We start from the raw sequence: 72,089 nt of genomic DNA, 5'->3' as shown, positions 1-72,089 counted from the left end.
TCAGTGACCGAAACCGCCTCACACTACACCAAAATCCCAAATGTCAATAAAGGTGCGCAAACAAGACTGCTGGGTGCAGCCAACCGTCGACCACCTAAAACATGACTGGTCGAGGGAAACGGGCAGATGATTGGGTACAACGTTTATCAAGCAAATAGTGAAGGGGCCGGTTCATCACATCAAGTACATTTGCAAATTTTTGTTTTAAACACGGTTGTCTGTGTCAGGGTACCTATGCTCACAAGTTTAACCACTGGACCATAGATGTCCAGGCTTCTGGAGACCATGCAGCGTAGACAGTCTGCCAAGTTACCAGAATTTTCCAACTGGCGGTAACCATTTACAGCCCGAGTAAAAAAAAACACTACTCTTTAATCTAGACTTTAGGGAAATCCTAGCTTTTGATCTGAAAATCTTGGTAATTTAGCTTTGCTTAAATGCACACTTTGCTTCCATATTCACCCTGACTAATCTGAAGAAAACATTTCACCAATATTAAAGACCGAAAGGTAAACCAGTCACTGCATCACTGTAGTAGTCTCCAAAGACTGAGCGTACCTCATCAATGCCACGACATAAACAAGGTACTGCAAAAGGAAATACAACTCAGATTCTACTGCAGTAATGAGAGCACATGTAGGCGAGCTTGTCTCTTCACTTTGGGAAGCCATCGATTAAACAATGCAGCATCCCAAGGGCCGCCATCTCAAGCTTCTACAATTTGCCCGCATTGTGATGCCTCATCGGGAGAGTAGGTACAAGTCTCTAAAGAACTGTGCCAAAGTTTTACTCAAACGCTTTCTGAAAAGTGTGTGTAAAGATTTTTTGTTTTGTAAACTTCCAAACGCTTTTCAAGAAACAAATTTGCAAAACAAAAAAACCCCAAAAAAATCAACATAAATAGGTTTTTATAGGAACAACCCTTACAGTTCAATTTCTTCTATAATGGGAAGTGTATGAGAAAATTAATCCCATCGTCCACAAAGCACTGTCTGCACTGCTGACCAGCACAGTTTAGCTCTCCTTTCCAGGTCTGCATGAGCTGCCCTCTTTCAAAAAGTCGGCTTTGAACACCGACTATGTACTTTGTCATCAGATGCCACATTTGTTGTTCTTCATGGTGATTAGACATTTTGCTCGAATTTAGTTTTAATCTTAAATTGTATAAAAAAAATAAGTTTACTTCGATTTGTATTTCCATTGGGTTATATAGTCAATTTATTTGCAAGTAAATTCTCATTGTGTGGTCTGGTTTTCACTTGTATGAGAAGCGTGTGTCCGAGCGTATAGCGAGCTGAGATTGAATTTCCAAGGTTTTTGTCTTCTTATTTGGTCTGTTTAAGGGCATTAAACTGAAAATATATGCTGCTGGTTTTCTGGCAGTACTATCTCTACTGGGTGTAAAGTACAGATAAATGTACATCAATGTGTATCCTTCCATGTGGATACTGCTATACATACGGTGCTCCACATAAACCTCCCATGAAGCATGCATATAACACAAACACCCATATTCCTGACCATGATTTGATGCGTTATCCATGCAGGTGTATAACTGTCCTCCTACAGTGAGAAATAAGGTTCCATTATTTGGACACGGCCTGTCATGCAAACGAAGGCAGCATAAGCCACGGCTGATAGTTCATCCATCAGTGTCATAGGACAGCCATGGAAACAAAGCGTTGCTGCCTGTAGCAGCAGCCGCAGCATGTAGATGCGTGACTAATGCCAGAAACCTATGAGAAAGGCCTATTTTCTATTATTTCTGAACCGAACAGGATACCTGTTTATCAGCAAGGCTTGTCAAATGCCAACTGTTGCGGTGTAAAGCAAGAAGCCATCTTCTCTGGAAGTAATTTCAGTGGCGTGATCTGGAACCCACTCACCTAATGAAAAAAAATATGCATCTGAAGAACAACTCGGTTTAAACCGATGTTTAGGTGTCACAGAAGCTGTGGTTCCAGGCGCATTCTCCCCCAATGGTGAATATTTAACATGCATGCCACAGAGAGAGCGCATGACTGCTGCTCTCGCTCACATGTTCTCCTGAACGTTATGAACTCAGTGCTAAGTGTAGCAGGGTTCCTGCTGTGCTGCTCGCTCGCTGTTGCAATGCTGCCAGAACTAGCATTTTCAGATCAAAGAGGTCTTTGTAGCACACACAACTGATGTTGTCGCAGGGACTTCATTAACAGTAGATGTACAAAGCGCCGAGCCAACTCCACTGAAAGAGCCAGTCTCTTTGAGTAACAGTCAGAAAGGCCCACAAATAAAAACAAGCGACTGTGCGGCCGCGAAAGTGATCGTGATCAAACATCAAAGCGGCCGCAAAAGTGAAAGTAATCGGGCGCGCGCGCCCGCGCACATGCACTGTGGCTCTAGGCTGGCCTGGTAGAACTTTTTGGAGCCCTCTCAAAAAGTCTCGCCAGACCAGCGCATGCACTGGGTCAGGCGAGACCTAAAAAGGAGGGAGGCCATCAGCAAGAGCAAATTGCCACCCCATGATCTGTGGGGGATAGTGGGGGCCGAACACAACTTAAGATCTCTGAAAAGGCGGAAATAAGAAGGTTGTTAAAATCTGGTACAAGCACCAAGGCGGCTGGGAGTGTAAGCAGCCTGAAGCAGGACTCTAGGTCCCGTCTAGCTGGAGGGGAGGTGGAAGTGTGGCAGAAGCAGTCAACGTAGTGCTTATGTGGCTTGCAGCACATCTGCGTCCTACTCCGGCATTTCTCCCATAAAAACACCCTCACTGCGAACCCCTATCTTCATGGCATTCCCCCCCCCCAGAAACCAGGAACTGAATCTCTCCTTCCTCTTGACAGAGATATTACATATATCAGCTTATCAGAGTACATCGTCACTAGCCATTCGCCTTATAAATGAAATGCCTATCCAGGGATCCTTCAATGAAAACTTGTGCGCACAGTAAGAACCTTAAAGGGGACAAGGGGGAAAACGGACAAATAATGGACAAAAGCTGCAAAACTCGGAGGGAAGGGAGTACAATGGGATATATCCCCCGATAGCTATATACATAAAACAGGGGATACAATGGACTCTGCCTCCAATTCTGACACTTCCCCTCACACTGCCAATGCTACGGCCACAGGATCAAGCACTTCAGAAGTTTGGTGGGCAATGGACAAACTGTCATATCCCCTTTTTACATTGGAAGGGGTCAAGGGAGGAATAAATGATAGTACAGCTAAAAACGACAACTCTGGCTCAAATGAAAATGGCACAACTTAATAATACGGGGAGGGGGAGAGAGTGGAGAGACTGTATACAGATTCAACACCAATTATGCATACTAACTGTTAGACCTAGCATCCTTGGCGTGATTTATCCTGACTTTTTGCCTCTACCTCCTGTGTTTTTGATGCTGTGCTGGATTTCGTTTTTGCTGGTTTAGATACTTTGGGCACTGCTAATCGGTGTCAAAGTGCAAGTTCTCCCTGTGTAAATTGATATTGTGATTGGTTCTCCCTGATTGGCATATTTGTTTTACCATAGGTCCCTAGTAAAGTGCATTGAGTGTGCCAAGGCTGGTAAATCAAATGCTACTAGTGGGCTTGCAGCACTAATTGTGCCACCCACATGAGTAGCCCTGAGAAGAGGTCTCAGGCCTGCCACTGCAGTGCCTGTGCGCAGATTGTTAGCTGCCATGTCGACCTGGCAAGTGCACCAACTTGCCAGGCCCGAACCTTCCCTTTTCCTTGCACATAGGACACCCCTATGGTAGGCCCAATGTACCCCCCTGGCCGGGGTGCAGTGTATGTGAAAGGTCGGACATGTACTGGTGTGTGTAACATGTCCTGATAGTGAAATACTGACATTTTCGTTTTTCACTATTGAAAGGCTACATTGCGCATAGGACATAATGGGGAATGCTTTGTAACATTTTACAAGCATATCTTCCCATAGGGATAAGATGAAAAAATGGAGTTTGGTACCCCTGAACTCAATTAAATAACACATCTTTTAGTAAGGATGTGTTTTAAATTGTGTGTTTGAAAATTCCACTTTTAGAAAGTGGCTATTTTTTTGTTCAAACTTCCTGTGTGCCTTTGCCAGTTTGTGGATTGACTGTCTTTGGTTGACAGGGACAGGGGAGTTGCAGTGGATGTAGGAGTCTGGATGAGTCAGCACTAATCTGAATAGGCATGATCTGCATTTGGAGTGGTGGGAAGAGTAGCACCTGAACCTGAATAGGGCTAGGCCTACCTTCCACAATGCTGGCTCTGCCCCCTATGGTGTGTCTGGGACCAAGGCTCACACTAACAAAGTAAGTTGTAGTGCACTGGCAGAGTGCCCACAAAACTGGTTTGAACTGGGCTCAGAGCCCCTTGCACAAAGAGAACAAAGGCATTTTGGGGTATAAGTATTAGACCTAAAACCCCTGAACTTAAGATCCTTCCTGGAATTCAAGAGGAACCTTTGCCAAGGAGAAGAGCTGGAGAAACTGAGGAGAAATACTGCCCTTTCTGTGTGTCTGTGGTTGGCCTTCAGTTGCTGTTTCTGCCAAGGAAAGGAGAAGGACATTGCTGTGTTCTGTGTCCCCTGCTTGAAGAAGATCTCCAAGGGCCTGAAGTGAGCTGGCCTTCTGTTAGATGTCTCAGGGACACAAATACTTCACCCCCAGCTCCCCTGAACTCTGCTGTTATGAGTTCTGACCGGCCTTGAGGTGCCTGTGCCAGTTTTGCACCTCTTGAGGTTGTTTCTGCTGTTGGGAGGTGGAACAAACCCCATAGAAGCAAGAAAATCTATTTCTGACGCCGTCAACAATACTGCTGTGATGCTGCAACCTGCACCGAGGCCTGGGGAGCCACCCGTGAAGTGAACAACACATTGCCCGGCCTGCTTCGCAGCTCTGAAGCCCTAAGACGCCCACCAACGCTGGCAGTAACCGGCCTGCCCGACGCCAGTGCTCGCATCGACTCTGTCATCGCCAGCACCTACATCCTGTTATCGCTGCGCCGATAACCGCCGAGGGCTACTCTACATTCTTGCCGATGTTGCATCATCAACGGAGCCGACATCGGCCATCTTCGACATCGTGCATCATCACCAACTTCATTTCCAAGGTACTGTTTGTTTGGGGGTCTGCGTGACTGCGTGCCCGACGCCGCGATCCTCGCGGTCGGCGCCGTACTTTGGATTTCTTGCTATCACGACGTTGCAATAGTCCCAGTTGGTGCTATTTGAGTTCTACAAGCTTATTTTTGCAATATCTTTTTGGAAGTCATTTTTCTGAATATCTGTATATTGGATTTTTGTCGTTTTGGTCTTGTTTAGTTTAGATAAAGATACTTACCGTGAGTGTTGGTACAAATACTTTACACATTGCCTTTGGGATAAGCATGTCTACTCATGCCAAGCTACCAAGGGGGTGAGCAGTGGTTATTTAGAGTGTGTGTGTGTATATCCTTTACCCTGACTAGAAGCAATGGTCCCTATTTGGACAAAGGTACCTACCTCTGCCAACTAGAGACCCCAATTTCTAACACTAATCTACTTGAGAGTCCTAGATCTCCGATCCAAAGTTCCTATCAATCAGTATCAACTCCACTTACAATCGAGACAACATAAAATCAGATACTAGAATTGCGAGAGATGAAACTATCTCAGGAAGATGCTCATAGAACCATCAACGAGCAGCTGGGGCAGATGAATGAAATATCAAGCAACTTTCAACTTGGATGTCACAGTTAGAATTAAACGTGTTGGAGCTAGAGGACACCAACATCAAACAGGACAAGGCCCTGTTGAGAATGCAAGTAGATCTAGAAGATCTTCAGTTTAAGATAGACAATGTCGAAAACAGAGCCAGACGCACCAATCTAAGACTTTTAGGTGCTACAGAGGATCGCGATGCAGGACAATCCATAGTGATATGGGTCTCGGATATGATTTCTAAATACGTGTTGCCTAATAAGCTGCCAGAAGGAGGAGATTCAACAATCGCTTGGGCCCACTGGGTTCCTGTAGTGAGACCTCCAAATGCCAGGTACCCTCGCATGATTCTGGTCAACTTTCATATTGTTAGAATCAAACAGTAGATTTTATCCCAGGCTATTAAGAAAAATACTTTTGATACAGCAGAGAATTTCTCTTTCCGAATATTCTCCGACATGTCCATGCTGGTGGCAAGACAACAAAGGGAATTTGCTGGATTGATTGATGAGTTTAAACACCTTGGAGCCCTGGCGGGAATTATCCAACTGTCCAAACTTAAAGTGTTTAGCAAGGGTCGGACTCACATATTTCAATCAGTGAATCGGACAAAGGACTTTTTGGCTCTGCTAAGAAAAGAAGGTGGTCATAGAGCTAGTCATGGTGGCAGATAAAAGTTTGGGGAAGGAGAGGAGGGAAGAGGCAGAAGATGAACCACTTTATGTCTAGTACTAGTAAAATGTCAGCATCCTAAAGACACTCTCTGGGGAGGGCTTGGAGAGTATCACACCAAGGAAGTCAAGTAGGGAGAGGGGGGTAGGGCTGGCACCAAGGGCAGAGGGCATGCTGGGGAGGAAGCATGAGGCTGGGAAGGCTATAGGAAAGGATGGGAAGAAGGGAGGGGGGAAGTAGGGGCACTGGGTGAATGGGAGGAGGGTAAGGGGGGAATTATCAGGAGAAATGGCAAATTTTGGTGGTTAGAGCTACTGTGTTCCGCCCCCAAAAAAACAAAAGGGATTCAGCTGTATTAATGGTTACCACAGATTTAAAGCAATAATAATAGGAAAGCAAGACTTAATGAGGATCCAAGGAGAACATGGCAGATAGACACTTAAGAATTATTCCTTGCGATGCTAATGGTTAAAATAACAAGGTTAAGGCAAGCTGATCAATGCTGTCATGGTTTAAATCATTGTAAGCAAATAATATTTTCTTTCAAGAAATGCATCTAAATAATAAAGCTGTTTTATCTAATAATTCTTGATATTTTCAACATGAGGTATATGCATCTGCAAACGCTGCTATAAAGGGAGTCGTAATTGTAATCACCAGAGAAGTAACCTTTAAAGTAATTAAAGTATATAGGGACCCAGACGCACAAGGGCCCTGGGTGCAGATTAGGGTGGCAAATTAATTGATCAACCTAACAAGTTATTATGGTCCTATGGAAGACTCTGGGTCTAGTTGATTGTATGATTTGTGCGAAAGGTGATTGAAAAATAGGTGGTGATTTTCGGGTGGTTCCCTATATCACACTTGATGCATCACGCGCTAATAGAATTCAGAATAAGCCAAAAAACGTTACGTTTTCAAATTGTTTAATGAAGGAATTTGCTTTGACAGATGCATGACTTAACAACCACCCTAATGAGAGACTCTATACATGTTATTCAAAAAGATGTAATTCTTCATTGCATATAGATTTTTTTATAGTCTCTCACTCGCTTCGTGAAATGCAATCAGAAATCATTTCCAACCCTTTTTTTGGATCATACACTGGTTGCATTGCGTTTTCCAGTTGCAGCTCCGGGCTAAGCAAACTGCAGACACACAATGGGTGGACCAAATGCATCTAGCATTAGGCCTGTTTTTAGAACGTAATCTAGAAACCACAACTGATTTCTCCATATGGATGGGCTCTAAAAGCTGTTTTAGGGGGGAAGTGACAACATTTACTATAGGGCTGAAAAAGCCGGAAAGGGAAAATTCAGCAATTAAAAACGTGCTTCAACCAGGCCACAGCAGATTTTAAAGCTGCCCTTCAAGACAGACTAGGCTCCTAGCAATACAGGCATGGAATCAGATAAAGGATAGTTTTTGGGCTACATAAATCCTAAATCACAATACAATCTTACAACAAAGGTACGATGAAAGCAAACATATTGGGTAATACTTGGCATGGGAGGTAAAGCGTGGGTAACATCTGAATTGTATTAAAACGATAAAAGATCCCAAACAGGACAGTATAATAACTAAAACACAAGGGATAGCAGATGTGTTTCTTCAGCACTATGGAAATATATATTCAGACGCATATGACATATTCCTGTAAGCAGCAATTAGCTGGTCGGAAGAGTTTAATATACCGACCTTACCAAGAGAGCGGGCAGAAGTACTTCTTGCCCCAATCAGCTTAGAAGAGGTGACGGAGCCAGTTAATTTTGCCCTAAATGCAACAGTCTGCTGGAACAATGAGATCCCTGCCGCAGTTTATCAAATATTTGCTCTGTAACTTAATACATTTTTCTATAATAGAAAAGGGTAGTAGTGTTCCAACGCAATTGGAAAAACCGCACCTCATAAGTAGCAACTAAGTGATTATAAAGCTCAGGTGTTTGGCAGTCTTCGGTTAATTTAATTGATATTTTTATTATGTAATTGTTGATATTTGTATCCTTATATTTACAGCCCTGAGGAAGTAATAGTACGCATATGTATGGACGAAACACGTGTTGGCTGTTGTGGAATATCTGGCTGTTGTGAAATATCTTTTGAGCGAATTGGGACACAAGATGAACTATTAAAAAGAATACATTTTGGGAAGATTTGTACTCCACTTGAATTATTTTATGGAAATTTTGGAGCACTCTGGATTTTTCAAAGGACACTGAGTATACAATTAATCCGACTATTGGTTTCATAACATCAGTTTGATATTTAACTGTTTACAACTTTATTATGGGTGTGCGGTAATAGCTGTTTTCTTCATTAATACATTTTTAGCACGATTTTTCAATAGTATTATGAGGGGAGCAGTAATTCCCACCTCTTTTACTAAAGCAGTTATTGTAAGTTTCATTAAAAAGGGTAAACCAGAACAGGATGAACATTCAAATGGTCCAATTAGTCTTTTGAATCATGATTTTAAATTATTCACAAAGATATTGGCAAATAGTCTAGCTTTATTTGCACCAGTAAATATCCATGGGGACCAAAATGGTTTTATATTGGACAGAAAGATGGCAGACAATGCACACTATCTAACTCAGGCAATAGATGACTACTCCTCACAGGATACTAAAGCAGCAGTGATGATGCCGGATGCAGAGACAGCATACGACAGTGTCCAGTGGAATGTCCTGTTCACAATCCTGGAAAGATTTGCTTTCCGAGCTCCATTCATTTTGATTGTGAGAAATCTATATGTAGGAGCAAAGGCTAGTATAATTATCAATTGAAAAACAGCAGAAAATATCACTAAAAGGTGCGGGACACTCCAGGGTTGTGCCATGTCGCCAATCCCTTTCATGCTGTTCATTGAACCTCTTGCATACGCCATACCTCAGGACCTCAATATTAGGCCTCTAAATTAAAATTATTCATGGAAGATATGGTGCTGTGTCTAAAAGCAGATAAAGCTAATCTCTCGAATTTATTGAAAAAAATAGGCGACCTCTAATTTGGGAGGATATAAGATAAATCATGCAAAGTCTGAAGTTCTCCGTTTTAATTGCACAGCAGATGCATTTCCTACTACTATGCAATGGCACTTTTCTCCAAATAGACCCATATTATATTTGGAGATTTATGTCACTAATAATATAAGAGACCTGTTTAGGCAAAATTATCTTTCTACCCTCGACAAGATTCGAAGTCTGTTGGACAGACGGCAGAATGGTTCCATGACAATTATGGGGCGAGTAGCCTTGGGTGAAAATGAGTATTCTACTGTTGTTATTACTTGTGCTTACTAATGTTCAGACCAAAGTCCCTCAGTCCTTTGTTCAGTCAACCTACTTGGCCATCCGACATTTTATTCGGCAGGCCAAAAAACCAAGATTAAAACTAGAGGCCGTAGCGTTGGAATATGAGGACGGAGGGCTAGCACTACCTAACATGAAGTGTTATTAGCAGGCAGCATTCCTGAACTGGTTAGTGAGGTCAAACTCTAACGTTGCTCGTAATTCAAACTCTTATCTAGAACAAATGGTGGAGGCATCAGAAATCAATCTTCCCCCTTTACTACTAATGCCAAGACTTCTGAAAAAATCAAGGTATATGACACCTCGTGCGATGGAAGTGAGATTTAACAGGATATGGGAAAGTTGGGAAATACAGAGACTTCATCCATCCCTGAAAATATCCAAATGTAGGCTATTAGGATTGCAACTATCTAGTGATACGTGTAGTAAGTGGTATTGGATGGGATATAGGAGGATTCCATTTTCTTTTTTGTAATGATGAATTTATGACCTGGCAGCAATTGTCTAATTTAAATCCTGTTATTAGGCCTTTGCTTTTTTTGGTTTTCTATCAATCAACTATCTCAGTGAGGGCATTATAAGAGAGGCGGGGGTCTTTACAGAACCTCTCAGTTTGGCTTATTTTTTAATCTAAATTAGTAGGTAAAGGAAATTGGTACAAACTGTTCCATTTCAAAGGCAAGGATTTATGATATCAGAGATATTACACAGGATTGAATCCTCTACTGGGTGCAAAGTGGATATTGCACAGTGACAATTTTTTAATCCCGTTAGCGCCAAGGCAGTTCAGGCCGCTAATCTAAGAAGAATGTCGTTCCATAGCAAATGGCTGCTGTATCATAGTCCAGCTAAATTACATAAATTCTATCCCAAGTTAGAGCCAAATTGCTTCAGATGCAACAATAGGAATGGGGATTGGCTACACATTACATTCACCTGTAGTCATCTAAGGGAATACTGGCAAGACATTTTCTCCCAAATTAGTTGGAAAATCAGGATAATATCGCACCAGATACATACAGAGCCCTTTTTTGACAAGTAGTCCATGTAGAAGACCTATCTATTAGACAGCAACAGTTAACATTTATATCAATGCTGGTGGCTAGATCATTGGCTTTAGCTAATTGGAAATCGGAAAAGGCCACCTCTCTTTCGCTGTGGATGAACAAGATGCATAAAGTACACACTTGTGAAGTGCTGTACGGAAAACGTACAGGGTCTCTACAAAAAATAGTTAAAATCTGGAAAACATTCGAGGTATCAACATCATAAGTAAGGGAGGGTTGAGAGTAGAATGTGGGGGGAGGTGTTGGATTGTTGGGGACGCTTGTTTTTTTTGTATTATACATATATGATATGCTATAGCTATTTATTTATTTGCTTTTTATTTAACTTTGTATACCATTTATGAATATTTCTATATTATTGAATGGACTATGCTGCACTGATATAAATAAATATTAATTTAAGAAAAGTCATTACAATGACTTGCTTTAGAGAACGCGAAGTTGGACTAGTATTTAATTTCAAGTCCAACACCTTCCCTACTGATAGACCGACTGGAGTTGGACTAGTAAATTATAGTATTACAATGTCCAGCGCCCCCTAATAGCTGTAACAACTTGTGTGCTAACGGAACGCATGGTAATGGCGCAGTCATGGTAGTGACTACATTGTTGAGCCATGCGTGGTTTAGATGTACGTGGTTCCATCATACAACCATTACATTTTCATGTTCTTTCATGGTGTTTTGAGAAAGTGCATAATTTGTTGGGGTAGATGATAACCCACCATAAATTATAATGCCACTATTCTTGATAGGTCTGTGAACTTGTCCAAACTAGAACTTTGTCTCCCTCTTAGCACCACTCATGTGATACCTTGTAAGGTTTCCTGTTTGATCCATTTGTTGTATAACTTTACAGTTGTGTTGATAACCAATTGATCAAACATCATTGTATCTCAAAGACTGGAAGTGCATAGATTTTTTATTTAATTTCTGTACCCCATTTCATTAGTTTATTTTTGTCCCGTGTCTCATTCCCCAGTGCAGTTCAGACTTTAATTGGCCCTTCATCATGGGGTGCACTATTGAACAAAAGGAAGCATTGTTTCAATTCAAATGCATTAAGTTACACAATCAAACTTGACTTGTTTCCAATGAACGGCTCAGTGGGTCTGCCAGGATTTGAACCTGTGACTTTGAGGCCACCAGACCAAGCCACCAGGCCTGGGTATAATGAAAGATGCTAACTTCTCTTAATGGAAACTAACATAGAACTAGATATTGCTGCATGTTTCTAACTGCAGCTTATAGTGATTGTATAATTTTAGATGCATGCCCGATGTGACTCAAGTGGATGGAAGCTTGTTTGAATGATGAGGACTTAACCCATTCTGACTACAGTGAGACTGATCACATATGTATTGCTTAAATGTTATGTATATTCTCCATATCAAGTGTATATCAATGAAAATAGATGTACTAAGTTCCGCATTACCCTGGCAATGGGTGCAGTGTGGTCACATTCCAAAATGGTCATTAAGTCCATTAGGTGCTATTTAACACAGTTGTTTATTCAAAACAATTTTCATTTTGAAACTCGTCTTGTTGTCAATGCTGTTTCTTGATTCAACAATTTCTAATACGATGGACCTCAGTTGGCTGATGTTATGTCCCTGAACGTTAAAGTGCATTGCCACCAATGATTTTATATTGCATATTTTTTTATTGCTTTTGTGTTCAATGAATCTCACATTGACCTTCCACTTGGTTTTCTCGACAAAAACCTGCCACTGTTCTCTTTAGATCCGGTAAAGGTTACAACAATTTAAACCTGAGTTCAACCACTGGTAGCTATGGCACAGGATAGACATGTGCTAAACTCAATAAATTGCGTAAAGAATTTGGAAGTAACAACAAAGCGAAAAAGTGAAAAACACCCAAAAAAATCACACTCAAATTTCTTAAAATAGAGAATATATTATTGAACCAAATGATTCCAAAACAATACAAATCCAATAGGAGGAACCAGAACTATGAATCTTTAAAGTTTTAGATAATGAAAAGCAGAAAGTGCCAAAGACAAGCAAGTGGTCACGCCAGACTGGGACAAGGGTACGTTTTAGGTCGATGGACTATAGATCAGATACATGGACCAGGATGGTCCCAGTCAAAGAATTACTTTCTGACTTAGAAAGTTTCTGAGAAGGTAGAATCCTCAATGGGGCAAAATGTTAGGCTGCATCAGTATACTGAGTAATTGTCGATAAGTTGCTGAAGGACAAGGTCTCAGCGAAGATGTCAATGAAGGCAGGAAAAGTCTAGAGCAAGAAACGTCTGGAGTTCACCCCAAGAAGCTGTTTACTTTGATTGGATGCTGCTTGGGGTCTGGTCTGGTGAAGAATTCTACTTTCGGAATTGGACTCTTTTCTGGAAGTTGGATTCAGTCAGAGGGGCAAGGTTGCAAGATACAACTGATGAGGATTATATTAAAATTTACCTCTAGTATTTCTAGGCCAAAATTGATCATGGTTGCCCTTTCCCATATATGGCTCGGTTGTCCTCCATTATGACAAGTATTACGTCCAGTGTGCCAGTACCAGTTTTTAACCACTGCAACTCATTATGTCAAAAACTACCTGCTTGTTTTGCTAGTCTTGTGTATAGTGTGCTTTCTTAAGCTGCACTTGGTATCAATTTAGAAGCCTAAGAATTTGGTGATTCCCATAAATTGTGGTGTAAAGCCATTCAGATAAATTATTTCATGCAGTTTCTGAAACTAGTGTTGTTTATTGATATTGGCAATGAAATTAAATTCCGTCTTGGGTTGACTTCAGTTTGAGCAATACCTTTGATGGCCAGGACTGAGTGTCGTAAGACATTTCGGGGCATATTATCAAGACAGGCGATGAAATATTCACACTTTAGCGGCAGAAAACTGCTGCTAAAATGGGGATAATGGGCTTGATAATATGCTCTATGGAATTCCAATTGAAGCCCATGTTAGATGTGAAGGACATCTAACCTGAGCTTCAATTGGAATTCCATAGAGCATATTATCAAGCCCATTATCGCCTGTCTTGATAATATGCCCCTTCTTTCTTTCTTTAAATTAGTAACTGCTGATAACTGTCTCCTCCAGAAGGACTCCCAGGAAGCCCATATAAAAGTAGAAAAGTACTTGTAAAAAGATTTTGGTGCTGTAAGTATCATAAATGACATGAAATTCCACAAAAACTTATAATCAAGTAATATTTATCACACCTGATAAAGTCCAACTCTGCATTTTCGGGCCACTCATAATAAGGGCCTTGGGGCCATATTATCAATGAAACGGTGATAACATTATCGACGCTTTAGCGGCAGTTTCCTGCCGCTAAAGCGGCGATAATGATCTTGATAATATGCCCTCGTGAATTCCCATAGAAGCCCAGGTTCACGCCAGAACCTGGGCTTCTATGGGAATTCACAAGGGCATATTATCAAGCCCATTATCGCCGCTTTAGCGGCAGTTTCCAGCCGCTAAAGCGGCGATAATGTTATCGCTGTTCCTTGATAATATGGCCCTTAGTGTTCTATAGTCAACAGTAACATCTCTTGGAGAAATCAATTCATACACCTCTAACGCACTACACTTCTTTCAAGCTCATACTCTCCTCTACACCCATCTTTAAAGGGAACCACAAGGCAATCCTTAGCAATCGGTATTAATACATCACACCATATGAAGCAATTTATCAAATTCATTTATTTAAAAACAAAAAAAATCCTATAATAAAATTATTGCACACAATATCACAAATACACTGTAAAAAGAGAGACAACACATCAGACACACATTTGTCATTAACAGTTTGTTAATTTGAAGGAATCAATAAAATAGTTATGTTATCTGAGCTTTTTCAACAACTAACACATCGTTCCTCAAATTTAACAGAAATAGGTGTCATTGGTGGATTGACAGAGTAGAATCACCTTCTTCAGGACAACAACAAATATTGTTATTCCTCCTAGCGAATATGCAGTGTTTGCCTGCATAAAAAACAGAACATGTATCAGATAAAATCTCATAGCCTTGCAACACAACCAATTTCTATAAAGCTTCAAACAGTTTGTTTTATAATGAATATCTTTAATTGAACGCTATATTTATGTATATAGGAGGCTGAGGGCTTATAGCAATCACAAAGAATTGACACCCAGGTTTTAGTGATGTGGTAATCATCAAGACTGAGATCGTAAAGCAAAAGGCACTTGTTAAAAAAAATCAAAATAAAAAATAGTTCATCTATAAAAATAAAAGAAACCCACACTAGGGTGTGGTATTTACCACACGTGGTAAATACCATTACCCTGGGTGAGGTATCTACTATGTGTGAGAAATACCTCTTTTATCGAGTTTTGAACAGGAAAACAGGGCATAACACGCAGAATCTGTTTTTACTACACTAAATACTGCGTGCTTTGCTCTTTTTCTAGCCCATTTCCTCTGATAAATATCTACCAGTTTCACCTGCTGGATTTAGCAGGGGAAAACAATGAGTGTGTGATAATTGTCACATAACTCGTAATTCCGAAACCTGCAACAACAATGATTTGCACAGAGATCAGAATTTAGCCCAGAACTCGTAATCAGGGCCTTGGAGATTCTAATAGGAGAAGAATCTTACAGAAAACTAAGGACAATTATGCCCTCATAAGTGACAATAAGGCATGTGTGACACATCAGAATGTTCCGATTGAGTACCGTGACCACAAATTAAAGGCTAGCATGTCAGCAATTATAAGAGGCTTGATAAGAGAAAACATTAATATTTTCTGCTTAGGTGCCCACTTTAAGAATAAGCTAGTACCCCCATTAAGGGAAAAAACACATTCCAGTAAAATTCAGGAAACGAAAGCATGTGTCAGAATTCACAAGGGAATGATAAACGTAACTGATTAAACTGAAGAAAAAAGGTCAGGCAAATGCACTAACGACAGGAGCGAGCATGGTCAGTTGACCCTTTCATAAGTTGTGGTTTACAGCCATCCAGATTAAAGTCTTCAAGCTGTTCCTGGAACGGCTGTTGTTCACTAGTGTTGACGATCAGTAGAAAGTCTGACTTGCAATGACTTTTGCTTGAGACATGCTTCAAATATCCAGGCTTGAATGTTGTGAGCATCATGTAATATGGAAGAGCAAAGTTCTGGATGACCTCTTCTGGGCCAACTATGTCATATTCATCAACACCATGTAAACCACAAAAGATAGAGCACAACCCAACTGCATCAAACCACCTTTGCTGCACTCTGCTGAGTGAAAAGGTGAGGGTAGGAATGTGTTGTATTTAACATTATACGGCTCATTCCTGCTATCTTGACTGCGCTGGTGAACAAACTGCTCCATAGCGCCAACAAAGGTGTCCTTACACCATAGTGCAAGGGTGTCTGTGTTGTAGGCAGGATTGTTTTAGTGAAGCCAGAGGTGTACAAAAACAATCCTCAGATGCATTGTCCTCTAATACAACACATTTAAAAAAAGGAAACAAGGAGGAGAAATAAAGATATTTCTCCTCGTGGCGTCTCAGGTGGGGAGGTGTACAATTGTACCAGTGTTGGTAAGTCTGCAAATGCATAAGAACGCATGGGTGGATGTGTGGGAACACTTGTGCCGCAGAGTAAAGCAAGGCAGCGATTTGCACTGCCTTGCGTTACTTTAAAAAATGGGATTCCTTGTTGGCTGAGATATGCACCCAGGCCAGGCAGGAACCACCACTCTAGTCAGGGTAAGCTAGATACACACCAAAAGATAACCTTTATTCTCCCTCTGGTAGCTTGGCACAGAGCAGTCAGGCTTATCTAAAGAAGCAATGTGTAAAGTATTTATTCAACATACACACACGGTAACACAATGATTACATCACAAAAAGACTCCACACAGGTTTATAAAATTAGATTATTATATTGTAAACAAAACAAGATCTAAACTTTAAAATTGTAAAGAAGTGTAGATATTGAATTTAAAGGATTAAACCTAAAAACCTTGCTTAGAAGTCAATAGCGCTAAAAGGTTACTTGAGGTCACACTGGACCGGGGTAAATAAAAAGTTCAGGCTGAATACAATGGAGGGCAGGTCAGCTACAGCACTCAGGCAGGTCCTGCTGACAAAGTATCATGTATGGAGCAAGCGTCAATGTCAAAGACAAGGTGCGAGGAGTTGAGGGGCGCCACGTCACTGTCGATCCCAGAGATAGTGGCAAAGAGTCTGTGCCGATCAGCACAGTCAACGAAAGTTTAGGTGTTGAACCCCTATACGATGCAGGCACTGTGTCGAGGTCGAGGTCGAGACACGCTCTCCGTCTAGATCAAGCCACGCAGTCCATCGAGGCAATGCCATTGATTGGCTTATGTGTAGGTGTTGAAGTGCAAGGCATCGGTTCTGATAGGCGCAAAGTTGTCAATACATCAATTTAGTAGCAAAACAGATGCAGAACCCACTTCTGAGTCACAAAACTGGAGACGGCACCTCAGGCAAGGGTAGATGTCACAGAAAGCAATGTCCAGCAGCACCAGCATAATTGCAGTCTTTTGGATCCCTGTGACTTCAGAAAAAAGGAGGCAAGCCAGCAAGCCCTTGGAGTGTACTTGGAGAGAAGGCAGAGTCCAGTTCTCCTTCAGCATTGTAAGGGAGCAGCAGGCAGCAGAGCAACAAGCAGAAAATCAGTTCTTCCAGATAAGCAATCCAGTTGAGTCCTTTAAGCAGCACAGCAGTCCTTCTCACAGAGGATCAGTTCAAGATCCAAAAGTGTGTGATTTTAGGGGGATAGAGACCAGTACTCATACCCAACAGTGCCTTTGAGGTTGGAGGTTACTTCAAACGAACTACTGAAGTGCCATTGGCATCGAAGGGCAATGTGTCAGTTCGTGCAAAGTCGTCACAGCATTTATTTTGTGGTAAACCAGCTGCAGAATGAAGTTCTGAGGCCGAGAACTGCAGAGGCCACCTCAGGCAAGGGTGGGACTCACAGATGGTAGAGATCAGCAGCAACAGCAAAATTGCAAGAAGTATTCTGTGTCCCTGAAACTTCAGACAACAGGAGGCAAGCCAGCAAGCTTTTGGAGACCCTTAAAGATAGCAACAGGGAGATCCGAATATAAAGTGCATGTGCAAAAACTGTGACCTTCAACCTCTGTTGCAATTCCATCTTGGCTAAAGTTGGTTCAGTGTTGGGCCGCTCTTGACAAGGTCTTTTGTGTAATTAACCAAGTGTGGCTAAGAAATGTAGCCACGCCACATGCAAAAAAGGGTCTAGGATCAGACCTAAGAATGCGCAAGGTGGGCTAATGGTCCTGTGTGCCCAGCTGTCGGCATATAGGTTTTAGCCATGTTGACCTCAATGTGTGGTATGCTGGACATGCAAACATAACTGGGCTACACTTTCCAGCAGGGCCTTGTAGCATGGACAATCCTTAGATGTCTGTTTGGAGGAGTGCCATTTTTCAGTTGTCACGCAGACAGGGAGTGTGACAAGCCTAAAAAGAATATACAACATTCTATCCCTCAGGACCTGAATGAAGTCTAGGTAAGAGTATAGGCATCTGATTTGCTTGTGTAAATAGGATTCTGCTGTCAAACTACCAAAATTGGGTTTGCAACTTTGCCGGCAGTCCACCCAATCCCAATACAGACGTTTAAAATCTTCTTTACTTGGTGGTTCTTGCCTATCCCAATAAGCTTGAAGTGCCATGGCTGTCAGTGTTTCCTTAATGTTTGAGATCCATCCTATTTTGCATCCAACATCTAGTTGTGTGACCTGAGAGGGCTTCAGCATACTTAGAGAGCTCCGGGGTCCGACTTACGCGTGCCCAGAAACGCAGTGGGTGCAGCCTTGCAGTATCCCCAATCAACCGCCTGCCCAGGTCAAGCATTAAAGGAACAAGTGGAATATTGAAGGGCAGCATCACCAAGTCCCTAAGGGACTTATGTTCAGATCTACAAAGGTCGTCCACGTTGTCAAAACCCCATAGCTCGACTCCATAAAGAGCTATGCTAATAGCTTTGTCATCATTAGCCATGAGGGCTGGGGTCACTGGCCTACTGTATTAGAGGCGGTGTTTTTTCCCCAATATTCCGGCCACTTGTTAATGCCCCATGAGCATTTTTGCTAGGTGGGTCCTCCATGACATTTTGTTGGAGAGCCAGACACCAAGATAGTTAAAGGTGCTGACTCTTTCTAGGAGTGTACCACCCAGCAAAATGTTGCTTCTAAACAATTTATGGGGGTTACATGACACAAACTTAGTTTTGGAGGTGTTGATAGCCAGCTCCCTAGAGTTGAAAAAAGTTGGAATCTGTTGAGTAGCCTCTGTAGCCCTGCTGAGGTCTTGGACACCAGCAGGGTATTGTCAGCAAACAGGAGAGATAGTGCTTTGTCGCCCGCCAGGGTAGGTGCCTCTGCTGCATCTTCTTGCAGATATTTGACAACCCTGTTCATATATAGAGAGAATAGGGTGGAGTCCATAACACACCCTTGTCGGACTCCCCTGTTAACAGGGATCCTCTCTGTCACCTGGCCTTGAGCCCTCCATCTTATTTGAGCAAAGTTTCCCTTGTGAAGCCTAACCAGTAGATTAAGGATGAGGGGGGGATGCCCATGTCTCTAAGTGTATTCCACAGCTTGCTTCTGGGAACCAGGTCAAAGGCTGTCTTTAAGTCAATGAATGCAAGATAAAGACTGCTCCTACCAATTACCACTACTTTCCAATAAATGAGAAGCAGCCTGAATACCTGATCAATCATTCCGGTGCTAGTCCGGAACCGGGCCTGATACTGGGAAAGGATGGCTTCATCTTCCACCCATGAATGTATTCTCAAAACAACAATTGATGGAGAGAATACAGAACAATGTCATACATTCACCCCAGTACAGAGATCTGGGCCTAAATCCATCGTTTATTTGCTCACCATGTCTTTCCAGTTTGAACCCATCCAGATGAAAATCAGTCTTGACCATGTGCCTCATGGGAATAGTCCAGCCCGAACTGCCAAGCCAGGTCCTCGCTGGACTGAAAACAAGCATCCTAGGACCGGTTTCAGGGTTTCACCCCTCTTCAGCCAGGATAGCTTGATTCCAGTGGCATGGAGAGCACAGGACCCACGTCTGGGCATACCCTTCCACTCAGGGTGACAAATGCAAAAACAACAATTGATCGACAGAATACAGAACAATGTCATACATCCACCCCAGTACAGAGATCTGGGCCTAAATCCATCGTTTTTTTGCTCACCATGCCTTTCCAGTTTGAACACAGCCATATGCAAATCAGTCTTGACCCTATGCCTCATGGGAACAGTCCAGCCCGAACTGCCAAGCCAGGTCCTCCCTGGACTGGAAACAAGCATCCTAGGACCGGTTTCGGGGTTTCACCCCTCTTCAGCCAGGATAGCTTAAATTTAATCTGTATTTCTTCTTACCTCTGCTGCGTATATGTACAAAGGGGTGCTAAAGAAAACAGGATAGTCATTGCATACTTTTGCAGGCTTTCGGAGTAATGATATTTCCTAAATTGTCTTGTATCCTCCCTAGTGAGTGAAATGATAGGAGCCTCAATGCATTGCTGAGCATGACTCCTGTGCACTCCTAACTCAAAGGAGCCTCAATTCATTGCTGAGCATGACTCCTGTGCACTCCTAACTCAATGCTGAACCACTTTTACTAGCTACTGCGCTCTCCTTCCTCACTGCCTAACCTCGTTTACTTAGCGCTCTCCTCCATGACCACTCTTTCACTCCTAACTCACTGCTGAAACACGTTTACTAGCTCCTGCGCTCTCCTTCCTCACTGCCTAACCAAGTACACTTCGCTCTCTCCACCATGACCACTCTCTCCCATCGCAGCATGGACCCCAGATTTGAAAAGTCAGGATCTAACAGCTACACAATTAATTATCCTGACAACCTCTCCAAAAATGCCACCAAAACTCTGAAACACAGACTCCTCAAAGCCAATCCAGAAACCCTTATCTCTGATCCTACCTTTGCTCAAAAAAAGGTACTATTACGAGAGACCTGATCTTCTACACTAAAAGAAGAGCTCAGTGGAGATCTACATTCCACGCTCTACTCAGCATCAAGTCTTCCAAAAAATTCCTGCACGGTCTGCGACTTTTGGTCACAAAGTCCCCCACTTTTAGAGCAAATGCCACTATCTCCATCGACAACAACAGGACTATTCTTATTCAGGCCACCGATCACAGCCTTGACATCTTTGAGGACTGGTTTGATCTCTTTAAAAGATCCCTGGTCCCTAGCGACTCAATCCAGGTACGATCCTTCCCTTCCCCCATCTCAGGAGGTCCTTGATCCCTTTTTATCGGACCACAGTCTGAGGACGGCCTCACCTTCCCTGATCAACTCCATCTGGACCATAGCTCCTCCCACACCAGGCTCCCCTAGCGTATACATCGTACCACGACATGACCAGGCTTTAACCTATAGTCACGATGCACTTGTTCTCCCTCGGCCCGACTTCCTCTCCAATACTCCCCCCACACCCTCTCCCACTAGCCCTTGCCTACATCACTCCCTCACTATACAGCAAGCCTGCCCACCTTCCATCAGGAACCCAATCAACCTCCCTTTCCATGTCCTCCCTTACATCACCCACTCATCTCGCGTGTCAGTACCACATAGTGGGAACTCTCCTTTAGGGGGCCTTCCCCACCCCTCCCGCTCATCGACCCTGATCTCTCCCCCGCCCTGTCCATTGACCAACCCTCCTCCTCCCCTTCACTCTACACATAATACACACTCTGATCCTACTTCTAAACTCAGGGCAATTAACCTTGAGCTGCTATCTCTCAAAACTGCCATACTTAAACTCATTAAGGCCACCGAAGAGCTAGCCCTTGATCTCTCTCCCAACTTGCCCACTCTCGAGACCCCCCTTCTCTCTTCCACCAGGCCAACACTTGAGATCCCTCATATGATCCCCCCTATGCCCACTACCCAAAATTCGAACACCAACCCCTACCCTAACGCCCCTTCTAGACCCGCCAGAGCCTTAAATCCATATCCAGAGCCTGACATTCTCTCCCTCCTCCTTGAGTACACCTCTCCTCCTGAAACATCTCAAGCAATACTATATGCTCTCGTACAGCCCCACTAATTGCACTTAACTCAACACTCCCTATCCATGTTAATGCGGATCCCATCCGAACCATCACCCCTAACCCCCATAGAGCGCCCATACTCAATGCCAATTCCATAAACTTCAATAACCTCCTGCAGATCCCCACCTCACAACCTGCGACCACGGACACCATACACAAATCACACCTGAAATGCATGCTACTTAACTGTAGATCAGCGGTGAAACATACAACAAACCTTGCCGATCTCATCCTAGCCCAAGATCTGGACCTCCTTATCCTCATTGAAACATGGCTCAACGACTCCTCTGGCCCTATCCTTGACCGATTAGTCCCTCCTAGTCACAACATTATCAGACTCGACAGAGTTAAGAAATTAGGAGGAGGCATTGCCTGTATCTTCCGCAACTCTCTCACAGCAAAACGGTCCCCCTCAGCGAATCCCTCCTCCTGTGAATACCTTTCCATTGATATCAACAGCACACACAGAACCTTATGCAGCCTTCACATCTTCTACCACCCCCCAGGTGATAACCTCCACCTAATCGATCAAGTTATGGAAACCATCTCCTCCAACCTAGGGCATCACTCCCCACCAGATCTTCCTTGGGGATTTCAATCTCCACTGGAATAACCCCCACGACCAGGCTTCTACAAATCTCAAAAACTTTCTTATCGACCTATCTCTCACTCAATACTGTGACAGCCCCACTCACAACTTAGGATCAACACTGGATCTCATCATCTCCAACTCCAACTCCATTCATCTCGAATCCATTCTCCCCTGTGATTGGTCTGACCATCATTTTATCAACTTCCTGATACATAAAAGTTGGAACCTCAATTCTGCTCAACCACTCAAATTTAACACCGGAAAAGACCGCTCCATAACACTAGTGTTAATGTGCTCATAGAATGCTGCAATCTCTCCCTTCCGCCCACTTCTAACATAACTGACGTCCATGACCTCACCGATCATTATAACAACACCATTCTAACTGCACTTAATGATACAGCCCCTTTTCAACTAAAAAAAATTCCCATGAAAGACTCCAAACCGTGGTTTAATGACAGACTAAATGAGGACAGACATAGTCTTAGACTAGCTGAACGCAGGTGGAGAGCCTCTCCCTCCGCGGATCTTCTCAACACTCTAAGATCCCAAAGAAGCAAATACAACAAACTCTTTAAAGCGGTGAAAGCCAATTTCTTCAAGCACCAACTTGATCTAGCCAAAAATCGCCCAAAACGACTTCTTGAGCTCATTAAATCACAATCCAACAACACCTCTTCCCAATCTCAGCACACCACTCGTACGCAACCAAACTGCGATGCGGTGGCTGAATTCTTCCTCGAAAAGATGAAAAAAATCGAATCAGACATAAAGTCTGCTGCACTCACCCTCTCACCCTCTCCACACACCTCTCTCTCCACACCCCTGCCCTCGCCTCTGGGTCTCTCACTCAAAAACAATGCCTCTTGGAGTCATTTCACTCCTGTCAATGACATTACCATCCACAACATTCTTTCTGCCCTTAAACCCTCAAATCACTTCAATGACCCTCTCCCCCCTATTTTCTTTAAAGAAATGATAGGATCACTAGCACCACTTTGGTCGAAAATCATCAACGCCTTACTTCTTCAAGGTGAGATCCCGGCCTGCCTGAAGGCAGGCCTAGTGCACCCTAGCCTAAAAAAACCCGCGGCTGAACCTGTTGACCTGACCAACTACCGCCCAATCACAAACATACCGACCCTGGCGAAACTGCTGGAGAAATGCGATCATGAACAACTTCGCAAACACATCGAGCATTTCCAGCTTCTCGACCAATTCCAATCGGGTTTCCGCACAGGGCACAGCACTGAAACGGCCATCACTCACATTGTTGACAAAGCTCTCAATTTACTTGACCAAAATTAAACCTGCCTTTTAATCCTACTCGATCTCTCTTCAGCTTTTGACACTGTCAAACATGACAATCTACTCTCCCTCTTGGAACGCAGAATGGGGCTCTCAGACACGGTCCTTAAATGGTTTGCATCTTTCCTCAACAACCGAACACAAAGGGTCAAATCCAACCAGTCTCTCTCCAACCTGAGTCCCTGCACCCTGGGTGTTCCCCAAGGATCATCAGTCTCCGCCACTCTCTGCAACCTCTTCCTTGAACCACTGATCGTAATTCTTAAAGACTCCAACATCCAATATCACATGTATGCAGATGACACCCAACTTTACATGAGAATCTCCTCCCCCGAAGACATCAAATCTCTCAACGGAACCCTTCTCAAAACCCTTAACTGGCCTACCGCCAACCATCTCAAATTAAACATCCTCAAGACTGAATTCCTCCTCATTGCACCCACTAAGCAAACCCCCACTGTTTTGAAATTTCTCTTGAACCTCACCGCCCTCAATTGCACACCGCACATCATTGAATCTATGCATCCTAAGAAAACTCAAAACCTACCTTCCCCAAGATGACTTTAAAGCGACGGTGCAAGCACTTGTCATTTCCAGACTAGAATACGGCAGTGCGACTCTTTGCGGTCTGCCTAAACTCAGTTTAGCACCTATCAGAGCATCTCTAAATGCTGCCACTAGACTCATCACGGGCTCTAAGAAGAATAATCACATCTCATGGGATCTTAAATCGCTCAATTGGCTTCCTTTTGAAGCTAGGATTCAATTTAAGATCGCTTGTATGACCCACAGAGCACTACACTTCAACACACCACTCTACCTGACAAACAAACTGGAACTCTCGGGCGGCCCCAGGTCCACAAGGAGAACCGGCACACTGCTGCTCAAGCCCAAGAAATGTAAGAAGCTTAAAACTTACAATCGTACATTCTCTGGCATCGCCCCGAGAATCTGGAACTCCCTTCCAGTGGATACAAGACTTATTCCTTCTACTCTTGCCTTCAAAAGGAAAGTCAAAACTCTACTATTGAACAGACTGCTCTAATGAACAATGCGCTGAATTTGATGCTGAGTTCCTATTGCCTTTAAGTGATTGTTTTTTTTAATGTATATTTATGTATATTGCCCCTCTTTTTGCCAGCACCCCTCCTGCTTCCTTTGCCCCCCGGATCTCTGCCTGCCCATGTTGTATATCGCCTCACTGTTTCTATGATTTCTCTCAACTACCTTTCTCTTCCTATACCTATGTAAAGCGCTCTGATACCCTATGGGGTTGTGTCCGCGCTATACAAAACTTTTTAAATAAATATTCCAGTGGCATGGAGAGCACGGGACCCACGTCTGGGCATACCCTTCCCACTCAGGGTGACAAATGCAAAAACAAAAATTGTTGGACAGAATGCAGAACAATGTCATACATTCACCCCAGTACAGAGATCTGGGACTAAATCCATAGTTTTTTTGCTCACCATGCCTTTCCAGTTGGAACCCAGCCATATGCAAATCAATCTTGACCCTGTGCCTCATGGGAACAGTCCAGCCCGAACTGCCAAGCCAGGTCCTCCCTGGACTGGAAACAAGCATCCTAGGACCGGTTTTGCGCCTCGTGGGACTAGTGATGACGTGGTTGGCGCAGCATAGGCACGGTGCTGTCAGGGGTTATGAGTCCTGGCCCCCTGTCCCCGCGGTGATGCTGGTGATGGCAGGTAGTGAGTGGGCAAACCCGCAACAGCTTTTGACTCGCGCCTCCTGGACCTAGTCATGACGTGGTTGGCACAGCATAGGCGCGGTGCTGTCTGGGGCTAGGAGTCCTGGCCCCTGGTCCCTGTCATTATGCTGGTGATAGCAGGTATTGAGCGGGCGTCCCGCACCACAGGAGCCCACAACAGCGTTTGACTCGTGCCTCCTGGACCTAGTGATGACGTCATTGGCGCAGCATAGGCGCGATGCTGTCTGGGGTTATGAGTCCTGGCCCCCTGTCCCGGCGGTGATGCTGGTGATGGCAGGTAGTGAGTGGGCAAACCCGCAACAGCTTTTGACTCGCGCCTCCTGGACCTAGTGATGACGTGGTTGGCACAGCATAGGCGCGGTGCTGTCTGGGGCTAGGAGTCCTGGCCCCTGGTCCCTGTCATTATGCTGGTGATAGCAGGTATTGAGCGGGCGTCCCGCACTGCAGGAGCCCTGAAGAACGACAAACATTATGGGCATGGCGGCGCAGGGTACGCCTTAATCTCCTGGGTTCTCCTGCTTCAGCTAACAGAGACACGGGGACACTCTGTCGGCGTAAAAGATCAGATTTTGTTAGCTGCAGCTAGTACAGTTGTCCTAGAAGTACACACGGTATGTACTCAGGAGAGTGTCACTTCACTCCGTGGCGCACAATCTTTTATAGTACATAGGTGACACATACATTAACGAAGGACACACCTAAAACATACATGGAAAAACCAATAAGAATAGTTTGAAAGTAAGTCAGAGCCAATAGAAAGAATTGGAAAACAAAAGTATCAAGTAACTCGAAGAAGCCTCTCCTCCAACTGTGTTTGCCACCCCTCCCACAGGTTAAGGTATTAACGTGTCTGTAACTGACTTGCAGGTGGCGAGATACGTTTGTGTGTTTTGGAGGACAGTTGTGAAACGAGAGAATACGAGCAGAGGACAGTGAAGGCCAGAAGATAAGATAAAGTCAGAATAGAATAGTGTGAACCAACAGATAGTTGAGACAGGGATTAGAAAAACTAGACAGGGATTAGTGTACTCGGCCAGTCTCTAACACCAGCTTTGTAAACAGAGGCACAAGGCTATTTTGACACGATATTGCAGGAAAAGCAGAAAAGACTTTGTTCATCGTGCTGCCTGAGTGATGGCAACACAAAATGGCGGCGGAGCACAAAATGGAGGCTCAATACGATCGTGATCGAAAATCGAATTTCCTCAGACCCTCCTTTTGCCAGAACTCAGGCAAGATACACAGACTCACTTTAATCTGAGTCGATGTCGATAGCCATGAGGTCATCGAGCTGTTGCTGTAACATCATTCTAATATTCTCTGTTCTTTGTGTCTTAGGTTTTGGGATGCACACAGTGACACAAAGACAACAAGAGAAAATGATGGCTAAAACCATACCAAGGAATGTTAGTACTTTCCAACCTCATTTGAACAGTAGTCCCCAAAACCATCCCAATAACGACCAATCTCCTTCATCCTGATGAATCGACTCGGAGATTATATGTAATTTAGAGATGGCCTGGTATACTGTCGGAGCATCATCAGGTATATAAATACAGCAACTTGATTTGATCAATTTAAAGACTCCAGCACGATCTGCAAGAATAACATCTAAGGCAACTCGGTTTTGCAAAGTCATAAGACGATCCGCCTTTAGTTCCGCTGTAATATTACTCAAAGCTCCTACAGTGATGTCTATGGTAGTCTCTACAACACGAACCAGTTGTCTCATATTCCTGTTGTTTGCCATAGGGCCCCAAAATGGAAGAAATCCTTTAAGGAAGTTTCCTCCCTCTTGTCCTGCTGTGTCTTTGGAATCACTAATTCCTCTGCCATATCTGTTTCTATGAAAATTTGAAGAAGCAGTGTATGTAGGGGGAAGAAGAAAAGCTATATAGCAAGTTCCAGAAAAATCAGTTGGCAACCACGTATAGGCTCTATCGTGACAGATAAAATACGTGCCCTGAGATGGAACTAACGGCGGCGAATTCTGAGATGAGTGGATGTGTGTATGGGAACAAAAACTTTTTCTCTGTTCGTTGTCAGTACTCTGGCCATTTATTTGCAAACAGAAATTGCCTTGATGAGGTACAGTCCAAATTGGTGGAGATTTTCCCTGTTTAACCTTATCACTAAGGCTAGTGATATAATGAGTGACGTTCCAATTAGTATGTGCTTTTCTCTCATCAGCAGAAATTTTACTGTTTTCCATGATTTTAGCCATAGCTACCATTCCCTTTATCAATGAACTATGACTGAAATCTGGTCCACTAATATAAGAACTGACAGGTGGTTTAAATCGGCTTTGATAAGCGTTAGAGAAAATAACAAAATAGGCCCAAGCTGAACCTTCATAAGAGAACGGAAGGACTAAGTATGGCATCCCTTTTTCTGTGGTATGAGGCATTAGTTCACACACCCAACAATCGCTTGTATTAATTACTAATTGGTGTTGGTGTAATAACTGGATAAATGAATTATTGTAATATTCAATTCTTCTAACGAGTTCATGTTGAGGAAGAGTATGAAATAGATGCGGAGAGATAGTAGAATAAGAAGGCACAGTAATAGAAGAAGGGACAACTTTTTGCTGCATAGCATGAACAATCCAACCTATACACGCCAACAAAATACACAATAATATAAAAACACAAAAGTTATACCACAACGACTGTATATTATTTTACAATAATTGTCTTTCATTTTGTTCTTTCCCTCTCTTTCGCCTAATGTAGTTTCCATCTTCTAAATGGATGCTCACGGCAATCTTCCTTAATCACTTGGTCACGATTGTCTGCCGTCCTATGACACTGCAAGTCCTGCAGGCCTATTGCCACTACTCAGGTCACAACCAAGTCTCCTACCGTGACCCTGCAACCGGGATAGAAACTACATGGAAGAGAGAATCTCAAGTTTTCTTCTTCAATCTAGGTCTTAAATCGTAATGAGCCTTATCAGGTACAGTCTGATCCTGAAACAATGTTCGTGGATTTGTGGTATTCAGACGAAAATGTGGTGGTACAGCTTCTTGGAGAATGTCGTCGTTTTCTTTTTCTGACAGTGTTCCATTCAAGCGTGCATCACTAAAAGGTATAAATTGTGGAACCTTCTTGCTTTCAGAGTCACTTATACCCTTATGGACCCACTGATCAAAGGGCAAAGGCAAAGGGACCTTCTTGCAGTGCACGCCATGGATCCAGTTCTTCTTTCCTTCAACCTTTACTGCTGTACGAGTGGTCAAGAGAACCTGACGGGGTTCTCTCCAGCGAGGCTCCAAATTCTTCGTCCTTTGGAAATTCTTCACACAAACCCAGTCACTTGGTTGAATGGAATGACCTGAGTCTGTGGAGGCCTCTGGCAAAGCGCTCTGAACCTGTTGATGGAGAACACACAATTTAGTTGTGAGGTCGTGTAAATAATCTATCAACATCGGGTATGGTATATCAGAGTACTTTTTAGGGTGGGCATCCGAAAACTATCTCATAAGGGCTAAGTCCTAAATGAGAATGCACAGCCGTTCTGGTGGATAGAAGAGCCAAAGGTAAGGCATCGGGCCAACTAAGGCCTGTACAAGCCTGCACTTTCGCAAGCTAAAGCTTTAAAGTACCATTGTAGCATTCCACTAGACCCGCTGACTGTGGATGGTTTGCCGCATGGAACTTCTGTTTTATAGCAAGACCTGCACAAACTTTTTGCATGACTTTGCCCACAAATTCACTCCCATTGTCACTCCAGACAATGCGCGGCAAACCAAATCTAGGAAAAAACTCCTTTAGAAGTACTTTGGCTGTAGATAAAGCAGTATTGTCTTTCAGGGGGTAAGCCTCTACCCATCTGGAAAAGGCACATACCACCACTAGAACATATTTGAAATTGTTGCATCGTTCCATGTGAATGTAATCGATTTGCAACACCTCAAATGGATAGGTCGGAGGAGCAAAATGACCTGCTGGAGTTGGGGTTCCCTTTCCCGGATTGTACATTAAGCAAATAATGCAATATTTCACTACATTTTCTGCACACTTTGGGATTCCTTCGTTTTGCCACACTGGAGCCAGAAGCTTGCATATTCCTTTCGCACTTAGGTGGGCTGGACCATGCGCCATAGTTGAGGAAATTCGATTTTCGATCACGATCGCATCGACCCGCCATTTTGTGCTCTGCCGCCATTTTGTGTTGCCCTCACTCAGGCAGCACGACGAACGAAGTCTTTTCTGCTTTTCCTGCAATATTGTGTTGCAATAAGCCTTCTGCCTCTATTTACGAAGCTGGTGTTAGAGACTGGCCGAGTACACTAATCCCCGTCTGGTTTTCCTAATCCCTGTCTCAACTATCTGTTGGTTCACACTATTCTTTCCTGACTTATCTTATCTTCTGGCCTTCGCTGTCCTCCGCTCGTATTCTCTTGTTTCACAACTGTCCTCCAGAACACACGTATCTCGCCACCTGCAAGTCAGTTACAGACACGTTAATACCTTAACCTGTGGGAGGGGTGGCAAACACAGTTGGAGGAGAGGCTTCTTCGGGTTACTCGATACTTTTGTTTTCCAATTCTTTCTATTGGCTCTGACTTACTTTCAGACTATTCTTATTGGTTTTTCCATGTATGTTTGAGGTGTGTCCTTCGTTAATGTATGTGTCACCTATGTACTATAAAAGATTGTGCGCCACGGAGTGAAGTGGCAGTCTCCTGAGAACATACCATGTGTACTTCTAGGACAACTGTACTAGCTGCAGCTAATAAAATCTGATCTTTTACGCCGACAGAGTGTCCCCGTGTCTCTGTTAGCTGAAGCAGGAGAACCCAGGAGATTAAGGCGTACCCTGCGCCGCCAGGCCCATAATGTTTGTGGTTCTTCAGGGCTCCTGCAGTGCGGGACGCCCGCTCACTACCTGCTATCAATACTTTAACCTGTGGGAGGGATAGCAAACACCGTTGGAGGAGAGGCTTCTTCGAGTTACTCGATATCCTTGTTTTCCAACCTTTCCTATTGGACACGTTCCGTCTTTACCTTTACCTTATTGGTCCTCTATGTATGTTTTAGGTGTGTTCTTTGTTAATGTATATGTTATCTATGTACTATAAAAGATTGTGCGCCACGGAGTGAAGTGGCAGTCTCCTGAGAACATACCATGTGTACTTCCAGGACAACTGTACTAGCTGCAGCTAATAAAATCTGATCTTTTACACCGACAGAGTGTCCCCGTGTCTCTGTTAGCTGAAGCAGGAGAACCCAGGAGATTAAGGCGTACCCTACCCCGTCAGGTCCAAAAGGTTCTGGTTCTTCAACTGGCGCCCAATGTCGGGCGGCTTCAAAGGTAGTGGTTCTGCCTGAAGGTCGTGAGGAACCCCGCAAGAAAATTCTGGAGGAATCGCAAACCACGTCAAGCGACCCCTGTATGTCGAAAGTGGTCCGAAGGTCTTTTGCAGCGCGGTTACTCCTTCCTGACGGCTACTGACGACTGCTGCCCTGACTGCCGCCCTGCCTTGGCCCTCTTTTGATGATGTATGGTAAAGCGAGACGATAGACAGGGCCTCTGTTGGTGTAAGAAGACATCTTAGTTAAGTATTGGTGGGTTGCTCCCACATTTGGTTCTTTGGTTCTTTGGTCCTTAGGTTCTTTGGTTCTTTGATTCTTAGGTTCTTAGGTTCTTTGATTCGGGTATTGCAATAACCGAAGCCGAGGGGTAAGCACATTTGTGCTGTGTTAATTATTTAACCCCCTTGATGTTTGTGAACAGTCCGGTGAAATCACGAGATGCCTGGTCTGACAAAGTTTGGGAAACTTTGTTGTTTCGGTTGTAATAGGGATTCCCGGCTGGAGGACTCTTGTCTGATTCCTTCGGTTGGAACTCCCACTTATGAGCTCTATTCTAAACATGGTGTTGGCCCCATTGCCTTTAACGAGGCATGGATCCGATACACGAAGAATGATGGTGTTTTAAAATGGCAAGAAAATGGTAGCTTTGATCCTGACATACTAGATAATTTGGAAGCTATTTTATTCAAACGGAAAGCCCGGCCGGCAATGTTTGACACTTTCCGCCTTTGGCGTAAGGAAGCCAAACAGATAAAAATTAAGCAAGAAAAACGAGATAAGAAAGCACAGAGTATGACAATTATACAGGCTGAAACCAAAGGAAATGATGGACGGAGTGTTGAACATTGCAAGCACTCACCCCCAGTCAACTGATCTGGGTTTAATCCATCACCGCTATTTAGCCCACTCTGCCACCCCAGTTCAGACATGGCCATATGCAAATCAGTCTGACCCTGTGCCTCATGGGAACAGTGCAGCACGAACTGCCAAGCCATGTCTTCCCTGGACCGGAAACAAGCTTCCTAGGACCAGTTTCTGGCATTTCAGCCGTCTTCAGCCAGGCTTGCTTGAATCCAGTGGCAAAGTGAGCAAGGGACTCACGTCTGAGCATACCCTGCCAACTTATGGCGAACACAGCAAAAACCAAAGGAAATGATGGACGGAGTGTTGAACATTGCAAGCACTCAGCCCCAGTCAACTGATCTGGGTTTAATCCATCACCGTTATTTAGCCCACTCTGCCACCCCAGTTCAGACATGGCCATATGCAAATCAGTCTGACCCTGTGCCTCATGGGAACAGTGCAGCCCGAACTGCCAAGCCATGTCTTCCCTGGACCGGAAACAAGCTTCCTAGGACCAGTTTCTGGCATTTCAGCCGTCTTCAGCCAGGCTTGCTTGAATCCAGTGGCAAAGTGAGCAAGGGACTCACGTCTGAGCATACCCTGCCAACTTATGGCGAACACAGCAAAAACCAAAGGAAATGATGGACGGAGTGTTGAACATTGCAAGCACTCACCCCCAGTCAACTGATCTGGGTTTAATCCATCACCGTTATTTAGCCCACTCTACCACCCCAGTTCAGACATGGCCATATGCAAATCAGTCTGACCCTGTGCCTCATGGGAACAGTGCAGCCCGAACTGCCAAGCCATGTCTTCCCTGGACCGGAAACAAGCTTCCTAGGACCAGTTTCTGGCATTTCAGCCGTCTTCAGCCAGGCTTGCTTGAATCCAGTGGCAAAGTGAGCAAGGGACTCACGTCTGAGCATACCCTGCCAACTTATGGCGAACACAGCAAAAACCAAAGGAAATGATGGACGGAGTGTTGAACATTGCAAGCACTCACCCCCAGTCAACTGATCTGGGTTTAATCCATCACCGTTATTTAGCCCACTCTGCCACCCCAGTTCAGACATGACCATATGCAAATCAGTCTGACCCTGTGCCTCATGGGAACAGTGCAGCCCGAACTGCCAAGCCATGTCTTCCCTGGACCGGAAACAAGCTTCCTAGGACCAGTTTCTGGCATTTCAGCCGTCTTCAGCCAGGCTTGCTTGAATCCAGTGGCAAAGTGAGCAAGGGACTCACGTCTGAGCATACCCTGCCAACTTATGGCGAACACAGCAAAAACCAAAGGAAATGATGGACGGAGTGTTGAACATTGCAAGCACTCACCCCCAGTCAACTGATCTGGGTTTAATCCATCACCGTTATTTAGCCCACTCTGCCACCCCAGTTCAGACATGGCCATATGCAAATCAGTCTGACCCTGTGCCTCATGGGAACAGTGCAGCCCGAACTGCCAAGCCATGTCTTCCCTGGACCGGAAACAAGCTTCCTAGGACCAGTTTCTGGCATTTCAGCTGTCTTCAGCCAGGCTTGCTTGAATCCAGTGGCAAAGTGAGCAAGGGACTCACGTCTGAGCATACCCTGCCAACTTATGGCGAACACAGCAAAAACCAAAGGAAATGATGGACGGAGTGTTGTACATTGCAAGCACTCACCCCCAGTCAACTGATCTGGGTTTAATCCATCACCGTTATTTAGCCCACTCTGCCACCCCAGTTCAGACATGGCCATATGCAAATCAGTCTGACCCTGTGCCTCATGGGAACAGTGCAGCCCGAACTGCCAAGCCATGTCTTCCCTGGACCGGAAACAAGCTTCCTAGGACCAGTTTCTGGCATTTCAGCCGTCTTCAGCCAGGCTTGCTTGAATCCAGTGGCAAAGTGAGCAAGGGACTCACGTCTGAGCATACCCTGCCAACTTATGGCGAACACAGCAAAAACCAAAGGAAATGATGGACGGAGTGTTGAACATTGCAAGCACTCACCCCCAGTCAACTGATCTGGGTTTAATCCATCACCGTTATTTAGCCCACTCTGCCACCCCAGTTCAGACATGACCATATGCAAATCAGTCTGACCCTGTGCCTCATGGGAACAGTGCAGCCCGAACTGCCAAGCCATGTCTTCCCTGGACCGGAAACAAGCTTCCTAGGACCAGTTTCTGGCATTTCAGCCGTCTTCAGCCAGGCTTGCTTGAATCCAGTGGCAAAGTGAGCAAGGGACTCACGTCTGAGCATACCCTGCCAACTTATGGCGAACACAGCAAAAACCAAAGGAAATGATGGACGGAGTGTTGAACATTGCAAGCACTCACCCCCAGTCAACTGATCTGGGTTTAATCCATCACCGTTATTTAGCCCACTCTGCCACCCCAGTTCAGACATGGCCATATGCAAATCAGTCTGACCCTGTGCCTCATGGGAAAAGTGCAGCCCGAACTGCCAAGCCATGTCTTCCCTGGACCGGAAACAAGCTTCCTAGGACCAGTTTCTGGCATTTCAGCCGTCTTCAGCCAGGCTTGCTTGAATCCAGTGGCAAAGTGAGCAAGGGACTCACGTCTGAGCATACCCTGCCAACTTATGGCGAACACAGCAAAAACCAAAGGAAATGATGGACGGAGTGTTGAACATTGCAAGCACTCACCCCCAGTCAACTGATCTGGGTTTAATCCATCACCGTTATTTAGCCCACTCTGCCACCCCAGTTCAGACATGGCCATATGCAAATCAGTCTGACCCTGTGCCTCATGGGAACAGTGCAGCCCGAACTGCCAAGCCATGTCTTCCCTGGACCGGAAACAAGCTTCCTAGGACCAGTTTCTGGCATTTCAGCCGTCTTCAGCCAGGCTTGCTTGAATCCAGTGGCAAAGTGAGCAAGGGACTCACGTCTGAGCATACCCTGCCAACTTATGGCGAACACAGCAAAAACCAAAGGAAATGATGGACGGAGTGTTGAACATTGCAAGCACTCACCCCCAGTCAACTGATATGGGTTTAATCCATCACCGTTATTTAGCCCACTCTGCCACCCCAGTTCAGACATGGCCATATGCAAATCAGTCTGACCCTGTGCCTCATGAGAACAGTGCAGCCCGAACTGCCAAGCCATGTCTTCCCTGGACCGGAAACAAGCTTCCTAGGACCAGTTTCTGGCATTTCAGCCGTCTTCAGCCAGGCTTGCTTGAATCCAGTGGCAAAGTGAGCAAGGGACTCACGTCTGAGCATACCCTGCCAACTTATGGCGAACACAGCAAAAACCAAAGGAAATGATGGACGGAGTGTTGAATATTGCAAGCACTCACCCCCAGTCAACTTATCTGGGTTTAATCCATCACCGTTATTTAGCCCACTCTGCCACCCCAGTTCAGATATGGCCATATGCAAATCAGTCTGACCCTGTGCCTCATGGGAACAGTGCAGCCCGAACTGCCAAGCCATGTCTTCCCTGGACCGTAAACAAGCTTCCTAGGACCAGTTTCTGGCATTTCAGCCGTCTTCAGCAAGGCTTGCTTGAATCCAGTCGCAAAGTGAGCAAGGGACTCACGTCTGAGCATACCCTGCCAACTTATGGTGAACACAGCAAAAGCCAAAGGAAATGATGGACGGAGTGTTGAACATTGCAAGCACTCACCCCCAGTCAACTGATCTGGGTTTAATCCATCACCGTTATTTAGCCCACTCTGCCACCCCAGTTCAGACATGGCCATATGCAAATCAGTCTGACCCTGTGCCTCATGGGAACAGTGCAGCCCGAACTGCCAAGCCATGTCTTCCCTGGACCGGAAACAAGCTTCCTAGGACCAGTTTCTGGCATTTCAGCCGTCTTCAGCCAGGCTTGCTTGAATCCAGTGGCAAAGTGAGCAAGGGACTCACGTCTGAGCATACCCTGCCAACTTATGGCGAACACAGCAAAAACCAAAGGAAATGATGGACGGAGTGTTGAACATTGCAAGCACTCACCCCCAGTCAACTGATCTGGGTTTAATCCATCACCGTTATTTAGCCCACTCTGCCACCCCAGTTCAGACATGGCCATATGCAAATCAGTCTGACCCTGTGCCTCATGGGAACAGTGCAGCCCGAACTGCCAAGCCATGTCTTCCCTGGACCGGAAACAAGCTTCCTAGGACCAGTTTCTGGCATTTCAGCCGTCTTCAGCCAGGCTTGCTTGAATCCAGTGGCAAAGTGAGCAAGGGACTCACGTCTGAGCATACCCTGCCAACTTATGGCGAACACAGCAAAAACCAAAGGAAATGATGGACGGAGTGTTGAACATTGCAAGCACTCACCCCCAGTCAACTGATCTGGGTTTAATCCATCACCGTTATTTAGCCCACTCTGCCACCCCAGTTCAGACATGGCCATATGCAAATCAGTCTGACCCTGTGCCTCATGGGAACAGTGCAGCCTGAACTGCCAAGCCATGTCTTCCCTGGACCGGAAACAAGCTTCCTAGGACCAGTTTCTGGCATTTCAGCCGTCTTCAGCCAGGCTTGCTTGAATCCAGTGGCAAAGTGAGCAAGGGACTCACGTCTGAGCATACCCTGCCAACTTATGGCGAACACAGCAAAAACCAAAGGAAATGATGGACCGAGTGTTGAACATTGCAAGCACTCACCCCCAGTCAACTGATCTGGGTTTAATCCATCACCGTTATTTAGCCCACTCTGCCACCCCGGTTCAGACATGGCCATATGCAAATCAGTCTGACCCTGTGCCTCATGGGAACAGTGCAGTCCGAACTGCCAAGCCATGTCTTCCCTGGACCGGAAACAAGCTTCCTATGACCAGTTTCTGGCATTTCAGCCGTCTTCAGCCCGGCTTGCTTGAATCCAGTGGCAAAGTGAGCAAGGGACTCACGTCTGAGCATACCCTGCCAACTTATGGCGAACACAGCAAAAACCAAAGGAAATGATGGACGGAGTGTTGAACATTGCAAGCACTCACTCCCAGTCAACTGATCTGGGTTTAATCCATCACCGTTATTTAGCCCACTCTGCCACCCCAATTCAGACATGGCCATATGCAAATCAGTCTGACCCTGTGCCTCATGGGAACAGTGCAGCCCGAACTGCCAAGCCATGTCTTCCCTGGACCGGAAACAAGCTTCCTAGGACCAGTTTCTGGCATTTCAGCCGTCTTCAGCCAGGCTTGCTTGAATCCAGTGGCAAAGTGAGCAAGGGACTCACGTCTGAGCATACCCTGCCAACTTATGGCGAACACAGCAAAAACCAAAGGAAATGATGGACGGAGTGTTGAACATTGCAAGCACTCACCCCCAGTCAACTGATCTGGGTTTAATCCATCACCGTTATTTAGCCCACTCTGCCACCCTAGTTCAGACATGGCCATATGCAAATCAGTCTGACCCTGTGCCTCATGGGAACAGTGCAGCCCGAACTGCCAAGCCATGTCTTCCCTGGACCGGAAACAAGCTTCCTAGGACCAGTTTCTGGCATTTCAGCCGTCTTCAGCCAGGCTTGCTTGAATCCAGTGGCAAAGTGAGCAAGGGACTCACGTCTGAGCATACCCTGCCAACTTATGGCGAACACAGCAAAAACCAAAGGAAATGATGGACGGAGTGTTGAACATTGCAAGCACTCACCCCCAGTCAACTGATCTGGGTTTAATCCATCACTGTTATTTAGCCCACTCTGCACCCCAGTTCAGACATGGCCATATGCAAATCAGTCTGACCCTGTGCCTCATGGGAACAGTGCAGCCCGAACTGCCAAGCCATGTCTTCCCTGGACCGGAAACAAGCTTCCTAGGACCAGTTTCTGGAATTCCAGCCGTCTTCAGCCAGGCTTGCTTGAATCCAGTGGCAAAGTGAGCAAGGGACTCACATCTGAGCATACCCTGCCAACTTATGGCGAACACAGCAAAAACCAAAGGAAATGATGGACCGAGTGTTGAACATTGCAAGCACTCACCCCCAGTCAACTGATCTGGGTTTAATCCATCACCGTTATTTAGCCCACTCTGCCACCCCGGTTCAGACATGGCCATATGCAAATCAGTCTGACCCTGTGCCTCATGGGAACAGTGCAGTCCGAACTGCCAAGCCATGTCTTCCCTGGACCGGAAACAAGCTTCCTAGGACCAGTTTCTGGCATTTCAGCCGTCTTCAGCCAGGCTTGCTTGAATCCAGTGGCAAAGTGAGCAAGGGACTCACGTCTGAGCATACCCTGCCAACTTATGGCGAACACAGCAAAAACCAAAGGAAATGATGGACGGAGTGTTGAACTTGCACGCACTCACCCCCAGTCAACTGATCTGGGTTTAATCCATCACCGTTATTTAGCCCACTCTGCCACCCCAATTCAGACATGGCCATATGCAAATCAGTCTGACCCTGTGCCTCATGGGAACAGTGCAGCCCGAACTGCCAAGCCAGGTCTTCCCTGGACCGGAAACAAGCTTCCTAGGACCAGTTTCTGGCATTTCAGCCGTCTTCAGCCAGGCTTGCTTGAATCCAGTGGCAAAGTGAGCAAGGGACTCACGTCTGAGCATACCCTGCCAACTTATGGCGAACACAGCAAAAACCAAAGGAAATGATGGACGGAGTGTTGAACATTGCAAGCACTCACCCCCAGTCAACTGATCTGGGTTTAATCTAGGCCTGGGCAGTAAATTCCGTTCCGTTCGCGGAATTTGCGGAATTTGGGTAATTTCGCGTTCCGCGGAGAACGCGAAATTGCCCAAAAATCTGCGTTCCGCGACTTCGCGAAATTTTTTGCTTGTTCGCGTTCTCAATATGCGTGTTCGCGAGATATTTCACCCCGAGCACGCAAACAGCGATCGCGAACAGGAAAAAAGTATCGCGAACAAGCAATTCCGCGTGTTCGCGGAATTTCTGCGTGTTCGCGGAGATTTTTTACCGTTTCGCGGAGATTTGCGTAACGCGATTACGCAAATTCCGCCCACCCCTAGTTTAATCCATCACCGTTATTTAGCCCACTCTGCCACCCCAGTTCAGACATGGCCATATGCAAATCAGTCTGACCCTGTGCCTCATGGGAACAGTGCAGCCCGAACTGCCAAGCCATGTCTTCCCTGGACCGGAAACAAGCTTCCTAGGACCAGTTTCTGGCATTTCAGCCGTCTTCAGCCAGGCTTGCTTGAATCCAGTGGCAAAGTGAGCAATCAATCAATCAATCAATGACATTTATAGAGCGCACTACATACCCGTAGGGTCTCAACGCGGTGGGGGTGGGGGGGTGCCGCTACTGCTCGAACAGCCAGGTCTTCAGCTTCTTCCTGAAGGAGAGGTGGTCTTGGGTCAGGCGCAGGTCAGTCGGGAGGGAGTTCCAGGTCTTGGCGGCCAGGTAGGAGAAGGATCTTCCTCCTGTAGTCGCTCTTCGGATGCGGGGGACGGCGGCGAGGGCGTGGTTGGCTGATCGGAGGTGGCGTTTGGGAGCGTAGAAGTTGATTCGGCTGTTGAGGTAGCTCGGGCCTTGGTCGTGTAGGGCTTTGTGTGCGTGGGTGAGGAGGCGGAAGGTGATTCTTTTGTTGACGGGGAGCCAGTGAAGGTCTCTCAGATGTCCGGAGATGTGGCTGGTTCGTGGGATGTCGAGGATGAGTCTGGCTGAGGCGTTCTGGATCCGCTGGAGTCTCTTCTGGAGCTTGGCGGTGGTACCGGCGTAGAGGGCGTTGCCGTAGTCCAGTCGGCTAGTGACGAGGGCCTGGGTGACGGTCTTCCTGGTCTCGGTGGGGATCCACCAGAAGATCTTCCGTAGCATGCGTAGGATGTTGAAGCACGCCGAGGAGACGTTGTTGACTTGCCTGGTCATGGAGAGGGAGGAGTCCAAGATGAAGCCCAGGTAGCGTGCATGGTCTGTCGGTTTGGGTGCGCTGCCCAGGGCGGGAGGCCACCAGGAGTCGTCCCAGGCGGAGGGTGAAGAGCCCAGGATGAGGACCTCCGTCTTGTCCGAGTTCAGTTTCAGGTGGCTGGTCGTCATCCACTCGGCTACCTCTTTCATCCCTTCGTGCAGGTTAGCTCTGGCGGCGGCGGGGTCGTTGGTCAGGGAGAGGGTCAGCTGGGTGTCGTCGGCGTAGGAGATTATGTTGAGGTTGTGTTGGCGTGCGATGGCCGCGAGGGGGCTCATGTAGATGTTGAAGAGGGTGGGGCTCAGTGAGGATCCTTGAGGGACGCCGCAGATGACTTCGGTGGCCTCTGACTTGTACGGTGGTAGGCGGACTCTCTGTGTTCTTCCGTCGAGGAAGGAGATGATCCATTCCAGCGCCTTGTCCAGGATTCCGACGTTGCTGAGGCGCTGTACTAGGGTGCGGTGGCAGACAGTGTCGAATGCCGCGGAGAGGTCTAGGAGGATGAGGGCCGCTGTTTCTCCGTGGTCCATCAGGGCTCGGATGTCATCGGTGGTGGCGATGAGGGCGGTCTCGGTGCTGTGATTGGCTCGGAAGCCGGACTGTGAGGGGTCGAGGGATCCATTCGTCTCGAGGAAGGCGGCCATCTGCTTGTTGACGGTCTTCTCGATGACTTTGGCAGGAAATGGGAGGAGCGAGATGGGGCGGTAATTCTTGAGTTCGGTAGGGTCCGCAGTGGGTTTCTTGAGTAGAGCGCTGAGTTCGGCGTGCTTCCAGCTCTCAGGGAAGGTGGCGGTGTCAAAGGATGTGTTGATGATGTCTCGCAGGTGGGGTGCGATGACAGCGTCGGCCTTGTTGAAGACGTGGTGAGGGCAGGGGTCGGTCGGTGATCCGGAGTGGATGGAGTTCATCGTGCGGATGGTGTCTTCGGTGCTGATCGGGGTCCAGGCGTGGAGGGTGGTGGTGGGGGGTGGTTGTTCGGTCTTGGTGTGCGTTGGTTGGTTGTTGAAGCTGTTGTGTATGTCCGCGATCTTGTTGTGGAAGTATGAAGCGAGGGAGTTGCAGAGGTCTTGCGATGGGGTGATGTCGTTGTTTCCTGCGCTGGGGTTGGATAGCTCTTTCACGATGTTGAAGAGTTCCTTGCAGTTGTGTGCGTTGTTGTCCAGCCGGTCCTTGAATGCAGTTTTCTTGGCGGCGCGGATCAGCTGGTGGTGCTTCCGGGTGGCCAGCTTGAGGGTGGTCCTGTTGTCCGGTGTAGGTTCCCTTCTCCAGACTTTCTCGAGGGCTCGGCAGTTCTTCTTGGAGCTCTTGAGTTCGTCGGTGAACCACGGGGCTTTCTTGCTGCCGGGTCTGGTGGGCGGGGTCCTCAGCGGGGCGAGTTCGTCCGCGCAGATGCTGATCCACTTCGTGAGGTTGTCGGCGGCCTGGCTGGGGTTTGCTAAGCTGGCAGGAGGGTGCTGGCTCAGGGAGGTGGCGAGCTGGTCTGCTGTGATCTTGTTCCAGCTTCTGCGGGCGGCCTGTTGCTGGTGGTGGTGGGTCGTCGTTCTCTTGAAGGTGAAGTGGACGCAGCTGTGGTCCGTCCATTGAAGCTCTGTGGCGTGGCTGAAGTCGATGTCTGTGCAGGAAGAGAAGACTGCGTCGAGTGTGTGTCCGGCGAGGTGGGTGGGGGTGGACACCAGCTGCTTGAGTCCAAGATTGGCGAGGTTGTCGAGCAGGGTGCTGGTGTTGCGGTCGTTGTTCTTCTCCAGGTGGAAGTTGAGGTCCCCCAGGAGGATGTAGTCAGCGGAGGGGAGGGCATGCGGGCTGACGAAGTCGGCGATGTCCTCGCTGAATTGGGTGCGTGGTCCCGGAGGTCGGTAGATCAGGGTGCCTCTGAGGGTGGTGTTCGGGTCGGTGTGGATCTGGAAATGCAGGTGTTCGGCGGTGGTCAGGGTGTTGTCGGTGCTGGGCGTGAGACGGATGGTGTTCCTGTGGATGATGGCGATGCCTCCTCCCATCTGGTTGGCGGTGCGGTCCCTCCGGACGATCTTGTAGCCCTCTGGGATAGCGATGGCGATGTCGGGAGCTGAAGAGGCGTTCATCCAGGTCTCTGTGAGGAAGGCAACGTCAGGGGCTGTGGCGTCTAGGAGGTTCCAGAGTTCGATGGCGTGTCTGTGGACGGAGCGGGTGTTGAGCAGGATGCACTTGAGGTGGGTGCTGCTGGTGTTCGACTTGGCGGGTGCTGGTGCGAGGCAGGTCCGGATGCAGGAGAATTTGCAGGCGTGGCAGCTGAAGGGTCCGTGGGTGCGTCGTGGTGTGGCTTGGTGGCATCCTGGGAGTCGGCCGGTGTTGAGTGCGATGAGGGTGGCGGCGGAGTACGTCAGGCCGGTTGGTCGGGGTCTTCGTGGGCCAGGGGTCCTGGCGCTGGTCGCTATCCGGTCGCGGACGGGCGCAGACGGGCTTACCTTTGGCGCGCCTTCGGCGCACAATCGGCGCACCCGCTGCGCGTGGCCGCTGCGCGTTCGCACGGTCGCCATATAAGGCGAAGTGCGCGGGTGGGCGGAGCAGCTGGGAGGCGGGAGCGGGGAGGGTACAGAAGAGAAAGGGGCGGGGTAAATGGCGGTGGCGGGAAGCGGGGAGGGAGAGCGGAGGGCGGCGAGGTAGGCGGGCAAACAGGAAGGAAACTGTTACCACGGCACAATAATTACAGAAAAACAAGCACAAATGGAGGGCAAAAACAAATGGTGAAAACAGGCAGAAAAACGTTAACACGGCACAATGATTACAGAAAAACAAGCACAAATGGGGGGCAAAACAAATGGCGAAAACAAATGGGGAGAAACCAAGACGGCAGCGAGGCCGGCGGCGAGGCAGTTAGGCAAGGCAAAGGGGCACACGCAGCAGCTGGTGGCCGTGCGGCGCGGGGGTGTCCCACAAGTGGGTCACACTCACCTGTGTCGCACGGTCGCCATATAAGGCCAAGTGTGCGGGTGGGCGGAGCAGCTGGGAGGCGGGAGCGGGGAGGGTACAGAAGAGAAAGGGGCGGGGTAAATGGCGGTGGCGGGAAGCGGGGAGGGAGAGCGGAGGGCGGCGAGGTAGGCGGGCAAAAAGGAAGGAAACTGTTACCACGGCACAATAATTACAGAAAAACAAGCACAAATGGAGGGCAAAAACAAATGGCGAAAACAGGCAGAAAAATGTTAACACGGCACAATGATTACAGAAAAACAAGCACAAATGGGGGGCAAAACAAATGGCGAAAACAAATGGGGAGAAACCAAGACGGCAGCGAGGCCGGCGGCGAGGCAGTTAGGCAAGGCAAAGGGGCACACGCAGCAGCTGGTGGCCGTGCGGCGCGGGGGTGTCCCACAAGTGGGTCACACTCACCTGTGTCGCACGGTCGCCATATAAGGCCAAGTGCGCGGGTGGGCGGAGCAGCTGGGAGTCGGGAGCGGGGAGGGTACAGAAGAGAAAGGGGCGGAGTAAATGGCGGTGGCGGGAAGCGGGGAGGGAGAGCGGAGGGCGGCGAGGTAGGCGGGCAAACAGGAAGGAAACTGTTACCACGGCACAATAATTACAGAAAAACAAGCACAAATGGAGGGCAAAAACAAATGGCGAAAACAGGCAGAAAAACGTTAACACGGCACAATGATTATAGAAAAACAAGCACAAATGGGGGGCAAAACAAATGGCGAAAACAAATGGGGAGAAACCAAGACGGCAGCGAGGCCGGCGGCGAGGCAGTTAGGCAAGGCAAAGGGGCACACGCAGCAGCTGGTGGCCGTGCGGCGCGGGGGTGTCCCACAAGTGGGTCACACTCACCTGTGTCGCACTGTCGCCATATAAGGCCAAGTGCGCGGGTGGACGGAGCAGCTGGGAGGCGGGAGCGGGGAGGGTACAGAAGCGAAAGGGGCGGGGTAAATGGCGGTGGCGGGAAGCTGGGAGGGAGAGCGGAGGGCGGCGAGGTAGGCGGGCAAACAGGAAGGAAACTGTTACCACGGCACAATAATTACAGAAAAACAAGCACAAATGGAGGGCAAAAACAAATGGCGAAAACAGGCAGAAAAACGTTAACACGGCACAATGATTACAGAAAAACAAGCACAAATGGGGGGCAAAACAAATGGCGAAAACAAATGGGGAGAAACCAAGACGGCAGCGAGGCCGGCGGCGAGGCAGTTAGGCAAGGCAAAGGGGCACACGCAGCAGCTGGTGGCCGTGCGGCGCGGGGGTGTCCCACAAGTGTCACGTCTGAGCATACCCTGCCAACTTATGGCGAACACAGCAAAAACCAAAGGAAATGATGGACGGAGTGTTGAACATTGCAAGCACTCACCCCCAGTCAACTGATCTGGGTTTAATCCATCACCGGCTGCTCAGCAATTCAAAGATGATGAAGTTGATAATGCGAATGAAATTTCAGAGAGACAGCATCGTATGGCCATAGATAAATGCTATCCGATGTTACCAGCTTCCCCCTCTGATAAAAGAAATGATTTAGAAGAAGATCCCTTGATGTCTCACCTATTGAGATTGCCTCCGCCCTATGTACAAGGTGCTAATGCACCCCCGTTGTTACAGCCTGTTCAGCCGCCGGTTGCGCCTCCGCCTGCTCCGGTTCTTCCACATTTGCCCCCTCAAGTATTGCCGCCTTCGCCAGCTTTGCCTTCGACTCCTTTACCTTCATCTTCTTCGCCTTCCGCTCCTCCGGTAATTACTGATTTCCCTTCTGTTAGTTCGCCTAATACCTTGTCCCCTATTCTTATATCTAATTCTCTGTCTATGCGTAAACGACTCACAGAAACGGTCTCTGGTCTTTTATCACCTTTCTTTGAGGCATTAAATGTGTTTCCGGCTTTTTCTCGAAGACAGTCTTGTAGTCAGTTCCCAGCTTCCGAAGAACGAGAAAAGTTGGACTTTCTCGCTCGCAAATGGATTGAGAAGGGTCCTCGGTATAGTGTACCCGACATTTTGCCTACCTTCTCACAGTGGAATGCGCCTACGCAAAGATATGTTTTCAATGCTATGTGTGATACTCTTCTTAAAGGTTGGGAGGATATGGACTTGGGTTCGGTTCCTCAGGGTCTGTTAGATATTCAGGCTGATTTTGATAAGGGACTCATTGTGGGTTCTAAGGTTGAGGACGCTGTAAAGACACTTGTTTCCTATAGAACCTTATTTACCTCACAGACTTTTCTAGATTCCGATTAGTTACTGAAAAATTACCCAATGAGAGAGGTTCCTCCGGTATGGAGAGAAGAGGTCCCAGCAGCAGGTGCAAATCCAGTTGTTCCTGCTCACTTTCAGCGAATATGGGTACATGTCCCCTGGAAAAGATCTGAAGTTTTGGCCCTTAAACAGTCTCTACCGGATCCTCATAAAAACCCTGCAGGTTATTATAAAGAATTGTCACAAACTGTTGAAGCCTGCATCATGATTTAGCAGATATCGATATGTTGATGGGGAATGTAGTTCCACAAGCGTTATGGGCTAGGATTCGTAAGGAGAATCACGCACAGAAATTAGGTGCTAACTGGGATGCTATAATTGCCGCAGATAGAGACCAAGTGGGTGGTGCGAAGCCTGATGCTTTGATTTCAGAGCTCCCTGGTAGGATTATTACATTAATGAAAACGATGATGCCTGCCTTGAGAGTTAATTGGAATAAACTAGCCGCGTGTAAACAGAAGAAAGATGAGAGTGTCTCCGATTTCTTCACTCGTTTCGAGGAGACATTCATTGATCACAGTGGTCAAGACGTGACTACGGAGGGTGGACAGCGGTTATTTGTAGATAAGTTCATATTTAATTTGCTTCCCGAGCTGTCGCATAAGTTAAAAGACTCCGAAAGTTCATGGGCTGTTTCTTCTTCAGCTCAGATATTGGCTACTGCTCAATATTATGAAAATAGAGATAAAGAAGAAAAAGATAAGCAAGAGAAAAATACTAAAGAATTGAAAACTAAGGTTCTCTTGCAACAGGCTTATCCACCTCGTTATGTTCAGCTCCAGTTTCAACAGCCTCCGCAGTTTCAGCAGGCGTATCAAAAGCCTGAACCATATATTCTGCGACCTTTGCTAGGTCCTAATCAATGTGCCTATTGTAGAGAGGAAGGTAATTTCAAGTATAGTTGTCCGGTTTTATTGCAGCGAAATGGGACACTATCTGCTCCACGAGGTCGTGCTGGCCTCCAGTCAGCAAACAGAGTTTGAGGTCGAGGTATATTGACCCAAGAACAGCGTTCCCTTCCTTCCTCTAGTTCCGTGAACTACTTTGATCGGCAAAACGCTTGGTCTACACAGTATTACAATGAGGATTATTACATTGAAGACGGGAATGAAAGTCTTCATGCTAACTAGGACAGCCATGGACAAAGTAAGGGAGTTGTGTCGATTCCAGTAGATCAGAATGGACCTTATGTTAATGTCACTACAATGGGTGTTTCAGAGCCTTTTCTTTTAGATACTGGTGCGATGAGAAGTTCTATCATTCATTCAAAACTCCCTGGGGCACCTTTGTCCGGCTTAACGAATGTATCTGTAGGTTTTTCTGGCGCCCCAGTTTGTAATCCGGTTTCTTGCCCTTTGCCTATTTCAATTGGCCCTTATGATTTAGAAGTTCCGCTTCTCTTAATGTATGGTTGCGGTGAGAATCTATTGGGCTTGGATCTATTGAAAAGATTGCATGCAACAATATATTGTTCTCCTTCTGGTGTATATCTCACTTTGGGACAGAAACTGATTTCACCAATGTACTTGTCTAAAGATCAATTTTCTCCTGAATTGCTCTCTCTTCCTACAACGCTTTGGGCTACGGGTCCAAATGATGTTGGTTGTCTTGAAATTCCACCATATGTTGTCACTCTCAAGCCCAATGTTGAATTGCCACGTGTTCCTCAATATTGAATTTCCATTGAAGGTGAAAAAGCGCTTTTGGAAATCATTCATGACTTAATTCGGAAAGATGTGGTTGAGGAAACGAGAGGTAAAATATGTAATAGCCCTATTCTTCCTGTTCTTAAACGCACTGATCCTTCTCAACCTCCTGTTTATCGTTTTGTAATTGATCTTCGGTAGGTAAACAAAATTGTTGTACCACAATTTCCTGTTGTCCCAGATATCACTGCGCTGTTGACGATGATATCTTCTACAGCGGTTTGCTTTTCTGTTATCGATCTGAAAAATGCTTTCTTTAGTGTTCCAATTGCCGAAGAAAGTAGGGACATTTTTGGCTTCTCTCTTGGAGGCCGAAGCTTACGGTTTAAGCGCGCACCTCAAGGCTATTGTGAAAGTCCCTCTATTTACAGTCAAGCGTTGAAATGTCATCTTGATGCTTTTTCTTTGCCGTCTGGTGCTGCTCTCATTCAGTACATGGACGATTTGGTAATCGCTGCTGATTCAGAGGATATATGTAGGAATGTGACGGTTGCATTGTTACACACACTTATCCGATCTTAATCATAAGGTTTCACCTTCTAAGCTACAGTATGTTCGCCAAGAGGTTACCTACTTGGGTCATCTCTTATCCAAGGAGGGAAGACGATTAACCCCAGAACGTATCCAAGCTATTGCGCAAATGTCTGTGCCATCCACACAAAGAGAGGTACGTGCCTTTCTGGGCATTACTTCCTATTGTAGGCAGTGGATCCCTAACTTCTCTCTGTTGGCTAAACCTTTGTTGGCACTCACTTTGAAAGATACGCCTCAGCCCCTTCCATGGACTGATGAGTGTCAGAAGAGTTTTACTGATTTACGTGCGGCTTTGTGTTCTGCTCCTGTACTAGGTACTCCTGATTACAGTAAGCCTTTTACGCTCTATGTTCATGAAAGAGAAGGTTGTGCGTTGTCAGTTTTAACACAGCGATTTGGAGACAAACAGCGGCCAAGTGCCTATTTCTCGGCTACGTTAGATCCAGTAGCTAAAGCATTGCCTAGTTGTCTCAAAGCAACCGCAGCAGCAGCAATTTCTATTCAACAGTCTGCTGGAGTGGTGCTAGATAATACTCTCATTGTTATGGTGCCACATGCAGTGGACACTTTGCTAAACAGAACAAAAATGCAGCATCTTACGAGTGCTCGTTTAACTGGATACGAGCTGACGCTTTTGGCTAGTCACGTGCATATCAAACGATGTAATACCTTAAATCCAGCTACTCTGTTGCCTCTTCCAGAAGAGAAAGGTGTTCAGGAGCAACATCATTGTTTATTTCGTACTGAGGAAGAGACAAAAGGTAGAATTGACTTAACAGATACACCATTAGTGAATCCGGATGGAATGCTATGGCTAGATGGTTCTTGTTTTAAGCTTCCTAATGGAGAAACAACTTCAGCCTATGCTGTTACTACCTTGCATACAGTCGTGGAAACAGCACGCATCAGACATAACTCAGCTCAGGCAGCTGAACTGATAGCCCTAACCAGAGCGTGTGCGTTATCTGAAGGAAAAAGAGTGAACGTGTACACCGACAGTCAATAGGCTTTTGGTGTAGCGTTCAATTTTGGACGTTTGTGGAAAGAAAGGGGATGCCTTACTTCCCACGGCACTAAGATACAACATGGTCAGTTGGTGACTGATCTACTTGAGTCACTTGCTTTGCCCACCCAAATAGCAATTGTGAAGTGTAGTGCACACAGGAAGATTACTGACGATGTTGGTCGCGGGAATGCATTTGCAGATGAGGTAGCGAATGAGACAGCTAGAGATGCTACAAGTCACATGTATGTTACATGCCCTGCAAATTGGGTCAGAGAAAGAGGAATGTATGAGGATACAGTAGAAAGTGTGAAATCAATTCAAGAAGAGGCTACAGAGAAAGAATTGAGTAGGTGGAAAGAAAGTACAGGAATGTTAGATGAGATGGGATGTTGGGTGGAATTGTCCGAGCACCAACGTTGGCTGTTACCAGACGCATATGCACTACCTGTAGTTACTATGGTGCATGGTCCAGCCAACCTAAGTGCGAAAGGAATATGCAAGCTTCTGGCTCCAGTATGGCAAAACGAGGGAATACCGAAGTGTGCAGATAATGCAGTGAAACATTGCATTGTTTGCTTAATGTACAATCCGGGAAAAGGAACCCCAACTCCAGCAGGTCACTTTGCTCCTCCGACCTATCCATTTGAGGTGTTGCAAATTGATTACATTCACATGGAACGATGCAACAATCTCAAATATGTTCTAGTGGTGGTATGTGCCTTTTCCCGATGGATAGAGGCTTACCCCCTGAAAGACAATACTGCTCTATCTACAGCCAAAGTACTTTTAAAAGAGTTTTTCCCTAGATTCGGTTTGCCACGCATTGTCTGGAGTGACAATGGGAGCGAATTTGTGGGCCAAGTCATGCAAAAAGTTTGTGCAGGTCTTGGTATAAAACAGAAGTTCCATGCGGCAAACCATCCACAATCAGCGGGTCTAGTGGAGTGATATAAGGGCACCCTCAAACTCAAGCTTGCTAAAGTACAGGCTAGTACAGGCCTTAGTTGGCCCGATGCCTTACCTTTGGCTCCTCTATCCACCAGAACGGCTGTGCATTCTCGTTTGGGACTTAGCCCTTATGAGGATGTTTTTGGACGCCCAGCAAATATATGGGGAGTCCCTCGCCCTAAAAAGTATTCAGACTTGCCATACCCAATGTTGATTGATTACCTGCATGACCTCACAACTAAATTGCGTGTTCTTCATCAACAGGTTCAGAGCGCTTTGCCAGAGGTCTCCACGGACTCAGGTCATTCCATCCGACCAGGTGACTGGGTATGTGTGAAGAATTTTCAAAGGACGAAGAATTTGGAGCCTCGCTGGAGGGAGCCCCGTCGGGTCCTTCCAACCACCCGTACAGCAGTGAAGGTCGAAGGAAAGAAAAACTGGATTCACAGCGTGCACTGCAAAAAGGTTCCTCTGCCTTTACCCTTTGATCAGTGGGTCGACAAGGGTATAAGTGACTCCGAAAACGAGAAGGTTCCACGATTTGTACCTTTTAGTGATGCACGCCTGAATGGAACATTATCAGAGAAAGAGGACGATGACATTATTCAGCAAGCTGTACCACCACATCGTCGCTTGAATACGACAAATCCACGAACATTGTTCCGAGACCAAACTGCACCTGACAAAGAAAACTATAACCTAAGACCCAGACTAAAGAACACTTAAGATTTTCTCTCTCATGTAGTTTTCTATCCCGGTTGCAGGGTCACGGTAGGAATCTTGGTTGTGACCTGAGTAGTGGCAATAGGCCTGCAGGACTTGCAGTGTCATAGGACGGCAGACAATCGTAATAAAGTGATTAAGGAAGATTGCCATGAGCATCCATTTAGAAGATGGAAACTACATTAGGCGAAAGAGAGAGAAAGAACAAAATGAAGAATAATCATTGTAGAATAGTATACAGTCGTTGTAGTATAACTGTATGTGTTTTCATATTATTGTGTATTTTATTGGCGTGTATTGGTTGGATTGTTTATGCTATGCAGCAAAAAGTTGTCCCTTCTTCTGTCACTGTGCCTTCTTATTCTACTATCTCTCCGCATCTCTTTCATACACTTCCTCAACATGAACTCGTAAGAAGAATCGAATACTACAATAATTTGTTTATTCAATTATTACACCAACACCAATTAGTAATTAATACAACCGATTGTTGGGTGTGTGGACTAATGCCTCATACCACAGAAAAAGGGATGCCATATTTAGTCCATCCATTCTCTTATGAAGGTTCTGCTTGGGCTTATTTTGTAATTTTCTCTAACGCCTATCAAAGACGATTTAAACGACCTGTCAGTTCTCATATTGATGGACCAGATTTCAGTCATAGTTCATTGATAAAGGGAATAGTAGTTTGGCTAAAATCATGGCAAATAGCAAAATTGCTATCGATGAGAGGAAAGCATATACAAATTGGAATGTCACTCATTACATCACAAGCCTTAATGATAAAGTTAAACAAGGAAAGTCTCCACCGATTTGGACTATACCTCATCAAGGCAATTTCTGTTTGCAAATCAATGGCCTAACTACTGAACCCGAACAAAGAAAAAGCTTTTGTTCCCATACTTTCATCCATTCCTCTAAGAATTCGCCACCGTTAGTGCCATCTCAGGGCACATATTTAATCTGTCATGATAGAGCCTATACGTGGTTGCCGACTGGTTTTTCTGGAACTTGCTATATAGCTTTTCTTCTTCCCCCTACATACACTGCTTCTTCAAATTTTCATAAAAACAGATATGGCAGAGGAATTATTGATTCCAAAGACACAGCAGGTCAAGAGGGAGGAGACTTCCTAAAGGGATTTCTTCCTTTTTGGGGTCCTATGGCAAACAGCAGGAATATGAGGAAACTGGCTCGTGTCGTAGAGACTACCATAGACATCACTGTAGGAGCTTTAAGTAATATTACAGCGGAACTACAGGCGGATCGTCTTATGACCTTACAGAACCGAGTTGTCCTAGATGTTATTCTTGCAGATCGTGGTGGAGTCTGCAAATTGATCAAATCGAGTTGCTGTATTTACATACCTGATGACGCTCCGACAGTATACCAGGCCATCTCTAAATTACATATAATCTCTGAGTCGATTCATCAGGACGAAGGAGATTGGTCGTTATTGGGATGGTTTTGGGGACTACTGTCCAAATGGGGTTGGAAAGTGCTAACATTCCTTGGCATAGTTTTAGCCATCGTATTCTCTTGTTGTCTTTGTATGCACTGTGGTCCCGCCATCTGCGACCTTTGTGCTACTATGTGCATCCCAAAATCCAAGGCACAAAGAACAGAGAATATTAGAATGATGCTACAGCAACAGCTTGATGACCTCATGGCCATCGACATCGACTCAGATTAACGTGAGTCTATGTATCTTGCCTGAGTTCTGGCAAAAGGAAGGTCTGAGGAAATTCGATTTTCGATCACGATCGCATCGACTCGCCATTTTGTGCTCTGCCGCCACTTTGTGTTGCCCTCACTCAGGCAGCACGACAAACTAAGTCTTTTCTGCTTTTCCTGCAATATTGTGTCAAAATAAGCCTTCTGCCTCTATTTACGAAGCTGGTGTTAGAGACTGGCCGAGTACACTAATCCCCGTCTGGTTTTCCTAATCCCTGTCTCAACTATCTGTTGGTTCACACTATTCTCTCCTGACTTATCTTATCTTCTGGCCTTCGCTGTCCTCCGCTCGTATTCTCTTGTTTCACAACTGTCCTCCAGAACACACGAACTTATCTCGCCAGCTGCAAGTCAGTTACAGACATGTTAATACTTTAACCTGTGGGAGGGATAGCAAACACCGTTGGAGGAGAGGCTTCTTCGAGTTACTCGATATCCTTGTTTTCCAACCTTTCCTATTGGACACGTTCCGTCTTTACCTTTACCTTATTGGTCCTCTATGTATGTTTTAGGTGTGTTCTTTGTAAATGTATATGTTATCTATGTACTATAAAAGATTGTGTGCCACGGAGTGAAGTGGCAGTCTCCTGAGAACATACCGTGTGTACTTCCAGGACAACTGTACTAGCTGCAGCGAATTAAATCTGATCTTTTACGCCGACAGAGTGTCCCGTGTCTCTGTTAGCTGAAGCAGGAGAACCCAGGAGATTAAGGCGTACCCTGCGCCGCCAGGTCCAAAAGGTTCTGGTTCTTCATAGTAACTACAGGTAGTACATAAGTGTCTGGTAATAGCCAACGTTGGTGCTCGGACAATTCCACCCAACATCCCATCTCGTCTAACATTCCTGTACTTTCTTTCCACTTTCTCAATTCTTTCTCTGTAGCCTCTTCTTGAATTGATTTCACACTTTCTACTGTGTCCTCATACATTCCTTTTTCTCTGACCCAATTTGCAGGGCCCGCAACATACACGCGACGTGTAGCATCTCTGGCTGTCTTTTTCGCTACCTCATCCGCAAATGCATTCCCGTGACCAACATCGTCAGTAATCTTCTTATGTGCGCTACACTTCACAATTGCTATCTGGGTAGGCAAAGCAAGTGACTCAAGAAGGTCAATCACCAACTGACCATGCTGTATCTTAGTGCCGTGGGAAGTAAGGAATCCCCTTTCTTTCCACAAACGTCCAAAATTGAATGCCACACCAAAAGCGTACTGGCTATCGGTATACACGTTCACTCTTTTTCCTTTGGATAACACACACGCTCTGGTTAAGGCTATCAGTTCAGCTGCCTGAGCTGAATTATGTCTGATGCGTGCTGTTTCCACGACTGTATGCAAGGTAGTAACAACATATGCTGAAGTTGCCTCTCCATTAGGAAGCTTAAAAAAAGAACCATCTACCCATAGCGTTCCATCCGGATTCACTTATGGCGTATCTGTTAGGTCTATTCTACCTTTTGTCTCTTCCTCCGTACGGAAGAAACAATCATGCTGTTCTTGAACACCTTTCTCTTCTGGAAGAGGCAACAAAGTAGCTGGATTTAAAGTATTACATCGTTTGATATGCACGTGACTAGCCAAGAGCGTCAGCTCTTATCCCGACAAACGAGCACTCGTAAGATGCTGTGTTTTTGTTCTGTTTAGCAAAGTATCCACTGCATGTGGCACCATAACAATAAGAGTAATATCTAGCACCATTCCAGCAGACTGTCGAATAGAAATTGCTGCTGCTGCTGTCGCTTTAAGACAACTAGGCAATGCTTTAGCTACTGGATCTAACGTTGCCGAAAAATAGGCACATGGTCGTTGTTTATCTCCAAATCGTTGTGTTAAGACTGACAACGCACAACCCTCTCTTTCATGAACATAGAGCGTAAAAGGCTTAGTGTAATCAGGAGTACCTAGTACAGGAGCAGAACACAGAGCAGTACGTAAGTCAGTAAAACTCCTCTGACATTCGTCAGTCCATGGAAGGGGCTGAGGCGCATCTTTCAAAGTGAGTGCCAACAAAGGTTTGGCCAACAGAGAGAAGTTAGGGATCCTCTGCCTACAATAGGAAGTAATGCCCAGAAAGGCACGTACCTCTCTTTGTGTGGATGGCACAGACATTTGCGCAATTGCTTGGATACGTTCTGGAGTTAATCGTCTTCCCTCCTTTGATAAGAGATGACCCAAGTAGGTAACCTCTCGGCGAACATATTGTAGCTTAGAAGGTGAATCCTTATGATTACGATTGGATAAGTGTCGCAACAATGCAAACGTCACATTCTTACATATATCCTCTGAATCAGCAGCGATTAACAAGTCGTCCATATACTGAATGAGAGCAGCACCAGACGGCAAGGAAAACGCATCAAGATGACATTTCAGAGCTTGACTATAAATAGAGGGACTTTCACAATAGCCTTGAGGTGCGCGCTTGAACCGGAAACTTCGGCCTCCAAGAGAGAAGCCAAAAATATCCCTACTCTCTTCGGCAATGGGAATACTAAAGAAAGCATTTTTCAGATCGATAACAGAAAACCAAACCGCTTTAGAAGGTATCATCGTCAACAACGCAGTGATATCTGGGACAACAGGAAACTGTGGTACAACAATTTTGTTTACCTCCCGAAGATCAATTACAAAGCGATAAACAGGAGGCTGAGAAGGATCAGTGTGTTTAAGTACAGGAAGAATAGGGCTATTACATATGTTACCTCTCGTTTCCTCAACCACATCCTTCTGAATCAAATCATGAATGATTTCCAAAAGCGCTCTTTCACCTTCAGTGGAAATTCTATATTGAGAAACGCGTTGCAATTCAGCATTGGGCTTGAGAGTAACAACATAAGGTGGAATTTCAAGACAACCAACATCATTTGGACCCGTGGCCCAAAGCGTTGTAGGAAGAGAGAGCAATTCAGGTGGGAATTGATCTTTTGACAAATACATTGGAGAGGTCAGTTTCTGTCCTAAAGTAAGATATATACCAGAAGGAGAGCAATATATCGTTGCATGTAATCTTTTCAATAGATGCAAGCCCAATAGATTCTCGCCACAACCATTCGTTAAGAGAAGCGGAACTTCTAAATCATAAGGGCCAATTGAAATAGGCAAAGGGCAAGAAACCGGATTACGACCTGGTGCACCAGAAAAACCTACAGATACATTCGTTAAGCCAGACAAAGGTGCCCCAGGGAGTTTTGAATGAATGATAGAACTTCTCATCGCACCAGTATCTAAAAGAAAAGGCTCTGAAACACCCATTGTAGTGACATTAACATAAGGTCCATTCTGATTTACTTCAACACAACTCCCTCACTTTGTCCATGGCTGTCCTAGTTAACATTAAGACTTTCATTCTCGCCTTCAACATAACAATCCTCATTGTAATACTGTGTAGACCGAGCGTTTTGCTGATCAAAGTAGTTCACGGAATTAGAAGGAGGAAGGGAACGCTGTTCTTGGGTCAACATACCTCGACCTCTACCTCTGTTTGCTGACTGGAGGCCACCACGACCTCGTGGAGCAGATAGTGTCCGATTGCGCTGTAATAAAGCCGGACAACTATTCTTAAAATGGCCTTGCTCCCTACAATAGGCACATTGATTAGGACCTAACAAAGGTCGCGGAGTATATGGCTCAGGCTTTTGATACACCCTCTGAAACTGTGGAGGCTGTTGAAACTGGGGCTGAGCATAACGAGGTGGATAAGCCTGTTGCAAGAGAACCTTAGTTTTCAATTCTTTAGTCTTTTTCTCTTGCTTATCTCTTTCTTCTTTATCTCTATTTTCATAATATTGAGCAGTAGCCAATATCTGGGCTGAAGAAGAAGCAGCCCATGAACTTTCGAAGTCTTTCAACTTATGCGACAGCTCGGGTAGCAAATTAATTACGAATTTATCTACAAATAATCGCTGTCCACCCTCTGTAGTCATGTCCTGACCACTGTGATCAATAAATGTCTCCTCGAAACGAGTGAAGAAATCGGAGACACTCTCATCTTTCTTCTGTTTACACACGGCTAGTTTATCCCAGTTAACTCTCAAGGCAGGCATCATCATTTTCATTAATGTAATGATCCTACCAGGGAGTTCTGAAATCAAAGCATCAGGTTTCGCACCACGCACTTGGGCTCTATCTGCGGTAATTATAACATCCCAGTCTCCACCTAATTCTTGGACATGATTCTCCTTACGAATCCTAGCTCATAACGCTTGTGGGACTACATTCCCCATCAACATATCAATATCTGCTAAATTCATAATACAGGCATCAACAGTCTGTGACAATTCTTTATAGTAACCTGCAAGGTTTTTACGAGGATCCGGTAGAGACTGTTTAAGAGCCAAAACTTCAGATCTTTTCCAGGGGACATGTACCCATATTCGCTGGAAGTGAGCAGGAATAGCTTGATTAGCACCTGCTGCTGGAACCTCTTCTCTCCATACTGGAGGAACCTCTCTCATTAGGTAATTTTTCAGTGTCAGCCTAACTGAGGGATCGGAGTCAAGAAAAGTATGTGAGGTAAATAAAGTTCTAAAGGTAACAAGTGTCTTTACAGCGTCCTCAACCTTAGAACCCACAATGAGTCCCTTATCAAAATTACCCTGAATATCTAACAGACCCTGAGGAACCGAACCCAAGTCCATATCCTCCCAACCTTTAATGAGAGTATCACACATAACATTGAAAACATATCTCTGCGTAGGCGCATTCCACTGTGAGAAGGTAGGCATAATGTCAGGTACACTATACTGAGGACCCTTCTCAATCCATTTGCGATCGAGAGAGTCCAACCTTTCTCGTTCTTCGGAAGCTGGGAACTGACTACAAGACTGTCTTCGAGAAAATGCCGGAGACACATTTAACGCCTCAAAGAAAGGAGATAAAAGACCAGAGACCGTATCTGTGAGTCGTTTACGCATAGACGGAGAATTGGACATAAGGATAGGGGACAAGGTATTAGGTGAACTAACTAAAGAGGAATCAGTAATTACCGGAGGAACAGAGGGCAAAGAAGATGAAAGAAAAGGAATCGAAGGCAAAGCTGGCAGAGGCGGCAATACTTGAGGGAAAATGTGGAAGAGCCGGAGCAAGCGGAGGCGCAACTGGCGGCTGAACAGGCTGTAACAACGGGGGTGCATTAGCACCTTGTACATAGGGCGGAGGCAATCTCAATAGGTGAGACATTAAGGGATCTTCCTCTAAGTCCTTTCTTTTATAGAAGGGGAAGCTGGCAACATCGGATAGCATTTATCTATCGCCATGCGATGCTGTCTCTCTGAAATTTCCATCGCATTGTTAACTTCATCATCTTTAAATTGCTGGGCAGCCTGTATAATTGTCATACCCTGTGCTTTCCTATCTCGTTTTTCTTGCTTAATTTTTCTCTGTTTGGCTTCCTTACGCCAAAGACGGAAAGAGTCAAACATTGCCGGCCGGGCTTTTCTTTTAAATAAAATAGTTTCTAAATTATCTAGTATGTCAGGCTCAAAACTACCATTTTCTGGCCATTTTAAAACACCATCATTCTTCGTGTATCGAATCCATGTCTCGGTAAAGGCAATGGGGCCAACACCATGTTTAGAATAGAGCTCATAAGTGGGAGTTCCAACCGAAGGAATCGGACAAGAGTCCTCCAGCCGGGAATTCCTATTACAACCAAAGCAACAAAGTTTCTTAAACTTAGTCAGGCCAGGCATCGTTATTTCACTGGACTGTTCACAAACATCAAGGGGGTTAACTCAACACAAATGTACTTACCCCTCGGCTTCGGTTATTGCAATACCCGAATCAAAGACCCAAAGAACCTAAGAACCAAAGAACCAAAGAACCAAATGTGGGAGCGACCCACCAATACCTAACTAAGATGTCTTCTTACACCAACAGAGGCCCGTCTATCGTCTCGCTTTACCATACATCACCAAAAAGAGGGCCAAGGCAGGGCGGCAGTCAGGGCAGCAGTCATCAGTAGCCGTCAGGAAGGAGTAACCACGCTGCAAAAGACCTTCAGACCACTTTCGACATACGTGGTTCGCGATTCTCCCAAAATTTTCTTGCGGGGTTCCTCACGACCTTCAGGCAGAACCACTAACTCTGAAGCCGCCCTAAGTTGGGCGCCATTTGAAGAACCAGAAACCTTATGGGCCTGGTGGCGCTGGGTACGCCATAATCTCCTGGGTTCTCCTGCTTCAGCTAACAGAGACACGGGGACACTCTGTCGGCATAAAAGATCAGATTTTATTAGCTGCAGCTAGTACAGTTGTCCTAGAAGTACACACAGTATGTTCTCAGGAGACTGCCACTTCACTCCGTGGCGCACAATCCTTTATAGTACATACGTGACATATACATTAACGAAGGACGCACCTAAAACATACATGGAAAAACAATAAGAATAGTCTGAAAGTAAGTCAGAGCCAATAGAAAGAATTGGAAAACAAAAGTATCGAGTAACCCGAAGAAGCCTCTCCTCCAACTGTGTTTGCCACCCCTCCCACAGGTTAAGGTATTAACGTGTCTGTAATTGACTTGCAGGTGGCGAGATACGTTTGTGTGTTTTGGAGGATAGTTGTGAAACGAGAGAATACGAGCAGAGGACAGTGAAGGCCAGAAGATAAGATAAAGTCAGAAGAGAATAGTCTGAACCAACAGATAGTTGAGACAGGGATTAGAAAAACAAAGACAGGGATTAGTGTACTCGGCCAGTCTCTAACACCAGCTTTGTAAACAGAGGCACAAGGCTATTTTGACACGATATTGCAGGAAAAGCAGAAAAGACTTCGTTCATTGTGCTGCCTGAGTGAGGGCAACACAAAATGGTGGCGGAGCACAAAATGGAGGATCAATACGATCATGATCGAAAATCGAATTTCCTCAGCCCGCAACGGCTTTTGACTCGTGCCTCCTGGAGCTAGTGATGACGTGGTTAGCGCAGCATAGGCGTGGTGGTGTCTGGGGCTCGGAGTCATGGCCCCCTGTCCTGGTCCTGGGCATGATGCTGGTGATGGCAGGTAGTGAGCGGGTGTCCCGCACTGCGGGAGCCCTGGACGGCTTTTGACTCGTGCCTCCTGGCAATAGTGATAACGTGGTTGGTGCAGCATAGGCGCAGTGCTGTCAGGGGTTATGAGTCCTGGCCCCCTGTCCCGGCCGTGATGCTGGTGATGGCAGGTAGTGAGCGGGCAAACCCGCAACAGCTTTTGACTCGCGCCTCCTGGACCTAGTGATGACGTGGTTGGCGCAGCATAGGCGCGGTGCTGTCTGGGGCTAGGAGTCCTGGCACCTGGTCCCTGTCATTATGCAGGTGATGGCAGGTAGTGAGCGGGCATCCCACACTGCGGGAGCCCGCAACGGCTTTTGACTCGTGCCTCCTGGAGCTAGTGATGATGTGGTTAGCGCAGCATAGGCGTGGTGCTGTCTGGGGCTTGGAGTCATGGCCCCCTGTCCTGGTCCCTTGCATGATGCTGGTGATGGCAGGTAGTGAGCGGGCGTCCCGCACTGCGGGAGACCTGGACGGCTTTTGACTCGTGCCTCCTGGCGCTAGTGATAACGTGGTTGGTGCAGCATAGGCGCAGAGCTGTCTGGGGTTATGAGTCCTGGCCCCCTGTCCCGGCCGTGATGCTGGTGATGGCAGGTAGTGAGCGGGCAAACCCGCAACAGCTTTTGACTCGCGCCTCCTGGACCTAGTAATGATGTGGTTGGCGCAGCATAGGCGCGGTGCTGTCTGGGGCTATGAGTCCTGGCCCCTGGTCCCTGTCATTATGCTGGTGATGGCAGGTAGTGAGCGGGCGTCCCACACTGCGGGAGCCCGCAACGGCTTTTGACTTGTGCCTCCTGGAGCTAGTGATGACGTGGTTTGCGCAGCATAGGCGTGGTGCTGTCTGGGGCTCGGAGTCATGGCCCCCTGTCCTGGTCCCGGGCATGATGCTGGTGATGGCAGGTAGTGAGCGGGCGTCCCGCACTGCGGGAGCCCTGGACGGCTTTTGACTCGTGCCTCCTGGCGCTAGTGATGACGTGGTTGGTGCAGCATAGGCGCAGTGCTGTCTTGGGCTATGAGTCCTGGCCCCCTGTTCTGGTCCCGGCCGTGATGCTGATGATGGCAGGTAGTGAGCAGGCGGTGGCAATGGTTAACAGTGGTAAAGTGCTCAGAGTCCTATGGGCAACAAAAGGAATCACCCCAAATGAGAGGCAAAAGGCAAAAAGTCTGAGAAAAGACCACTCTAAGGATGACAGGTCTAACAGTTTACTCTAGATTTATCAAGCCATGCAGACCACACAAGGTGACCTTGCGTCACTCGATGAATCTCATTTAGGCTTTATGTTACTCTTGCCCCCCTTGTGTGGTGCAAGGGCAATGCAAAACATTGATAAATATGGACCTCAGTCTGTCAAAACTCAATCACAGTAGAATAGTGCCAAACATGGCTTGCTATTGACAGTGTCAAAGGCTATGGAATGGCCAAAGTCCAAAATGTCCCCTTGCTGAGGACCAGGCCCCCCATTGTACTATTTGAATCTTTCAGGGTAGTAAAGCAAAGCTGCCCAAGGCTCACTCAGAGGAGGTGGTGTGGGCTAGTAATCACCATTCGCTGGCACACAATAATAACACTCAATAAATGGTTGTCCAGTCAGTGCTCTACTATGCATTAGTTTACAAATATATACATCAGACATTAGAAATACCTTTGGTGGCATTCTGAAATCACATTAGCCCTTACTGGGTCATGACCTCCAAAAACACAGCACCCTCCCCCCCATATGAGATAGAACATCACAATATAGGGATGTATCACTTTGACTAAAATAAGCCTATAAACTTTGTCAAGGGATCACTACAACTACATAGAAGGCAAGCCTTCTGGCTTTATCATGGGTCACCACATTTGAAGGAAGTGCCTCTTTTGACATGGTTAGCCACCACTTTTTGCTTGATGTGATTTCAAACTCTAAGTGCACTTAGTCCCTGCTAAACAGGTTTCCAGTGCCAGATCTTTTTCCCAAAACTGTACCATGATTGGCACAACTTCAGCCACCCCTGTAAGTCCATAGTAAATGGAACCTCTGGTACCTAGGGCATGGGTACTTAAGTGGGGCCACTGGGGTCCAGCTTGAATTGTGCGACCCCAGAGACCCCTCACAAAGACCAGGCACATTGCCACTGCCGGCTTCGTGTCTTGGCGTAGAGAAAATAAAAGAGTCACCATGGCACACAGCCCTGTGTGCCATGCCCTCATACACTGCATGAAATATAGGTAAGCCTCCCCTACTGCAGGCCTTCCAGCCCTAAGGCAGGGTGCACTATATCCTATGTGTGGACATAGCTGTATGAGCACGTATGACCCATTAATATCTGAGCCATTCTTGGATATTGTAAGTGCACAGGGAAGCCGCAGAGAGTACATTGGCTGGACACTTGTCATTACAAATTTAGGCTCCATGATAGCCTCGCTGTACCCTTAGATGTTTAGTACCAAACATCTTGTCTGAATAAATACACACTGATGGCAATGTACGATATGTTAATGAATGCACACGGGAAACCCTTTAGAGGGTCCCGTAAAAATCTACCAAGCACAGCTGTGGTCCCTGGCTAGTCATAGCTAGCCTGCCACCACCAGACATGTTTCTGACCTCATGGGGTGAGAGACCGTGCTCTCAGAGGCCAAAAACAATACCTGCTCTGGGCGGAGGTGCTTCACCCCTCCTCCTGGCCAGAACAGTCTTCCAGAGTGGGAAGCTTCAAAGGAGATTCTGCCTTTAAAGAGCAGCCCAAGTGGACCCCAGATAGTGTGGTATGCCAACTCCCCACTCCTGCTCCACATTTGGAAGGAGGGTAGGTGGGGAAATAAGTTAGATGAGGATGAGTGTCCCCATTCAGCCAGAGCCACCACTAAGATACACCCCTCTCTTGAAAATTTACCATCTTGAGATGGTGAGAAGACAACCTATCAGGGCGAGGGTAGTTCCCCTACCCAAAGGAAGTGTTCACCCTTAGAGGGTACAAACAACCTAAAGGCAGGTAGTCCATTGACTGCTACCTGTATCCCACTTTAATGCCCCTAAATGTTGTATTTAGGTGGCATACCTGGACCTTGCATGGACAACAAGAAGACACAGACAAAGAAGAGCTGCTGCCCGAGAACTGAAGCCCTGCTACAGAAAAAGTGGTACTAAACACTGTCTGTTGCCTCAAGGACTCAACAATTGTGGTTGTGCAGTCTAGTCCTAAACCTGTGAAGACTTCAAGAACACTGGAGCTCCTCCAGCTTTTGACAAATTGGTGAGAACCTCCATTGTATTGAAGGTATTACTGCCCTGCACACCACAGGCACTGATTCCACTATTTTTGGTTCATTGACTTGCTGCTCCCAGGCGACTCCCAGCCTGACCCCCATCAGCAAATAGCGAGACAAAGAATCCATTCCAGACTCCGACTACCCCAGAAGCAAGCACCCATTAAAGGACTTTGAGACCCACATCATGAGTGGCCTAGCTGTCCCAAAATCACGTCTCCAAATTGCCTGCTCCTGACAACGAGGCCATTCACAACACATGTCCCCCAACTGATCTATGTGCTCTGCACCCAGCCTGACCTGCCCTGATAGCACTGAACCAGCTGTGCTCCCATGGTCTTAAGGCCATTGCAATCTCCTCCCTCAAGTGGGACCTACTGGTCTTACCTTTAAGTCCTCCTGTGCAGTGTATTTTCAAGTGGACCCTTCATCGTAGTGCACCAGCTACCAACACCCTCAGCATCCTGCTCCCGGATGAATTTGGGATGCTCCTGATCTTCTGTGGCTGGAACATTGGACCGGGTCCTGCTATCGACCTAAAACAAGAAGATGAACTTTGTGAAAGCATTGCCTCATTTCACATGTATTTTTCTGGTTTCCCTCATTGACTTCAATGGTGCGTAATTGCGCACACAAGTGATCTATTTTGTGAAATTTGAAAAATCATAACTTTAACTCCTTCAGTGCCCATGACGAGATGGTCTCGTCATGGAGCGCGGTTGCGCTGTGCCCATGACGAGACTATCTCGTCATGAACCCCGCCCGCTAATGAAAGGGCCGGCACAGGGCGGTGAAAGGGCGGGGCACTGAAGGGGTTAAAAGAACTTACTGTAAATAGAATTTCCTGGTCTTATAAATGACCTACGTGAACCTTTATTCTTCATTAAGTTAGGGACAGTCCTATTGGTCCTGCACTCTATACACTTTGCATTTTAGCTTTAGCTTTTGTACTTTTTTAAACCTTTGCAAGTTGATCTTTCGCTATCGCTATTAATATCAGGTTACGCTGCTATGAGTCCATTGTTTACATCTGGAGTTTTGTTTTAACTTACGCACTATATACCGGACATTGAAAAGCCTCGATGGATCCCCCTAATGTAAATATGCAATGCTATTCTATGCTTACTGTTTATTTTAAGAGAAGATAACCATGGCCTGTCGGATATTGTAAAATGATAAATGTATGTGTTTTAATATTATATGGGGATCTGTATCATGGTATTTTAGTATGTCATGTGTTATATATCGTGCTTTTATGGTTGTATGTCCCAACCGAATAAAGCTTATTTTCAAATTGACCTACAAATCGATACAATTTATGTAAATTGCTCTCGGGGTGAGGGTCTCATTCATTGCGAATATAATAGAGTGTTAGTATTTGTTTGAAACTTTTGATTGTTTTTATAAGGTATGGGTAACAATTCATTTACAATATTATTTATAAAAATGGTCAGAAGTATTTAATAATCATTTCATATCCCATATGCCAATGAAACACACCTCTAAAGTTAAATAGAGCGGGGCCGTGGCTTCCAGCAGCGGAAGAAGGCCGCTTGCTGCTAGAGCTCCGCTAGCGGTCAGTACCTAAACCTGACATCCGACACCATCCGAGGGCAATCCTTGGCGATTTGAGAGGCTCTGCCGTGCTGGAACACGGATTGCGGCAGCTGCCATTCAGTAATTGTGCACGGAACACCATGATCGGCGAAACTCTTCCCGCGACCGCTCAAAATGGCGCCCTGACACGGCGGCGGCCTTGGATCGGATGCCCTAGACAGAGGCTGGGACGTGCACCTGAAACCGTATCACGGAGTCAAAGTAGGCGGCGTGGCCCGCGGTGGGGGCCGGCGAACCCGGATCAGCAAGTTGAGGCAGCGGGGCTGAGCCATGAACTGAAAGCCCTTCGTCTTACGGCCGGTGAGAGTGGGCAAGACGCGGTGAGGCCGCGAATAAAACTAGACGATTGCCAGCATTGGGGACATCTGAGCTGGCTATAGGCGAAGTGCCTTCCGGGCTGATAATCCTGACCAGTAGGGGGGCAAAGGGCCTGCCACGCGTAAGTTCTGCTTGACCTGTGAGTTTGAGCATGGGCTCCCGCCAGAGTGGAAACAAGTGCTGGCATGGGCAATTGAGGAAACCTGAGCCGTGAACTGAAAGAGGTGCCCTTCGTCTTATGGCCGGTAAATGTGGGCTAGATGCGGTGACGCCACGAGTGAAACTAGACGATCGCCAGCGGTGGGGACGGCGAGGCCTGCCATAGAAGAAGTGCCAACCAGGCTGATAACCCCGACCAGTAGGGGGGCAAAGGGCCTGCCACACGCAAGTACTGCTTGGCCTGTGAGATTGGAGCGTGACCCCCCCCTGGAGTAGAGACAAGCGCTGGCATGGGCAATTGAGGTAGCCTGCAATCCAAACAGTGAGCGGGCTCTGCACAGAGGAGCGAGGGCCCAGGGCCCTTAGTACTGTAAGCAGTAGGCTGCACTGAACGCTGCTGGAGGGGTCTTGTAGTGGTGCGAGGTCGAGCCCTGGGCGGGCTTTCTCTGCCTAACTGGCCGGCATATGCTGCCTCTCGTGCTGCTATTGGGTCCAAGGTAGTGGGGGAGTGCAATCTGCTCATCAATGCGGCATTCCCCCCTCACATCTTGTCTGGATCTCGACAGGGGGGTGCCCACCCTGAGGCATGGGCCACAATAGACCTCAGGGCCAGGGCCAGACAAACCAGATCGACAGGTACATGGTGGCCATGGGAAAGGACAACGGGGCTCCGGGTGGGAGCCAACAGGGAGATCCCAAAGCCACTTGCCGAGACCGATCTCTGAGGGACATAATGACAGCGATTCGAGAACTCCAGGGAACTCTGGAACCTAAACTAGACTTAGTGATGGAGGAGGTCAACCTCATAAGGGCGGATTTCAGGAAAATGTCAGATAAGGTAGCATTGGCAGAATCGGGCATCGGGGGCCTACATTCAAAAACCCAAAAACTTGAGGAACAGGTTGCTGCCCTCACCAAAAATCAAGCCGATATCTACGCCAGGCTCGAGGATCAGGAGGGACGGGCCAGGCCCAATAACATTTGTGTGGTGGGGGTTCCAGAAGGTAATGGAAGGGTCTGCCGCAGACTTGTTCATAGAAAACCAGGTACTGAACCACCTGAAACCCAAGCGCCTGTCCAACTTGAGCGTGCCCACCGTGCGCTTGGAGGTAGGCCTAAGCCTGGGGGGCCCCCGCGCACCATCATTGCCCGCATTCTAAATTTTTGCACCCGGGATGCCATCCTGCAGGCGGCACGGACAACAGGAGACCTCCATCTTGAGAATGCCAGGATCTGGTTGTTTTCCGGACTTCAGCCTACACATCCAGCTCCAACGTCGGTCCTTTGAGGGGTGAAGAGAGCCCTCAGGGAGCAAGGGGTGAAATACATGATGCTCTTCCCTGCTCACCTCAAGATCCTGGATGGGCCCAAGGCCTACTTCTTTGATTCACCTGAGGAGGCCAGCGACTGGTTGGAGGGTTGGCGGACAGTGGGCAGGAGGGGCAACCACCATGGACCGGACCAGCAACCTAATGGGCAGGACACTGAGAATGCTGTGGGGCCCCTGCCTGGCAGTCAGAGCCATGAAAGAAGAGTAATAAAGTGACCTGTTGCAGTGTGGCCATTGGGACTGAACGGTATTTCTTTTTCTTCCACTCTTTCCCTTTCCGGGTACTTAGGAGATCATTGAAGTTTGGTTATGGGGGGATGTTTTGATATGCGGAGCTTCCCACAGCATGGACTTTGGACTTCCCTGTAAACACTCTGGGATGCTATGGGGCACTAGAGGTGTACTACTGTAATTGGGGGCAGATTTGGGTGGGGGCAAGACCACGGAGCAGTGCATTGGATTGCCCTAATATAGCTTAGATTTGGGTGGGATATTCACTAGTTTTTTATAATTCTTTCTAGCTGACTGCAAGTTCATGTTTCCTCTTATATGTTGTGTGGGGATAGAATGGGGCGACAGGCACTCTGCATGTTTACATGGTGGGAGGTTGGAGACCCATCGAGCAGGGAGGCAGGGTGGGGGTGTTGGTTGGGGGGGCCTGTTTCAGGGGTGGGTAAGTTTTGCTCTAGACCAGTACCATTACAGTCCTATAGCGTGTGGTATTTTGCCTGATGACACAGTGGGTCCAATCCCCTATCCGATATTGATAACCCTCTTTGACTACAATGGGTGCTCAAGCTAAGTTTATTTATTTATTTATTATTGATTTATTACACTTATTAAGCGCACTGTCACCTGGCAGGCATCCTGGCACTGACAACACAAGTACATAGATTGTGGGAGATCCCCCGGGGAGCAGGCAACAGCTAGATAATGGGGGAAAGCAAGGTTTTTAGTCTTTTCCTAAATGGAAGGAGGTCCCTGACTTGTCTCAGTTCCAGCGGAAGCTCATTCCAAAGTCTGGCAGCTGATACATCAAAGGCTCTGCCGCCCGATCTGACTTTCTTGACTCTAGGTATTTTCACCAGCCTAGCTGAGGAGGAACGCAAGCATCTTCCTGGAGTGTACATTTCAAACTTTTTTTGCATGGAGATGGGCCCGATCCCATGCAGGGCCTTGGACACCAAGCAGAGATTTAAACTGGATTATTTGTCTAATTGGGAGCCAATGGAGTTCCGCCATAGCCAATGATGATGAAGAATCTCTGGGCCAGCCTAATGCTAGCTTGGCTGCTATTGACTGAATCCGCTGAAGTCTATCTAAAAGATATTCCGGGGACCCAAGTAGCAGCGCATTACAGTAATCTAATCTGCTTAGTATGGTACTTTGTACTACTAGTGCTCGCGCCATGGGAGGCTTTAAGAGAAAGATCTTTCGCAGACTTTGAATAATGGCGAAACAGCTACCCACTGTTTGATTAACCTGGGCCTCCAACGTAAGTTTATTATTAAACGTAACACCCAGGTTCCGAACCTTCTCCACCGGGCGTAATACGGAAGGTGAATCTAGAGGTCAAAAATTTACAGGCAGCAGCGAAGGAACCTTCCCAACTGAATAAAAAAGGACCTCGGTCTTTCCAGCATTAAATTGCAAAGAGTTTTCCCTCAACCAGTGAGCCATGTCCCGCAAACAAGTATGAAACACTTCCAGAGAAGTCGACTGATCTCCCTCTAGGGAGAGAATCAGTTGTGTGTCGTCGGCATAGTTTACTAGATTAATATTATGTGCCCTAATGACCACGATCAGGGGTAACATGTAAATATTGAAAAGAATGGGCTAACTGCAGAGCCCTGAGGTACACCATGTGTGATGTTTGTAAAGGCGGATTGGTAAGGAGGAAGGGCCACCGCCTGACTCCTATCAGAAAGGAAAGATTGAAACCAGCCCAGAGCGAGGCCAGTTACCCCAACCTCCCTCAGCCTCCTCAGCAGGATGACATGGTTGACCGTGTTGAATGCGGCAGACCGGTCAAGCAGAATAAGAACTGCTGCCTGCCCTCTGTCTGCCCGCATCCGCAGCTCGTCCATCACGGTCACCAATGCCGTCTCAGTGCCATGTGCAGGCCGGAATCCAAATTGTACATCCTCTAAGATGTTATTTAGTTCGAGGTGTTTAGAGAGGTGGCTAACAATCACTCTTTCTACAATTTTGGCCGGAAAAGGCAAGAGGGAGATAGGGCGATAGTTATTTGGACTGGCAGGGTCCAGAGTGGGCTTCTTTAACAGAGGATTCACCAGTGCCTGTTTCCACTGAGACGGTACCACACCACTAAGGAGAGATTGATTACAAATCATCCGCAGTATAGGGAACAGCTCTACTTCAAACTCCTTCCAAAATTTCTGTGGCAGGGGGTCCAAAGGTGAGCCCGAAGAAATCCCTAGAGCCACCTTACCAAAGTCTTCTGCTGAGAGTATCGCAAATTCAGTTAGAGTATCAAAAAACGGACTCTCCGAGCCTCTAGGTAAGATTTCATTGCCACCCAGAGGGTAGCCACTAAGACCATTGACTTCTGGACTTTCTACCTCAGAGTGCCGAGGATCATCACTCAGGGCAGCAATATTAGTTTTGATTTTATCATCAAAAAATCTTGCCAAACTATCGCAAAGATCTTGTGAGGGGGGTGTCTGATTCTTAGTACAGTCGGGACTAGTTAAATTATTCAAAATTTTAAAAATACATCTCAATATATTGTGAGCATTCAGGATAGTATTGGAATAATAGTATGCTTTGGCCATATTTCTTTCTTTCTTGTAACACACAATCAGAGTTTTCCAAGAAAATGTATCCTTATCCTCATATCCCCTTCTCCACTTTCTCTCCGCCTGTTTACAATCAAGCTTCAATTTTTTTAATTTATCATTAAACCAGGGGGCCAAAGGTCTGCCCCCTCTCTTATGATCTTTTAGTGGGACAGTTAAGTCTAATACAGAGGTGATCTGTGAGCAGAGGGAAGCATAATTCTCCTCCACTTGCTTAGTAGATGAGAAACAATCTTCCAAATAAAACACAGGAGCTGGACCTCTCTTTCCTAAGAGGGCCTTCCAGTCCCTGCTAGCATAATTACTCAGAGTAGTAACTACCTGAGAACTATGGCTAGGACTAGGCACTAGAAATGTAATCAAAAAATGATCAGACCAAACCAGCGGCAGAATGTCCACGATATTAAGAACTTGGTCCCCTGAGAAAATAAAATCAAGAATATGTCCACTTTATGTGTTGCCTTGGACACCCGCTGATAGAGGCCTAGGCCTGCACAGGACTGGAGGACATTATTGTAGCCAGAATTTTACAACACGGTGGTGGAACGTTAACGGCTGGGTATCAAAATCAAGAGCACCCTAATATTACAATACCTCAAACGACACTCCCCTGATGTGGTCTTCATTTAGGAGATGCACCTGTGTGGAAATAGATGCAAGGCCCTTGATCGTTTTGGGTATAAATTAGTTGCCCACTCAGGGTTCACGTCAGGCTCAAGAGGGGTGGGCATTCTGATCCGCAACGCCCTGCCCGCAGTTCTGTTGGGCACATGATGCGGACTTCCTTGCAGCGGCGAAGTGGGAGGACCACACAGTAGTGTTCAGCTCCTGCTATATCCCACCAGGCCTACATTCATCAGTGCTTCCGCGACTGGGCTCTTTCCTGGCGGATCTTCCCCAGGGGCTCCTCCTGTTAGGGGGTGACGCTAATGCAGTTATGAATGCTGACTTAGACCGTTCCAGGGATGGGCCCAGCTGTAGGGGGGAATGGGGCCTAGAGGGCTTTGTCATGGCGTTGGGCCTTAGTGACCTGTGGTGCACATATTACCCCTCAAAGAGACAATATACGTTCTACTCAGCTCGGGGACATCTTCCAGACTTGACTATTTTTTCACCCGCACCGACCAGATGGGTGCTTTTGCTGACCCCTGTATTATGGCCCGTGGGATCTCTGACCATGCGCCGGTTGGCAAGCAAAAAAACAGAATATACTCTACCCCTATGATTGAAAGATGTACAGTGTATCATATGTTAAAATACAGACGAAATGGCACTCAGGTTGGATTAAAGTAATGTGGCATACAAACACATAAAGTCACCCAGACAAAAATACAAGGATGGAACGACAAGAAACAGTCAATATAACAAATATATCTTTGTCCTTTTTTTAAAATTTTTTATATAAATATATTTATTTCATTGTTAATGTCGCTTTTCAATAGTACATAGATAAAATTTGTTAGATTCTTTTGTCAAACTAATCACAGTAAATGAATTGTGTAATACGTTAATACAATAATGGACGTATTCAACACACACAGTATGTTCCAGAAATTTGTACAAAAAGGATACACCACAACATAAAGGAAAAAACAGGTTCCCAATCAGGGGAGAAACGAAAGGAAAAGAGATGTTTTTGATCAAACATGCATACACTCAAATTCAAACAGCTCACATTCGTACAGCATCACAAGAATACATAATTCATTGAAAAACAGACCAAAGATACTCGTAGGCCCAACTCAAAAAAATGGAATGAATGATCCCAAGGTACTCTGATGGTTGATCAAGATAAATGTAGAGACACTTATCTAAGGTACATAGATATAGTCAATGGGAATGGAGGGGTCCTAATAAACAACGCCGATGCGCGTTTCGGTGAGACAACTCCAAATCAGGAGTACCACCTTCTTCAGGGCGTGACAAACATACCCCCACAGAATGGGACCTGCGTTGCGATCAAGGAAAAGAGGGGATGTTCCGCTAAGGTATAGAAAAGCCGAAGAAAAAACAAATATAAAACCTAGATTTCACGGGAGCTGAAAATTGCAGGAGTAAATCAACCAGCTAGATATTGGCAGGAAGTAGATTGAATTCTGTCCTCACTTTTCCTTCCCTTATTTACGGTTATGTCAATGAGGAACAGTTCCAACAGCTGCTCTCCTGGAGCCTGAGTCAAAATAACTTTCCCGCGGGCCCACTTCGAAGGGAAAATGATAACAGGATCAAAACGATGTTTTCAATACAGCAGGGCTATAGAGGTCAAAAGACTTAATAATTCGGCATAGCGTCAAAGCTCGATCAGCCAAGGTTCAAAAAACGCGAGTCACACGAGGATGGTCGTACGACCATCCTTGTGTGACTCGCTTTTTGTGCCATTTCGTCTATATTTTAACATATGATACACTGTACATCTTTCAATCATAGGGGTAGAGTATATTCTGTTTTTTTGCTTGGTTTCATTTTCCCCTGTTTCTCTACCCGCATTATGTGACTAGGGGTTGCCCTTTGTTCTTTGGCATGCGCCGGTTGGCGTCACACTTCTGGGCCCTGTGATTAATAAGGCCTCCTTTCCGAGCATAGACCCGCGATGCCTCAGGGATCAAACTATTGGGGACAAACTCCGAGAGGGCTCTACTTTGAGGAAAACCGGGGTTCTGTAGTCTCCCATGTAACGATGTGGGAAGCATTTAAAACGGTGCTGAGAGACACTGATTGGGGCCCAGAAGAAAGAGGAGTATTTATAGATCAGTCGACTTGAGAAGGAAATAGAACAATTGGAACAGGACGCCAGTGTAGCCTCTCTGGCTGATCTCCGCCACAGACTGACACTCAAACAGAGGGAACTTTGTTCACTAGCTGAAGAGGAGATACAAGCATACGTGCTGGCCACACAACGCCGGCTGTATGATGTTGGGGATAAATCTCTTAACTTGCTGGCTTGGCTTGAGCAGGGCGACAGGGAGCGCTCATGGCTGGCGGAAATGATAGGCGGGTCGGGGTCCCATGTATCCAATAGTATGGAAATAGCGGAGGCGTTCGCGCCTCATTTCGAAAAGGTATATTCACCGGTGTGCACCAGGACTGAGGCGACTGCGCTGAATTCTTGCAGGATTTTGCATTGCCCGAATTGTCCCGGGAACAGAGTGACACAGGGGATGGGGCTCTCAGACACCCCCACAATGGGAACAGTGGAGGAGGGGCCTATATTGGTGCCAAAGGGCTGCATAAAGAAATGGAAAAAGATTTGGGGCCCATGGCAAAAATATAGGGGATCAGGGAGGGAGTCTGGGGAGTAATCATGTAATTGAATATCCCACTTGTGTACTGATGTGCTAATTTTGGTTCACCACAACGTTATTTTCTAATCTGCTTTATTAAATAAAAAGATTTTTCAAAGTTAAATAGAGCAACATCATATAAAAACAGCTCAGTATCAAAAAATACAGTACGAGGGTTTGAGATGGCGACATCCAGTACAATAATCGTAAGGCAATATAATAGTGAAATAACAGCAGCCCCAGTTTAAATTCTCCTTATATAAAGTGCTTGACGGACAATAAAGCGCATATAGTGTTTGCCACTGGCCCTCTGAGTGTTATCCAACCTGTGCAAGAGGTTAGGGTATCAGCAGACAGTACCATGAGACTAAGCTATTTCACATTGGCATAATAGTCCAATAGAGCTAAACTCTGCAGAAGTTAAGTGCATGAGAAAACACTCAGATACATAAAGTGCGAGCACTTTGTTTACCTTTTGAGGCCTTAACGTGACATATGCATATGTATAACCACTAAGACCCCTCAAAGCTCGGGATACATATCTTGTTTAAGGCCTATCCAGCCATTATTCCAGAATTAGATGCTACAGCACCACTCATTCCTTCCATCCAGTTCTACACTGATGCCCAAATCAATCCATGCCCTCCTCACTTTTTGTTGTCTCTATATTTTACATACCCAAGAATTGTGATTTCCACTCCACCAAACGTTGGGGGATCCTGTCTAATCCCTTGGGATGCCAGACACATTCGTATCATGATCATTGCAAAAAAGATTAAATAGACCACCCCTCATCTTCACTGGACCCCAAATTGGATTACCTTTGGCATCATGTTCACCTGCTGCTTAAAGATCTGTCCAACAAAGAGTGCAACCTCTTGTATAAAATTCCCCAGCCCGGGGGCAAGTACTAAACATATGTACTAGATTGCCCCTTTAATGCCACATCTATGGCACTTTGAGTCAGCCCTCTTTCCCCAGTTAAATA

Source organism: Triturus cristatus, chromosome 5_2 (assembly GCF_964204655.1).
Source record: "Triturus cristatus chromosome 5_2, aTriCri1.1, whole genome shotgun sequence".
NCBI lineage: Eukaryota > Metazoa > Chordata > Amphibia > Caudata > Salamandridae > Triturus > Triturus cristatus.
This window is presented reverse-complemented; position numbering follows the sequence as displayed.